Source organism: Chiloscyllium plagiosum, unplaced genomic scaffold, assembly GCF_037043375.1.
Source record: "Chiloscyllium plagiosum isolate Xiang-an unplaced genomic scaffold, Cpla_swu_hap1 HiC_scaffold_36, whole genome shotgun sequence".
In the NCBI taxonomy this organism is placed as follows: domain Eukaryota; kingdom Metazoa; phylum Chordata; class Chondrichthyes; order Orectolobiformes; family Hemiscylliidae; genus Chiloscyllium; species Chiloscyllium plagiosum.
The window spans coordinates 14198615-14259562 of NW_028270174.1; the positions used below are offsets into that span (position 1 = coordinate 14198615).

The 60948-nt window shown below is 42.4% G+C and overlaps 1 protein-coding gene and 1 long non-coding RNA gene across 5 annotated transcripts in view; one reads left to right on the forward strand and one right to left on the reverse strand.

Moving 5' to 3' along the window:
- Positions 1-6806, reverse strand: part of LOC122539462 (S-phase kinase-associated protein 1-like) — a 7248-nt gene extending 442 nt beyond the window's left edge. Inside the window, exons 1-5 of one of the 4 annotated variants that reach the window (XM_043674324.2) lie at positions 6677-6806; positions 5027-5126; positions 3221-3294; positions 2291-2434; positions 798-938 (exon numbers count right to left, since the gene is read on the reverse strand). In XM_043674324.2, the coding sequence (XP_043530259.1) occupies positions 798-938; positions 2291-2434; positions 3221-3294; positions 5027-5123 (456 nt within the window). In that variant the 5' untranslated portion in view covers positions 5124-5126; positions 6677-6806. Of the gene's footprint in view, positions 1-797; positions 939-2290; positions 2435-3220; positions 3295-5026; positions 5127-5965; positions 6096-6239; positions 6298-6676 lie in introns of those variants that run through there. The other 3 variants (XM_043674323.2, XM_043674325.2, XM_087979976.1) reach the window with 3 other exon arrangements.
- Positions 6807-31842: 25036 nt separating this feature from the next.
- On the forward strand, positions 31843-57481 carry LOC122539464 (uncharacterized). The gene is made up of 3 exons (XR_006309090.2): positions 31843-32146; positions 38829-38895; positions 56733-57481. It is a non-coding gene; the product is annotated as an uncharacterized LOC122539464 (long non-coding RNA).
- The last annotated feature ends 3467 nt before the right edge of the window (positions 57482-60948 follow it).

The following is a 60948-nucleotide window of genomic DNA, read 5'->3' on the forward strand; positions in this document are numbered from 1 at the left end:
GCTTCCTTCACCTCAATTCTGCAGCCTACGTCATGCTTTTTAACAATTTTGCTGTCTGAAAGCAGCATTCAGAAACTAACTCATGCATTTTTTAAAAAAAAGGGTAAGGCTTGTTAAGTGCACAATGCACTTAGCTAATCTATGCTGTTTCCATAGAGACTGTTGTTTCAGGCACACAAACAAAAAAGGTAACTTGACCATCTTTAGAACCTTCTTGCCCACCTTAAATGTCAGTAGAAAATTTAACTCAGTGAAAAAAGAAAAACAATGTAAAAAGCAGAGCAGAGTCATGATGAGGACAATCATAACATTAAATATTATTAACAAAGCAATATCTGCTTTGCACTGAAAGGACAAAGTTATTAAGCCACATAATTCCAAACAACAATAAAAAAAAAGAGCAACTGCACTAGTAGGTGGATCAAATGAGCACCTTGGGCAATTTGTCAAATTGAGCTTTCGTTATGCTGCTCTCAAGACCTCAAATCTCAACTTGATAAGACTACCTCCAACTGCCTAGGTGGAAACTTGCCCTGTGCCCAGATACCACATGGCTTAGAGTATTTGTCAAACAAAATATTATACTTTTATGATGCCATGCAAACTGGCCCAATGGTTAACAGGGCTGAGACACTAAATGAAGATCCTTTACGTGCCAGGTTATGCTGGAGAAGTTAAAACCACTATTAGCCGGTTGTGGCCACTTCTTCCTTCCTCCAGAGACAACACTAGTTACAATAAGACAGCAGAGAAATCATCTGCAGCTTTAAATCAATTTAGAATATTTCAAGATGTACCTGTGCCTCCTCTTCTTCAGTAAAATCATTTTTAATGTTGAATGTTTTGCGAATTTCTTCAGGGGTTTTTCCTTTAATCATGTTTGCCACTGTTTTGCAAGTTACATCAAGAAGACCCTTGATATCAAGGTAGTTTGCAGCCTGTTAAAGCAAAGAGAAAGCTCATTTAAACAATAAGAACCTTTGCCCTGGATAAATTTTATTTTTGTCAAGCTCTTGATAAGCCACATGCATCACTCAAATGGACTTAAATCAGCATTTTTTAAAAAAAGGTAGCCAATCGCCATTCTAAAACAACTAAACAAAATCCATTCACTCAACAGGTATTTTTCAGTGAACCTAGTTTGTCACCTCATAATATAATGCTGTGGTTACAAAAACTGTGGTACCAAAGACACTAAGCCATTGGCTACAGTGCTGGGCCTAACTGACCACAGAACAGGCTCTTTCAATGTTGAATATCAGGTTATTGTTCAAAACCAAAATTTGTGGTCCAACAATTAAAGTGGTACAAGATATATTTTAAAAGTAGTGCAGGTTTGGTTTCTTAAAAGAGGCGATTCTTTTATTTTGTAGAACAACAGTAAGCCATTCAGTCCTAGATAGCTTCCTCCTCCATCTCGCCTCACCAGCGGATGCTTTGTTGTTTTCTTCCCTCATTGATTCGTTGATTTGTTGGAGGGAGATCCCATCCAATTTAGTTAAGCTTTTTGAAACTGTAACTAAAGATTATGATGAAGGTTGCAGTTGATGTGGTTTACATGGCCTTAAGTAAGGCCTTTGACAAGGTCCCACATGAAAGGCTGGTCCAAAAGGTTAAGAATCCATGGTACCGAGGGCAAACTGGATCCAAAATTGGCTTGCAAATAAGAGGCAAAAGGTTGATGTTGCGAACTGCTTTTGTGAATGGAATTTTGTGACCAGCAGTGAAGAGGATGGTGTCAGGCTAAGTCTCTTATTGATCAGGTGATAAATTAGGCAGAGCAATAACAGATATATTCCTGAAAGATGTGAGATGATGCACTTTGTGGAGGATTGACACAATGAAGGGTAGGTCCATAGGGAGAATGTAGGAACAAGGTGCACAAGTCCACAGATCCGTGAAGGTGTGAACACAAGTAGATGGGATTGTGAAGGCAGCTTAGGGAATGCTTGCCTTCATTAAGTGGAGTACTGAATATACGTGCAGGGAAGTTTCAGAGCTTTAATTAAGCCACAGATGGAACACTGGGTTGGCAACCAGAACTGCACAAAATCAGAAAAAAAACGTAATTGCGCTGGAGATGTTGCTAGCAAGTGGAAAATCTCAGTTATGTGGAAAGATTGGGTTTGTTTTCCCAGGAGCAGAGGAAGCCGAGGGGGGTGCTTCTGTGCGATAGACAAGGCAGATTGAAAGAAACTCAGTCACTTTAGCAATTGCAAACCTTACACAGAGAATGTGAAGCTTTGACACTAATCTACAAAGTGTTCAAAAACTGCCAACAAATACTGACCAGTATTAATTCGAAGAGAGTACCCTGGTCGACTTTCAGAAACTCCTGATCCCACACAGGTATGTCGTCAGTTCGTTTTTCTTTGTTTTCGTCATCCTCTGGTGGGGGAGGGTCATCTCGATGATGCGTACACCACTGGATTACCTAGTGCATAAACATAGCCTTCAAGCTGGTCACTTGTCCAGGTACCTGGGAATTTACTTCCACTATCAAAGCTTGCAAAGTGGAAATTTACCACTAAACAATCTAGGCTGGATCGAGTTTGTACTAGAGTGGATACAGTGTTCAAATGCAATCCCACAAAAGACAGATGAGAGTCCAGGTAGCACTGCAAGTGCTGTGAAGTAAACTTTGACTGAAATGTAGGACATACAACTGTCAATTTTGGCAAAGCAAGCTCTAAAACAGATGATCAGACCATATAATCTCGACCTTGACTTGAACACTCCTGGTCTTTAAAAAAAGTAAAAGGATTTTATTTCTTGAAACAGACAGGTGCTCATTTTAATGATCTTGCCAAAGTTGGCAGCTTGAACAGTGCAACAACCTCCTTCTGTGCTGCATACAAGATGTCCACCTAAATTACATAATCAAGTCTCTCGAATGGGACTTGAACCTACAGACCCCCTGATTCAGAGGCCGGTTTGCTCCCAGCTCAGCCAAAGCTTACATATATCCAATTGATTTTCATTGGGCTGAAAAAGTGAAATGGATGAAAGAGGATTGAAATAGCAGTAATGGAAAATGTCACGTCTCACTTTCAAACAAAATCATAACATTTTATTTCAGATTTCCAGCAGACACAAAGTGCTGGAGAAACTCAGCAGCTCAGAGTTCAGAACCATATAGAGTCACATCAGACTTGAAACGTTAACTAGGTCCACAGATGCTACTAGTTTCTCCAGTACTTTGTTTTCATTACCACTTTACCTTTTTCAGAATAGCAGCGTTCACATTTGGGAGTGGCACTGGATCATCATCACCTTCATCATCCATACCCAGATCTGTGTTTAAAAGAGAAAAATGACAAATTCAGGACATTTATTACACTTATGAGTCATAGAGATGTACAGCAAATAAGATAGGCACATTGTGACAGCCAATGCCAAATTTTACTACGTTTCACATAAGCCTGTTGTGATCAGTTTATGCCCGAAACGTCGATTCTCCTTCTCCTTTGATGCTGCCTGACCTGCTGCGCTTTTCCAGCAACACATTTTTAAGCTCACTCTCCCAGGCTAGGTCATTACACTTCAATATAATCACAGATTCCATCCCTTCCTCAAACAGCTGCTTTCAAGTTCCCCCGAAGTGCCAGATAACTTTCCACTTAAGTTACATAGGCACAGGCATAATGTGTAACCAGCAAAAGTAGACATTCCTGTCCAATTATGGCACAGTCCCACCCATCAAACACTTAACATTAATCCTGGCATTGCAATCATACCAAAGATTTTTAAATGTTCAAAATATTCCAGAAGGATCAAAACTTTGTGGAAACAAATACAACACTGTTGTTGCTTAAAGGGACATCACGTCAGTGTTTATAACCTGACTTTTGCCTATTACTCTTGGATCTTAAAAAGAACCTTACTGCAGAATTAGTCAGGTTGTTTCCAGCTTATTTACTGCACTATCATGTTATTAGCACTGGATCTCTGCCACATCTATCAATAGCTTCCTGCAACGGTACTGCAGCTGGCTAATCCTTGCCGCATTCAATATTGTGTTAGCAGCAGGGAGCACACTCTATCATAACAGAACATAAAAGAAAAGCAAGTGTCCTAACAAAAACAGAAAGCAAATATAAATATATCGCAACCCTGACTACGGTAGTACTTTTGCTTTTAGATGTAAAATTTTCTAAAATTCACTGCTGGTAAAACTGTATTGTTAAACTGTCAAAAAAAAAATCTAATTTATAGCCTTTTCTGATATACTGGTTGAGACAGGACAAAAACATCACAGCTAAACAAAGCAAGAAAAACATTCACATCAGCTTTGTTGATACGTTTGAAGGATAGGGAGAATCGACAATCAAAATTAGCAGAACGTAAAATAGGCAATGGAGGTAACAGCAATTGGTGATCAGACTTGAAGTCTCTTGAAAGACAATACTGGGAGTTTGGAATCCACTCAAAAGCTTATTTTATAACCCTGACATTGAATCATTCCTTATCCCAGTCTCTAATCTTTCCAATAATAACACAAGTGCATAAATTGCAATTAAAAATATTGTCATCACATCAAGTGAACGTGAACAGTTAATCCTTCATTTGGGTCAGTAACACACTGAGCCAGCACAGACACCTGAATATCCAACTGAGATTTTCACACAAATGCCTGTATTATTAAATTCCATTCCCTACAGTATGGGAACAGGCCTTTCAGCCCAACCAGTCCACACCGACCTCCGAAGAATAACCCACCCAGACCCATTTCCCTCTAACTAATGTACCTAACACTATGGGCAATTTACCATGGCCAATTCACCTGACCTGCACATTTTTGGACTGTGGGAGGAAACCAGAGCACCCGGAGGAAACCCACGCAGACAGTCACCCAAGACTGGAATCGAACCAAGGACCCTGGTGCTGTGAGGCAGCAGTGCTAACCACTGAGCCACTGTGCCGTCTTAGGGACAGAACAGTACAAGCTAAGCACTGAATCAACCTGCCGGAAAGCAGAATCATGTGAAAAACATTACTGTTGTCTCAGAGCCCCTACTGGCTATACCTTCCAACATGGTTTTGATTGTGATAGACTGCTTTGCTATTTCCACATCAACCTCGAAGATCTCACCATCTGAGCTTTGTAGCTTAATGGCAGGCATTTTCTGGAAGTGAGGAGGAAAATCATGTTAACACATTTTGCAACGTTACAGAAATCATGTCTCACTTCAATCATGCCCATCCCTCAAACTCCCAACAAGTTCAAATCTCCTCACACAATCACATGATCAGTCATTCATTTTCCCATACCTTTAAAATTACCTATCCAAACATCTAGGAGCATTTTCACTTGTTTCTGCATCACCTGCTCAGTTACTATTGATTCTATCATTACAGCCACAATCTCACTAATTCTACTTCACCATTATTTTGTCATGTCCTTCACCTCCTTACGTCCCTTATTAAATAGTCCCAAGACACTTAGATATAACAAAAAAGGGTAACTTAGGGTATTTGGCAGCATTTAAAGTAGTTCCAGACAGAAATCCTTGATTAGATATGCTCACATGTTAAAGTAACTGCAGGTAACCATATTAGCTGGACTCAATGGATGTAACCAGGCCCAGGGGGTGTGACATCCAAAGAGAACCTAAGAGAACTACCGAAAAATCAGGACAAAGTATCTTCTTCCATTTTTAACAAGATGTAAGAACTACTTCCAGTTGGGGTCAGAATCTTAGGAACATGTTTCACATGGGCAAAACAGGGTTCTGATACCAAAGTAATGGGCATCATTTAAAAATGCCATTAGCAGGAGATGAGAAAGATAATGTTTTTCCTCCAGATAAATGTGTCTTTTGGTACCCTCTTCCTGATGAAGGGCCTCAGATTATTTTTAAGGCACAGGTTGAGAGATCCTGGATAAAGAGGGCGGTGGAGCTGGGGGCAAAGGAAATGGCGAGGTGAAGGGGGGGGGGGCAAGACGCAGAATGACTAGTACCACCTTACTGAAGAGTCAAGCGAAGGCCTGCTGATTCGCTCTGGAGCTGATCGAGGGAACAGAGACGGTCAGGTCAGCGGACAGAGACAAGAGTGAGAATGCACCTGCTGCCCCGGGTGACGGCGGATGGAACCTGGTGCCGGCCGTCTCCAGGGTTACCGCTACCATGGCGACAGCCACCACCCCATCCCATTGTGACGTATCCTCAGCGCGCCCCCCCAACCCAACCGACCAATGGTGGACGTGGTCAGCAACGCGGCCCCGACCGTCGCCGTACCTGCTGCGCGCGACCAGTCGTCCCACACTGACTGTGGCTTCACCTTCTGCCCGCTCGGACTCTGAGTGACCCAGTGACCCGCCGATATTTATACCTCACCCCTCCCCCCACCACCGTCACCGCGCTGAGCTCACAGGCCCCTGCAGCTCAATGCCAAGGACCCCGCCCCCCCCCCGGAAAATACACACACACACACAACCAAATCTGCGCTTCACTTATTGACGAGCATTTACTGCCCGACTCAGCTGCGAATGTATTCGTATTTTTTTGGAAATAAAGGGCGATTATCGTCGGGCCCGACGTTCAAATCAGGCGATCGCCGCAGACCACTCACATGGTGAGGGTGCATCCGGACGGAGCACGCCAACCCACCCGCCCCCTTTTGTTTTTAAACATACAGACACGCAGATAGAAAGCGCCACGGCTGGATGACTTACTTTTTGATTTCAGGGGACAGATGAGGCTCCCGTGAGCAGTGTCTTTTCCGCGGCGGGAAGGTGACTCACCGACGCACCGCAGGAACCCCCCGAAGCGTCGCTGTGGCTGTCACGTGACAGGCGGGGCGCGCTGGGTATTGTAGTTCACTCGTGCACCCCCCGGGACTACAGTTCCCGTGATGCTCCTTCTCCATTGTTCTAATCTCCGCCCCCCCCAGCCCCCAAGGGAATATGATACAAATTGTTTCTTTCTCCACAGAGATTGATGGACCTGCTGATCATTTCCAGCGATTTCTCTATTTGTGTGCATATCAGAAAGAAAGGTACCCTTGCCCCAGATACATGATCCTTCAATGTTTGTAGACTTTCCGGTATTTATAAATCAAATATAGTTTCTCAACATTAATCCTCAAGAGAGTGGGAAATAAAGTTGACAATGGCTAGACAATACTAGGTTGAGTTGCAGTTCGCATTCTGATTAAGGACTGACTTTTACAATATAATATGGTGATTGATTTTGATAGGAAGACAGTCAAGAGAGTAAATGGCAAAAATTTAAAGATATTACAGTAGCACAAGGATCTTACTCTAAATGGCAACAAATCTCTTAGGACAAGGTTGGGAGAGTGGTAAGTAAAGTGTGCAGTATCCTCAACTTTAATAACAGGGACATCAAAAGGTAAACAAATATTAAACCCGGTATTAAACACTGGCTTGGTCCTCACTGCAGTATTGCTATGCAGTTCTGTATATTACAAATTGAAAAATTGGGCGTATTTTCTGGGAGAATAGGAGTCAAGACGAGGCTTGCAAAAAGTACTGAAAATCAGAATATAGAGAGAGAGAAAAACTGTTCCCGTTGATGGAAAGATCGAGATTTGATGCGGGGTGGTCGCATTGGTGATTGATAAAAGAAGCAACGGAGACGAGGAAAAAAATCATGCTGTCGGGGGTTACGATGCACTCTGAAAATGTGGGGCGGGTGGATTCAATCAAAACTTTCAAAGCGTAATTACACAAATATATGAAAGGATCAAATGTGCAGAGCTACAATGGAGTGGCACTGAGGGAATTGCTCCTTCAGAGATCCAACACTGAAATGCCCTCATTTCTGTGATCTAGAAATAGAAAGTTCTGGAACAGTCCAGCAGATCTTTCAGCATCTGTGGAGAATGAAAAAATCTATACATCTCCTTCATGACTTCAGGATATCCAAAGCACTTTTCAGCCAATAACTGATTTTTGAACTGAAATCAGTTAATGTAGGAAAAACAGCTACTCAGATGACCACAGCAAGGTCCTGCAGAGGGGCAATGGTCCAAATGAACTGATAATTTTTCTGATGTTAATTCGGGGATAAATATTAGCTGAAACATCAGAGAGGATCTCTTACTACTTTCTGAAGTTCTGCCATGGGATCTTTTACACACGCCTGATAGCCTGTGTTTAATATCTCAGCCGAAAGCATCTTGTACAACACTGCCTTGATACTGCTACAATACAGGATTGTTGGTCAATGTGGTCTCTGGTGTGTGACTCGATTCAACAATAGTGTCATTCAGATACGAGTGCTTCAAACGACCCCGACAGCAAAGCATCTATTTGTTACCAGAATCGGCTAAATAAAATTGACTTTATTCAGCTAATCAGGACAGAAGGCAACACTGATATTGAAGAGGATGATATAACATCACAGGAAAGGTTGAACAGAGGTCAGAGCGGCACTATCTTATTTAGCTGTCTCGTTGTGCAATGCTGACATTAATTACTACTTTGAAAGGGATAACTTGATTATATATTTTGGAGCCCATCTTTACAGGGCACAGTTTAAAAAATAGCTCAGATGATAAAATATTTTATTCTGAATGAAAGCAACAGTGAAAATAAACACGTTGTTCATGTTATAGGCTTTGATTCTCCAACACTGAGGCTTCTGTACTCCAGGTGACACCACGCCAATCTCTCAGCCAGATACTTTCAGTTCCGATTCCCAATCTAGGATGCGAAAGTTCAAGACTCATCAGGTCACTAAATCAGCCTGTGAATCCTTTCAATGCTCCACATTTTCGTTCATGGGGAAAAAAGAACGTGGAGATATTAAAAAGAAACCCTACTCTCCAACTTCCTGTAACATGTCATTTGAATACAGGGAGAGCCCAAGGATCATGAAGCAGAAATTCTTTATCATACTGACAGCAGGTCATGACAAGTAGAAAGGGGTATTAAGGATACACAAGAACCTATTTACAATGTATACGGAACGAACATATGGGTTATATTGAACTGAGGAATGCCGTTGTCTGTCCACTCTCTCTTCCTATCAGCCGTCCCTCCACCCCAGACATTTGCTTTTTCAGCGAGATTCTGTTCAACTGCTGCCCTCCTTCACCATTACTGCCTCCTGCTGGAGAACGTGTACACAACATTCACTTGCTTCAGGAAGATCCTGCATTTATCTAAAGTATCATTCACATCTTTGAGTCATCAAAAAGATGTTCACTACTTCATGGATTTTGTATTGAATTATAACCAAATAGTGACGCCGACTGTGTATGGATGGTTAACAACAGCATTGATAAGGTAACATAATTTGTTTTCGATGGTGTTGGTTAATAGACAAATATTTCCTCAGAATGATGGAAATTCCAATAATACAATGCTCCCTGGATATTCCACTAAGGTGTTAGTCTAGATTATACCTTCAAATCCTGGTTTGAGGTTGACCTTCTTCCTCACAGCTAAAGTGACACTCAAAATGCACAAGCCAGCAACAATATCTTTATTTTCATACACCTAAAAATAAAGTATGAAGTGCAATGAGACATGAAAATCTTCCTTGTATTTTCAGTCGAGAAGTGGTAGAATACATGAAAACAATTCAATTAATGTTTTCATTGGAACAGAGATGCAGCTATCACAAGGTGGCAGTCTTTAGTTGGCAAAACTTTAGTCAAAACAGTAATAGAAAGACTTGCATTTTTATAGGGTGCTTTCATAGTTTTCCCAATCACCAGACCTGAAAAAGCACTTTAAATCTGTTTTTTAAAGTGTAATCCCTATTGTAGTGTAGGAAATGCATCAGGCGAGTTGCATACAGCAAATTCTCAGATAATCTATTGTTGATTGAGGGGTATCTAGGAAACTGGGGACAAATCCCCTTTCACATCCACTTAAACAGGCTGGTACAGTATGTTGGCCTTCATAATGAGAGGAATAGAGTACAGGAACAAGGATGTCTTGCTGCAATTCTGCAGGGCCCTGGTGAGACCACACTTGGAGTATCGTGTGCAGTTTTGTTCTCTTTTTCATTCTCCTTATCTGAGGAAGGATTTTCTGGCTATGAAATGAGTGCAACAAAGGTTTAACAGGCTGATTCCTGACATGGCAGGACTAATATACGAAGAGAGATTGGGTCGGTTTTGACTGTATTCACCGCTGTTTAGAAGAATGAAGGGTTATGGGGACCTCATATATACCTTTAAGACTCTAAGAGAACTAGATAGGGTAAACCAGGAAGATGTTCCAAATGACTGGGGAGTCCAAAACCTGGGGTCACAGATTACAGGGTAGGCCATTTAGTACTGAGACGAAGGGAAATTTCTTCAGCCAGAGAGTGGTGAACCTAATTCTCTGCCATAGAAAGCAGCTGAGGGTAAAACACTGAATGTTTTCAAGGAGGAGTTAGATACATTTCTTAGGGCTAAAGGGCTCAAGGGGTGTGTGGCGGGGAGGGGGAAAGCATAAATTGGGTACTGAGATGGATGAGCAGCCTTGAAAAATAAATAAACAGACTGAACAGCAGAGTAAACTTTTAAAGGGCCTACTCCTGTTCCATTTCCTATATTTATGTTTCTGTGTGTTTGACAGCATTTAATTAGTGAATGGCAGAGTGAGGCAGGCAGCTGAGAGTTAAGAGAGAAATGTTAGACTCAGTCCTTGACATGTACATTCACTGCACGGTAACAGTGTATTAATCTCTTGGTGCTGAGCTATATGGCAAGATCTGTGAAGTTTATCTCCCACAGCAGAACCCCTGGCAGTGATCTTTTTCAGATTCTGAAAGAGTTTGGTAGGATACGCACAAAGATGTTGCTTTGACTTGTAAGAAAATCCAAGACACGACCGCGAGGTACATGTCAATCATAAACCCAGCAAGGGATTCAGGTGAAACTGCTTTTCAAGAAATTGGTGGAAATATGGAATTTGCCACCCCAGGGAGTTATTGAGGCAAATCGCATAGTTGTATCTAAGGAGAAGGTACATGAGGAAGAAAGAAATAGAAGCTCTACTGATAGGGTTAGATGAAATAGAGGGGGGAGGAGGTTCATGTGGAGCCTGAATACCAGCATGAACCTGATGGGCCAAATAGCCTATTTCTGTGCTGCAACTGAATGGGGTCTTCTTAGCCCCTTGGAGATGGCTTTGGAAGTGAATTATCCAAGAAAGTATCAAAACAGCTTTTGGGATGGCTCCTCAGTGCTGTCCGTTTCTGGAATGTTTCCCAGGAGCAACTGCCACTCAGGAGAAAAGTTTCAACTCAACCTCGAGACCCCTTTAAGGTATAAAGTGAATGTGGCTGTACACAGTCAACCTCATTTGAAGTGATTCCCTCCTCCCAAACTGGGAGCTTACTGCTGGAGCGGAAAACATTTTCCTTTCACCCATCTGGATCAGTCTGCTCTCTCATCGCTAAACAGAAGAGATCTGCCAGGAATACAATTGAAACTTTGGCTTTACCTTCACAATAAAGCAGAATATTTGTGATATTGAAATGCAACCAGCGGAAGGCAGAGCTTAAGATCTTGGAACTGTGCTTCTTTCAGTCTAGCATACTGTATCGCAGATGAGGAAGGGGGTTGGGAGATTTTGAAGCTTGAGAACTCTATGTCATAGAGTCATGGAGTCATAGAGATGTACAGCATGGAAACAGACCCTTCGGCCCAACCCGTCCATGCCGACTAGATATCCCAACCCAATTTAGTCCCACCTGCCAGCACCCGGCCCATATCCCTCCAAACCCTTCCTATTCATATACCTATCCAAATGCCTCTTAAATGTTGCAATTGTACCAGCCTCCACCACATCCTCTGGCAGCTCATTCCATACACGTACCATCCTCTGCGTGAAAAACTTGCCCCTTAGGTCTCTTTTATATCTTTCCCCTCCCACCCTAAACCTATGCCCTCAAGTTCTGGACGCCTGACCCCAGGGAAAAGACTTTGTCTATTTATCCTATCCATGCCCCTCATAATTTTGTAAACCTCTGTAAGGTCACCCTTCAGCCTCCAACGCTCCAGGGAAAACAGCCCCAGCCTGTTTAGCCTCTCCCTGTAGCTCAGATCCTCCAACCCTGGCAACATCCTTGTAAATCTTTTCTGAACCCATTCAGGTTTCAGCACCGATCCTTGTGACACTCCACTGGTCACAGGCCTCCAGTCTGAAAAACAACCCTCCACCACCACCCTCTGTCTTCTACCTTTGAGCCAGTTCTGTATGCAAATGGCTAGTTCTGCCTGTATTCCATGAGATCTAACCTTGCTAATCAGTCTCCCATGGGGAACCTTGTCGAATGCCTTACTGAAGTCCATATAGCTCACATCTACTGCTCTGCCCTCATCAATCTTCTTTGTTACTTCTTCAAAAAACTCAATCAAGTTTGTGAGACATGATTTCCCAGGCACAAAGCCATGTTTACTATCCCGAATCAGTCCTTGCCTTTCCAAATACATGTACATTCTGTCCCTCAGGATTCCCTCCAACAACTTGCCCACCACTGAGGTCAGGCTCACTGGTCTATAGTTCCCTGGCTTGTCCTTACCACCCTTCTTAAACAGAGGTAACACGTTTGCCAACTTTCAGTCTTCCGGCACCTCACCTGTGACTATCGATGATACAAATATCCCAGCAAGAGGCCCAGCAATCACTTCTTTAGCTTCCCACAGAGTTCTCGGGTGCACCTGATCAGGTCCTGGGGATTTATCCACCTTTAACTGTTTCAAGACATCCAGCACTTCCTCCTCTGTAATCTGGACATTTTGCAAGATGTCACCATCTATTTCCCTACAGTCTATATCTTCCATATCGTTTTCCACAGTAAATACTGATGCAAAATATTCATTTAGTATCTCCCCCATTTTCTGTGGCTCCACACAAAGGCTGCCTTGCTGATCTTTGAGGGGCCTTATTCTCTTCCTAGTTATTTCTCAAGAGTAGGTCAAGTTTTGCACCTTCTCCAGTGGGTACATCCACATACTGAATCAGAAAATTGTCTTGTACACACTTAAGAAATTCTTTTCCATCTCAACCTTTAACACTATGGCAGTCCCAGTCGATGTTTGGAAAGTTAAAATCCTCTACCATAACCACCCTATTATTCTTACAGATAGCTGAGATCTCCTTACAAGTTTGTTTCTCAATTTCCCTCTGACGATTGGGGGTCTATAATACAATCCCAATAAGGTGATCATCCCTTTCTTATTTCTCAGTTCCACCCAAATAACTTCCCTTGATGTATTTCCGGGAATATCCTCCCTCAGCACAGCTATAATGCTATCTCTTATCAAAAGTGCCACTCCCCCTCCATTTTTGCCTCCCTTTCTATCCTTCCTGTAGCATTTGTATCCTGGAACATTCAGTTGCCAGTACTGCCCATCCCTGAGCCATGTTTCTGTAATTGCTATGATATCCCAGTCCCATGTTCCTAACCATGCCCTGAGTTCATCTGCCTTCCCTGTTAGGCCCCTTACATTGAAGTAAATGCAGTTTAATTTATTAGTCCTACCTTGTCCCTGCCTGCCCTGACTGTTTGACTCACTTCTGTTCTCAGCTGTACCTGTCTCAGATCGATCTCTTTCCTCACTATCTCCCTGGGTCCCACCCCCCCACCTTACTAGTTTAAATCCTCCCAAGCAGTTCTAGCAAATTTCCCTGCCAGTATATTAGTCCCCTTCCAATTTAGGTGCAATCCGTCCTTCTTGTACAGGTCACTTCTACCCCAAAAGAGATTCCAATGATCCAAAAATGTGAATCCTTCTCTCATACACCAGCCCCTCAGCCATGCATTCATCTGCTCTATCCTCCTATTCCTGCCCTCACTAGCTCCTAGCACTGGGAGTAATCCAGATATTACTACCCTTGAGGACCTCCTTTTTAAATTTCTACCTAATTCTCTGAAATCTCCCTTCAGAGTCTCAACCTTTTCCATTCCTATGTCGTTGGTTCCAACCTCTTGCTGGCCCCTCTCCCTCTTGAGAACATTCTGCACCCTCTCTGAGACATCCTTGATTCTGGCACCAGGGAAACAACACACCATTCTGATTTTTCTCTGCTGGCCACGGAAACGTCTGTCTGTACCTCGGACTACAGAATCCCCTAACACAATTGATCTCTTGGAAGCCGACATACCCCTCATTGCATTAGAGCCAGTCTCAATACCAGAAACGTGGCTGTTTGTGCTACGTTCCCCTGAGAATCCATCACCCCCTACATTTTCCAAAACAGCATACCTGTTTGAAATGGGTATATCCACAAAAGACACCTGCTCTAGCTGCCTACTTCTCTTACCCTTCCTGGAGTTAACCCATCCATATGACTGTATCTGAGACTTTCCCTCCTTTCTATAACTGCCATCCATCACATACTGTTGCTGTTGCAAATTCCTCATCGCTTCTATTTGTCTGTCCAACCGATCCACTCGATCTGATAAGATTCGCATCCCAACAGCATTTATGGCAGATATAATCCGCAGTAACCCTTAAACTCTCTTTAAATTCCCACATCTGACAAGAAGTACATATCACTGCAAAGGCCATATTTGCTCCTTCACAATCTACAGACCCAGAAAATAACACCATCTTATTCCTCTACAAACACTGCCCCAGGTTAAATTAATAGCTATGGCTTATATTTTAAGTTTAATCAAGAGACTTATCTCCACAAACATATAATCAAGAAAGAACCCACTGTACCCACTAATGCAGCCTCTCTCTTGGACAGACTTAAAACAACAATTAACTTATCTGATTCTGTGATGTGAACTTCGCCCAACAGTTCCTCCAAGATTAATTGTGAATTTCACTGTTTGTTAATTTTCCTAAATGCATTCCAATGTCCAGCAATGCACAAATTCAAACAGCAAAGGCAGTAACTGTGCAGGTTTTTCTCTCTCTCTCTCTCTCTCTCTCCCTCTCCTGTACTGACCTCACCATGTGCTTCCTTTGTCTGCTCTTCTCCCTTTTAAACTGCTGTTGTTTGACTTTTTTTTCCCAAAGTTCCAAAACAATGCAACAGCATATAAAACAGTAATTGCTGCTCCTGGAATTCGAGGAAATCACCTCCAACACCTAAAATACCTCAAAAAAAGGAGCAGCTCTTACAGCCAGAAATTTCTCCTGTCCTCCATCTTGGATTGTCCATTGGGCTGTAAGCTCCCAGGGCAGTGCCAAAATAAGGCCACATGCAAACTGGAGGAACAATACCTCATATCCCGCCTCAGGAGCCTACAGCCCAATAACCTTAACAGAGAGTTCCCCAGCCCCCAACTTATCCCATATCCAGCCTTCTCTCTCCTCCCTGCCTCTTTGACGGTACCTAACCTGTCATAGAAATGTACAGCACGTAAACAGACCCTTTGGTTCAACTCGTCCAAGCCGACCAGATATTCCAACCCAATCTGGTCCCACTTGACAGCACCCAGCCCATGCCTCCAAACCCTTCCTATTCAAATACCCATCCAAATGCCTTTTAAATGTTGCAATTGTACCATCCTCCGCCAGTTCCTCTGGCAGCTTATTCCATACACGTACCACCCTCTGTGTGAAAAAGTTGCACCTTAGGTCTCTTTTATGTCTTTCCCCTCTCACCCTAAACCTATGGAATAGGCCCAAGCCTATTCAACCTCTCCCGAGAGCTCAAATCCCTCAACTATGGTAACATACTTTTAAATCTTTTCTTAATCCTTTTAAGTTCAACATTCTTCTGATAGGAAAGAGACCAGAATTGCACGCAATATTCCAACAGTGACCTAACCGATGTCCTGTACAGCCGCAACATGACCTCCCAACTCCTGTACTCAATACTCTGACCAGTAAAGGAAAGCATACCAAACGCCTTCTTCACTATCCTATCTACCTGCAACTCTACTTTCAAGGAGCTATGAACCTGCACTCCAAAGTCTCTTTGTTCAGCAACACTCCTAGGACCTTACCATTAAATGTATAAGTCCTGCTAAAATTTGCTTTCCCAAAATGCAGCACCTCGCATTTATCTGAATTAAACTCCATCTGCCACTTCTCAGCCCACTGCCCCATTGTACTCTGAGGTAACTTTCCTCGCTGTCCATTACACCTCCAATTTTGATCTCATTTGCAAACTTACTAACTATACCTCTTGTGCTCACATCCAAATCATTTATATAAATGACAAAAAGTAGTGGACCCAGCACCGATCCTTGTGGCACTCCACTGGTCACAAGCCTCCAGTCTGAAAAACAACCCTCCGCCACCACCCTCTATCTTCTACCTTTGAGCCAGTTCTGTATCCAAATGTCTAGTTCTCCCTGTATTCCATGAGATCTAACCTTGCTAACCATGGGGAACCTTGTTGAACGTCTTACTTAAGTACATATAGATCACGTCTACCTCTGGCCTCTTCTTTGTTACTCTTTCAAAAAACTCAATCCATCTTCCTTCTCACCTTTCTGTTCCACCCTTCCCACTGACCAATCACAATAACCCTTTACCTGCATCCACCTATCACCATCCCACCTATTCTTCCCCCAAAACCATCCCCTCCCTTTATTTATTTCTCAGCTCCCTTCCCCCTCCCCAGTCCTGATGAAGGGTCTCAACCTGAAACCTTGACTTTCCTGCTCCTCCGATACTGCCTGACCTGCTGTGTCTTTCCAGCTCCACTTCTTATCGACTCTGACTTCTAGCATCTGCAGTCCTTACTATCTCCGAGTACACTGTATCTGATGTTCACAAAGTAGTCTCCCTTACACTCGGCAGACAAAGACAGTCTGGGTGAGCATTTTATAGCACATCTTCATTCAACATGACCCTCACCATTCCGAAAAACTTGTAAGTTTGATTCTCCACTCCACCCCAATACTGACCTCTTCATCCTCATTCTCTTGCACAGTTCCAAAAAAACAGCAGCTTGAGAAATGATACCTCACTTTCCAAATACATTAACCAGACTTAACTCAACATTTCATTTCAGAAGCACTTCTCCATTTTGCTTTATTTACCTGGGCTCCAATTGTTGAAGATGAGATCTGCTATTCCCATTTACAGCTCTGGAGGCAAAGAACAATACAGCGCAGGAACAGGTCCTTCAGCCCTACAAGCCTGCACCAACACATTTTGCGCTTCCATATTAATACTGTCTTCACTTACAGGATCCGTACCCCTTTGGTCCCTTTCTATTGATGAATTCATCCAGGTTTTTCTTGAATGCTGCTGTGTGTCTGCTTCCATCACTTGCTCTGGCAGCGCGTTCCAGGCTCTCACCACCCTTTGTGTGAAAATCTTGCCGCACATGTCTCTTTTAAACATTCCCCCTGCACCTTGAATCTGTGTCCCTTAATAATTGACCCTTCCATCCTGGGAAAAAGCCTCATACTTTCCACTCTATCCCTGCCATTCACAATCTTAAAAATTTTTATCACGTCTCCCATCAACCGCATGTGTTCCAGTGAAAACAAACCCAGTCTATCCAACCTTTCTTCATAGCTAAAATCCCCTGTACCAGGCAACATCCTGGTAAACCTTTTCTGTACCCTCTCCAAAGCATTCACATCCTTCTGGTACTGTGGTGACCAGAACTGTACCCAATATTCTAAGTGTGGCCTAACTACACTTCTGTAAAGCTACAGCATACCTTGTCTATCCTTGTACTCAATGCCCCTTCCAACGAAGGCAAGCATGCCATAGGCTTTTTTTTACTACCTTATCCATCTGCGCTGCCACATTCAGAGATCTGTGGACCTTCACATCAGGATCTTTCTGGATTTCAACACACCTAACGGTTCTACTGTTCACTGTATAATTTCCATCTGTACTTCCAAAATGCATCACCTCACATTTGTCCAGATTAAACTCCATCTGCCACTTTTCTGCCCACGCCTCCAACTGATCTCCTGCTGTACTCTCTGACAATACTCTTCATTATCTGCAACTCCACCTATCTTTGTATCATCCGCAAACTTATTAATTAGACCAGCTATGTTTTCCTCCAAATCATTCATGTAGACCATAAACAGCAGAGGTTCCAGGACTGATCCCTGTGGAACACCACTAGACACAACACTCCATTCCGAAAAGCATCCTTCCACTGCTACACTCTGTCTCCTTTGACTAAGCCAGTTCTGTATCCATCTTGCCAGCTCACTCTGAAACCATGAGACATCACATTTTCTACAAGTCTGCCATGAAAGACCTCTCAAAGGCTTTACAGAAGTCCAAGTAAACAACACCAACTGTTTTTCCCTCATAAATCATCTTTGTCACCTCCTCAAAAAAATTCATTCAAGTTGGTGAGGCATGACCGCCCCTGCCCAAAACCAGGCTGTCTGTCACTAATAAGTCCATTTGTTCCTAAATGCATACAGATCTTTTTCCAGAGAATCTTTTCCAATAATTTCCCAACCACCGATGTGAGGTTTACAGACCTGTAACTTCCAAGATTATCCCTGTTACCCTTCTTAAACAATGGGACAATGTTGGCTATTCCCCAGTCCTCTGGAACCTCACCTGTGAAAAAAGCGGATACAAAGATGCCTGTCAGTGCTACAGCAATTTGTTCTCTTGCCTCCCTCAATATTCTAGGATTGATCCCATCAGTACCCGGGGACTTATCTACCTTAATTCATCTTCCATTTCTTTACTGGCCACATCACCATCTTCTGTGGCCTTGCACTATCATCTCTTTTGTTATTTAATGTGCTTCACCCTGTCACAAACCTTCCTTTTGTCCTTTAGCCCCTCTCCTGCTTTATTTCCCCTGAATTTGCTGAACTTTTGCAACTTTGATGAAAGGTTATCAACCTGAAATGTTAACCCTGCTTCTGTTTCCACGGATACTGCCTGACTTCATAAGTATTTCCAGCGTTTTCTGTTTTGATGTCAAATATTTCCACATCTGCCTTATATTAACATCTTTACCTTAGCCAGCTTTTGTTTAAGATGATCATAAATTTGGCTGAATAGATATCTTTTGGGAGGCCCCAAGAAGTAAGGAGGGAGGTTATGAAGGAAAATAGTTTGAAATGAGATTTCTTTTGCAATCATATAACATAGATGGTATTTTCCTGCTCTCTCCTCACATACTTGTATATCCTTTCTCTATATATACTTACTAAATTCTTTTAATTTTTTCTGATGTAGTACATAGTGGAAATCTTTCAAGATTTTGATATCTCTCCTCAGTTTCTTGGTTGTAATGAACAACGCAGGTTTTTTGAGCTTCTCTTTATATCTAACAACCTGTCGTTCCTGATGTCATTCTGTAAATCCTGACTGAGGCAATGATATCCTTGTTATTAGATATTTGTAACCTACCTGTTCAGAGATGTTTTTACACATCTCTGGAGTAGGTGGGATTTGAAACCACGCCACCTGGACCAGTAGTAGGGACACTAAACTGCATCTTAGAGCCCTCTGAATATCCTTGTTGTAATGGGGTGCCCAAAACGTGTGCCAGACCCAATTTATTGCCCAAATTCAATATCACTGCCTTGTTCTTGCATTCTAGTTGCAAACCATCCTGACTTGGACAGGAATTGCCTCCTTCTGTCACCAATGGATCAGTATTTTGAACATTATCCACTGAGTCCCTACTGGTTCCTTTCTTAATCAACGTCCTTGTTCCATGCCCACCCATATAGAGACATAGACTCATGCAGCATAGAAACGGGCCCTTCCATCCAACTCGTCCATGTCAACCAAGTTTCACAAACTAAACCAGTCGCATTCACCCACATTTGAGCCCATGTCCCTTTATAAGGTCACCCTTCAACCTCCAGTGAAAAAAGTCCCAGCTTATACAGCCTCTCCTTATAACTCAAACCCTCCAGTCCCAGCAACATTCTTGAACCTTCTTCAGTTTAATAATAAAGGGCAACCGGAACTGGACACAGTATTCCAGAAGAGGCTTCACCAATGTCCTGTACAACCTCATTATAACATCCCAACTCCTACCCTCAATGGTCTGAGCAGCGAAGACAAGTATGCTAAAAGCATTCTTAACTACTCTGTCTACCTGTGACTCAACTTTCAAAGTTCCTGTACCTGAACCCCCCCCGAGGTCTCTCTGTTCGACAACACTCCCCAGGGCCCTACCATTAACTGCGTAAGTCCTGCTCTTGTTTGTTTGACCAAATGCAATACCTCACATTTTATCCAAATTAAACTCAAACTCAAAAATTTCAGCATGTGGGAGCACCATCACCACTAGGGCTACAATGTTTGTAAAGAGGTCCCACTATCACCTTCTCAAGGGTAACTAGGGATAGGACTTAATTGCTAGTTTTCCCAACATCAGCCTCGCCTCAAGTGTTCATATTGAAATGATTCCCGAACAGACACACCTCAGGGGGAAATCTTGTTGCCCAGTAGGCTTCATTCCTGCCTCTGAGATAGAAGCTGCAGATTGAAGTCCCACTCCAAAACTTGCTAGCTAAGGATGATGCATTTATAACACAGCCAAGTAGGTCAAGTGTTGACTTACAAATGCTTCCCATGTGCGGCAACGGACAGACAGTAAGAGTAGTTTTGATTTCTGCTGGTCAGTCGTGATGGAAGAAACGTTGGAGCCTGTACCAAATATAAGAGCAGAATTATATATATAATATAAGACCATTCAGCCCATCAAGTCTGCTCTGCCATTCAATGAGTTCTTGGCTGATCTGATAATTCTCAACTCCATTTCTAGCCTTTTCCCCATAACCTTTGATTCCCTTTCTGTTTAAAAATTTATATTAACCTCAGCTTTCAATATACTTAAAGACCCACCTCTACAGTGCTCTGTGGTAAAGAATTTCACAGATTCAGTGCCCTCTAGAGAAGAAATTCCTCCTCACATTTAACTTAAATGTATGACTACTTATTCTGAGACTATGCCCCTCTAGTCCTACACTCTCCCACAGGGGAATTACTCTCCACATCTACCCCAAGAATCCTATATGCTTCAATAAGGTTGCTTCTTATTCCCATGTACCCCAATGGGTATAGGCACAATCTACTGAACCTCTCCTGATAAGTCAGTCCCTTTATACCTGGTATCAGCCTGTGAACCTTGTCTGAACTGCCTTCGTTGCCAGTATATCCTTCCTTAGATAATGGGCCCAAAACTGCTCATAGTATTCCAGCTCCGATCTGACATATTGCCTTGTACAGTTTTAGCAAAACCTCCCTACTTTTAGACTCCATTCCCTTTGAATGAAAGGGAAACATTCCATTTGCCTTCCCTATTACCTGCTGAAATTGGACGCTAGCTTTTTTGTGATTCATGGTTAGAGTGTGTGTATGAAAGCATAAGTTGCCACACGACAGCAACTCAGCCTTATTGCAATGGGGTCTGCGGCCTCAGTTGTATGGGACAGCCAGTGCGCATCAGGTTGGTGTCAAGAGCAGAGGGTACAATCCCTGCCTGGCTGCAGTGAATTTGAGCCATGCCTCCTTGCCCTCAGCCCTGCTGGAGCTCAGGGTGCTGCGGGTTACATCTGCCTTCAGGCAGGGAGCTAGAGAGGAATATTAACCATAGAATTTCAAGTGACTTTTTAATGCATACCAAACTTTGAATGTTCATGATGCAAGATAGGAGTATGAGCAGACCACTCGAGCATGCTCTTCGGTTCATTATGAGCTCAATACCCCAATCCCTCCCTTCCCCCCATATCCCTTCATCCCTTTAGCCACAAGAACTATATCCACCACCTTCTTAAAAGCACAATGTTTGACCTCAACACTTTCTGTGATCATGAATTCCACAGGCTCACCCTTCTCTGGGTGAAGATATTTCTCCTCATTTCAGTCCTAATAGGTTTACTGTCTATCCTTAAAATCTGATTCCCCAGTGCTGGACTCCCCCACCATCAGGAACATCTTCCTGCATCAAACCTGTCTAGTCATGTTAGAATTCTTTAGGTTTCTGTGAGAACTCCCTCATTTTTCTGAACGCCAGTAAATACAATCCTTACTGACTCAATCTGTCCTCATACATCAGTTGTCCTGCTATCCCAGGAATCAATTCAGTAAGACCATAAGATATAGGAGCAGAAGTAAGCCATTCAGCCCATCGAGTCTGCTTCTTCTGCTCCATCTATGAAAATTAAATTGGTTTTGGGCATTGATGAAAACTGGGAAGATATTAAATCACCAGCTCAGTTAGCATCACACCTGCTGTTTTCCATTGAAGTCAATGTGGGAGAAAGAATTAAGGAGGTATGAAATCATTAGGCGATACTCCCACTTGACAATACCACACAAAACCAATTTTCCCACTCAGCATCTGTGCCGTCAGATCCCTTTGACAATATATCACTTCACAAAGGCTTCAGGTAGAATTTTTATTCATTCATGGATATGAGAACAGAGGGGAGCAGCTGCCAGTTTGGTGGCACATTTCTGCCCTGAAACCTTTTTCCAAATGTAATATAAATATACCATTCTTGTCTTGTTGTGCTACTGAAGAAAACTTACAGAATCCACCAAGGTAAGGAAAACATTAACTTTATTTAAGAAACATCTTGCTGGGGCTTCATTTTTCCACAGGCCATAAGAAAGAGCAAGATCAGGTGACTTTACATCACATCGGTGACAGTATATACAGTATCTCATTATATCACAAAATGGGTCCAGCATGTTTCCATACAATCTTGAGTCTTACCCGTTACCCTCCAATGACATCTGGCCACAGCTTTGGCTGCAGGCCTCCCTGTGGAGGGAATTCCTCCAGACTCCAGCAGCTCTGACCATTTTCTTACTTCAAAAGTGCCAAGAGGATGCCTGATGATGAATGTGCCCTCTCCTTCCTTTACTAGCAACTGCACCTCCTTCTGTCCTGCAGACTTCCTCATATTCCTCAGGCTTTGAGAATCTGCAGCTTACCCCAACCAGGGCTTCCATTAATTGGATATCTATTTTTTTTTCCCTAAGCCTCCACACTGCCACCTAACAGCAGTATTGCTTATTATTCCCAAGCACCCATGTCGTGTGTGTGCAAGTGTAGAAGACAGTGAAGAAACAACGAGTGCATTATTATTATTACCCTAATTCATACTCTATTATTCATATTCCACCACCAGGAAGAAAAGAAATACTAATTGGATATCTAATGTGCTCCCTGGCCCCTAATAGGTCAATCCAGACAAAACTAATTTTGGGTTTCTCGTCCTGACACAAAAATAGGTCAGGAACCTCATTTGACCTTGATGTTAGAGCTTGCAACTTTTAGCACCATGGAATTGCAGAGTGTTATGGCACAGGAGGGTTGTTCAGCCCATCACGTCTGCACTGGCTCTTTCAGCCTGGGCTGGGGTGGCACAGTGGCTAGCACTGCTGCTTCACAGCTCCTGGGTTCAATTCCACCCTTGGGCAACTGCCTGTGTGGAGTTTGCACATTCTGCCTGTGTCTGTGTGGGTTTCCTCTGGGTGCTGTGGTTTCCTCCCACAGTCCAAAGATGTGCAGGTTATGATTGGCCATGCTAACTACAGGGATGAGGTGGGATATTCTTTGGAGGGTTGGTGTGGACTTGGAGGGCTGAATGTAGGGATTTAATAATCATTTTGACTTAGTGCCATTCTCCTGCACATTGTTTCTATTTAAATAATCATCCAATGCCCTCTTGAATTCCTCAATTGAACCTGTTTCCACCACATGTCCAAACAGTGCATTACAGATCCTAAACATTTGTTGCACATAAAAGTAGTTTTTCTCACGTTGCATTTGCTTATTTTGCAAATCACTTTAAATCTGTGCCTTCTTTAATAAGCAGGAAAATGTAGAATCCTGTCTTTCATTTCACCTTTCTCTGCATTTAACTAATTTTCCACCCATCTGCCACTCTGTTAAACTACCCATATCTTCCTGCATTCTTCCTCTAGCATGTCTCTAGTGTGCTACGTGATGTGTTCTGTAGTATTACCAGATGCCACAGGGGTCTTAACAACAAATTCATTTTCTGCTAACAAGTACAGTACAAAAGCATAGAACAATTGGAAATGTGTCTATCTCTGTAATATGACATGACAAGTACAAGTTGCAGAGATGTTGCATCAAGCTTTTAAATAGAATATTCTGTGAATTCCAAGGATACAGAGGCTGATTAAATCAAACACAAGAATCAAATGATCTGAAAGACACTGCTTGATAAGATGCTGAAAAGATAGTCAAAGGCAACTTTCAACAAGGAACTGGATATATATTTACGAACAAGGAACAAAAGTAGACCACTCAGCCCTTCTAGCCTGCTCCATAAGATTCATTTGGATGATGGCAGATCAGATTTTAACCTCAAGTCTATGATCTTGCATATCCCCATTAATCTTCCGTCCCCTTGATGATCAAGAACCTATTTACCTCTGCCTTAAAATATGTAAAGATCCTGCATCTACTGCCTTTTGAGGAGGGGAATTCCAAAGACTCATAACCGTGAGAGGAAGAAAAAAAGTCTCCCCATTTTTGTCTTAAATTGGAGACACATTATTTTTAAACTAGGATCCCCAGTTCTCAATTGTCCCACAGGAGGATAGGTCCTGTCCACATCCACCCAGTCAGGTCCCCTCAGGATCTTAAACCGTTTCAATTGAGTCACCTCTGACTCTTCTAAACTCCAGAGTTAAGGAGGAAAAAAGAATTGTAGGACAAAGAGAATAGGGCGAGAGTGAATAATTGGATCGATGTTCCCAGTGGAGCCTGTGCAGGTGCAATGGTCAGCACTATATTCTATATTTCTAAGCCAAGCAGAGAAAAGCCAGGAATACAGCAGCATTGGGACTGTACACATGGGTGTTTGTGGTGTGAGTTCATTCTCCAATCAGGAGAAATGGGATGGTGGGGAATCGGGATGAATTTCCTTGTTGGTGGAAGTCCATCCGTTTGCAGCTACACTTTCCCTAAGGAGCTGGAAGGAGTGTTGTCTCACTAGACGTGCTGCATCAAGCAATGTACCTGACCACACCCTCTTCCCTCTCACTGCCGGGACTCCCCAGCTCTTTTGGTTGTCGTAACAGAGCATGGAGGAATCGTTTCAGCATGGGAACTTCGGCCCTGCCTCTGCAGCCTCAGCTACTTGGACACCTCGAACCTGCAGGAGTTAGTCTAGAAGCGGAGGGTTGGCCTTTTCTTTTTGCATATTTGCCAACATAACCCATCCCTGACCATCTCCTGCCTTTCAAGGTTTTCAATGCCCACTCTCCAGCTCATTGGTCTGAGTACATCGACAATAGTTACATTGCGACATTTTCTATGTGATAGCATGCCCAAAGGAGAGGTGAAACATTGAGAGCAAAATCTTACAGAGGCATGAGAGCCAGGGGCTCTGGTTGGAAATTAGAGAGAATCAGGTGAGGCCCTTCTTGATATCAGGATCAACTGAGCTGAATTTCCAACTAAGTTCAGGGCGTTGAGATGGTTTCTCACCAGATGGCAGCTGGATGTCAGTTAGGGGTGTGTTGAGCCTGTTACTGACTCGATCAACTGCAGGGCTTGGAGGGAGAGGGCTTGGAGTTGGTCAGAATGAAGTGTAGGAAGATGGTGCATTTCATCACAAAAGGAGTGAATCATGATGAGAAGAGGGTACAGTCACAGAGATGGAGTGAGTGTGAGGTGGTGGAGAGAAGCTGGTGGCAATTGCCCACTGCTGGGCGGTCCTGCACGTGGTTGAGACTGCAATGATTTAAGCCACCACCTCAGATCAGGCTGGAGGGTTTGGTAGCATGGCTTCCCCTGTGGGTCAGGAGGAAGAGGACAGTCCTTCTCTGCACCACCCCGTCCACCAGGACCCAGGTGCCCATCCACAAAGCAAAGCACGAGTCTCCTTGTATCTCATGTCCAGAACAAATGCCACAAACCATGCAGGGCAACTGCTGACTGACAGCACTTATCTGGGGCCCACGACCTAGTCATAAAGCATGGAAACAGACCCTTCAGTCTCACTTATCTGCACCAACCCGCTATCACAGAGAATCACAGGATCATAGAATCCCTACAGTGTGGAAACAGGCCCTTCGGCCCAACAAGTCTACACCGACCCTCCAAAGAGTAACCCATCCAGACCCATTCCCCTACCTTATATTTACCACTAACTAATGCACCTAACCTACACATCCATGAACACTATGGGCAATTTAGCATGGCCAATTCACCTAACCTGCACATCGTTGGACTGTGGGAGGAAACCGGAGCACCCGGAGAAAACCCACGCAGACACGGGGAGAATGTGCAAACTCCACACAGACAGACGCCCGAGGCAGGAATCGAACCCGTGTCCCTGGCGCTGTGAGGTAGCAGTGCTAACCACTGAGCCACCGTACCACCCCTAAATATTCTAAACTGATCTAGTCCCATTTGCCAGCATTTGGCCTATATCTTTCGAAACCTTTTCCACTCATGCCCACCCAGATGCCTTTTAAATGTTATAATTGTACCAGCTCCACCAAGTCTTCTGGCAGCTTGTTCCATACACACAACACCCTGTGTGAAAAAGCTGCCCCTCAGGCTCCTTGCCTCCTCCTTACAAATATGCCCTCTAGTTTCGGACTCCCCTACCTTAGGGAAAAGATCTTTGCTATTCACCTTATCTATGCCCCTCATGATTTTATGCACCTCTATATGGTCACACCTCAATCTCATACGCTCCAGTGAAAAAAGTCCCAGAATGTCCAACCTGTCCTTATAACTCAAACCATTCAGCAACATCCTGGTAAACCTTATCTGAACTCTCTCTAATTTAATAATGTCCTTCTCAATGCAGAACTATACACAGTACTCCAATAGTGGCCTCAACAACATCCTATATAACCACAACACGACATCCCATCTCCTATACTCAATGGTCTGAGCAATGAAGACAAGCATGCTAAATGTCTTCTTAACCACCCTGCCTTCTTTCGTCTTGCCAAAATGCAAAATCTCACATTTATCCAAATTAAACTCCATCTGCCACTTCTCAGTCCATTGGCTCGATTGATCAATATCCCTTAGTAATCTGAGATAACCTTCTTCACTGTCCACTATACCACCTTCAGTCCAACGTCCTAAATTTGTCTAGTCCTGTTTGTCAACATTTGGCCCATATTCCTCGAAACCCTTCCTATTCATCTCCCCATTCACTTGTCTTTTAATGCTCTAATTGTGCTAGCCTCCATCATTCCCACATGCACACCAGCCTCTGTGTAAAAATGTTGCCCCTTAGGTCTCCTTTAAAACTTTCTCCTCTCACCTTAAACCTATGCCCTCTAGTTTTGGTCTCCCCCATCCTGGGGAAAAGATTATTCACCCTATCCATGCCCCTCATGATTTTATAAACCTCTATCAGGTCATCCTATCAAGGGTGGCAAGGTGGCACAGAGGTTAACACTGCTGCCTCACAGCGTCAGAGACCCGGGTTCAATTCCCACCTCAGACAACTATCTGTGTGGAGTTTGCAAGTTCTCCCTGTGTCTGCGTGGGTTTGCTCTGGGTGCTCCGGTTTCCTCCCACAATCCAAAGATGTGCAGGTTAGGTGAATTGGCCATGCTGAATTGCCTGTAGTGTTAGGTGAAGGGGTAAATGTAGGGGAATGGGTCTGGGTTGGTAGCTCTTCGGAGGGTCAGTGTGGACTTGTTGGGCCGAAGGGCCTGTTTCCACACTGTAAGTAATCCAATCTAATCATCCCTCAGCCTCCAACAGTCCAGGGAAAACAGGGAATAGTTTAAGCCTCAAACAAGTAGCAGGTAAACATCAGAGGTTGTTTTCTTAAATATTATTAGATCAGGGATAAGGGCAACTGGAAAGGAGCTGCTGCTGGGGAGCCTCTACCAGAGAAGGGGAACTGAAAAATCAGCACTTACATTAAGCAAGTCTCCTCACTTCAGAGCTGGAATTTCCTTTCTCTGACACTGATATTTACTTGAAAACCCATGACTTGCCACCTTCTTCCAGCTCTGATAAAGCCCCTCCACTGCCTGCCTTGCTGAATACTTGTAGCAATTCCTGTTTAGTTACTAATATAACTATATTTTATGTTGGTATTCTTTTTCCTTTCTTCAGTTATTCTTTCATGAAATGTGGGAATTACTGGAAAGGTCAATGTCAAATCCCTAATTGCCCTTAAACTGAGTAGTTTGCTCAGCCAGTTCAGACAGCAGTTGAATTAACCATGTCACTGTGGGTCTGGAGTCACATGAAAGCCAGACCAGGTAAGGATGGTACATGTCTTTCCCTTAGACAAATTTGTGAATCAGATAGCTTTTAAACAATAATTGATGATAGCTTCATGGTGACCATCACTGAGATGAGCATTCAATTCCATTTGAGTTGAAATCATGGCGTCTTACTTTTTTTTTTATGTGAATCTCCTGTTTATTGCTTATTTTTTTCCCCAGCACCCATGGTGTGTATGTGAATCTCCTGTTTATTTTTTTTATTTTTATTTTTTTCTTTCCCCTTTCTTTTTTAGCCCCCACACTACCACCTAAGTGCGGTAGTGCTTATTTTATCCCCAGCACCCATGGTGTGTGTGTGTGCAGGTGTGAGACACAGTGAGAGACACAAAGTGCACCAATCTTTATTCAATTTCTACCACCAGGAAGATAGGAAAACACCCGGGTGGCCAGTGACAAACACTGCCCTTCACATCAAAGGGCAGTGTTGTGTGATCAAAACAGTGAAGGGGAGGGTAGGGACTAAATCAAAATAGAGTTGGAGGGAGAAATGATGCACTCCACTCCCTGCGGCGCCCACCTCTCCCTGAACAACTCCAGGGTGTTGGTCGACACCGCGTGCTCCTTCTCCAAGGACACCCGGGCTCTAACATAACCGCGGAAGAGGGGCAGGCAGTCGGCCCTAACGACCCCCTCCACGGCCCGCTGCCTGGACCTGTTGATGGCCAGTTTGGCCAGGCCCAGGAGCAGACCCACGAGGAGATCTTCAGACCTGCCCTCCTTCCTCCGTACTGGGTGCCCATAGATCAGGAGCGTGGGACTGAAGTGCAGCCAAAAACAGAGGAGAAGGTTTTTAAGGAAATCAAAAAGGGAGTGCAAACGCCCACACCCAATATATACGTGGTCCACAGACTCCACAGCGCCACAGAACAAGCAGTTGGGCTGGGAGTCCGTGAACCACCGCAATCTGCGGTTGCAGGGGACTGCTGCGTGCAGCACCCTCCACCCCAGATCCCCGAGAGAAAGGGGGAGGATTCCCGCGTAGAGAGCCCTCCACTGGGGATCCCCACTGCCCGGTGGCAAATGGGCACGCCAAGGTGTGTCCGGACGGTGGATGAGGGAGAAGAGGTGGATGGTGTGCAGCAGCAGTCGATACAGGGCCCTTCTTTTTACATCCCTAAACAAAACAAAATTAAAATTTCGGAGGCGGCTCAGGTTGTGGGGCACAGGCTCCCGCGGGAAGTACGGGACCTTGGGGCCAATGTGAAATTCCGTCCGGGCTGGGGTGAGCGCGGACGGGATCCCACCGCACACCTGAGCGTCCTCCAACTGGTGCACTACGTCGGGTCCGAGCACCGCCGTTTTAAGGCGTCGGATGGCGGTGGCCACTACTGGACGTCTACCGCTGCCCTGCCTGCTATGTCCTGCGGCAGCGTCCAGCCCAGGCCCCCGGCACCCAGCACGTCCCCGACCCTGGTCACCCTCGCCGCCGCGACCCTCCCCTCCGACAGCCACTCGAACCCGCGAGTACGGAGGTGCGGATTCCTGAGCAACGGCTCCCTGACGACAGCCGCTACTCCAGCCGGAGGGTAGGCGCGACGCGATTCGACCATGTTCCAGACAGTGATCAGGTCCTGGTAAAAGACAGGCAGCGTCTTGAGGGCGACCTCCAAACCGTCACGGTCGACGAACAGGAGCTGCGTGTCGTAGTTGAGGTTACGCACCTGGCGGAAAAAATACGTCGCCAGGGCGCACCACCTAGGAGGAGGCTCGACGTAAAGGTATTGCCACAAGGTCTGAAGGCGGAACGTCGCGACCTGGGTGCGGACGCACACCAGCGACTGACCGCCCTCCTCAATAGGGAGACTCAGAACCTGCACGGCGACCCAGTCCATCTTTTTGTCCCAGAAGAAATCGACCAACGTTCTCTGGATGTCAGCGACAAAGCCAGGAGGAGGGACCAAAGTGACCAGCCGGTACCACAGCATGGCGGCCACCAGCTGGTTTATGACCAGCACTCGACTCCTGTAAGATAGCACTCGGAGCAGTCCTGTCCAGCGGCCTAGGCGAGCCAAGACTTTGGCCTCCAGCTCCTGCCAGTTGGCCGGCCAGGATTCCTCAGCCGGGCCGAGGTAGACCCCCAGGTAGAGGAGATGGGTGGTACTCCAGCTGAACCCCCGTAACTCCTCCGGCAGAGAGTCCACCCGCCACGGGCCGACCAGTAGTCCGGAACATTTGGCCCAGTTGATCCTGGCGGAAGATGCCGCCGAGTACACGGCCTGGCACTCGCGCATCCCCCCCAGGTCAGCCGGGTCGGTGAAAGTGAGGAGCACGTCGTCGGCGTAGGCCGAGAGGACCACCCCCGTGCCCGTGCCGCGCAGAACCAGCCCCGACAACCTCCTCCGCAAGAGGCGCAGGAAAGGCTCCACGCACAGGGAATACAGCTGGCCGGACAGGGGGCAGCCTTGACGCTCTCCTCTCCCGAAGCGAAGGGGCGCCGTCAGGGACCCGTTAACTTTAACCAGACACTCTGCGGCGGCATACAAAAGTTGGATCCGGGCGACGAACTGCGTCCCGAACCCGAATGCCCGCAGAGTCCCGAGCAGGTAATCATGGCGTCTTACCTCCAATTGCCCCTGCTATTCCATTGGTCACTCATCCTAACATTGCCCCACCTCCACTCTCTCACCATTGGTCACTCATTCTCACAGTGCTTCACCTTCATTCTCTCACCATTGGTCACTTATTCTAACAGTACCCAATTCCACTCTCCCACCATTGGTCATTCACACTAATAGTGCCCCACCTCCACTCTTCTCCCCCACCCCACATTGGCCACTTAGCCCAACAGTACCACCCTCCACTCTCTCACCATTGGTCATTCATCCTAACAGTGTCCCACCTCCAATCTCCCACCATTGGTCACTTATCTGAACAGCATCTGATTCCACTCTCCCTCCATTGGTCACTGATCATAATACTACCTGATTCTACTCTCCCTCTATTGGTCACCCAATCTTCCCTGGCCAATGGGAAATCAAAACCAACTATTACCCAATTGGGTGATTCTCAATGGTCAGTCAAACAGCTTTTGCTCTCCCATCCTAATAAACAAGTGTTGCATGAAACCGAAAAATACCATATTGTTTTAATGCAATGTTGATACTGCTCCTACATTGCTCTTTGCATATCTTTATGGAGTTTGCACATTCTCCCTGTGTCTGAGTGGGTTTCCTCCAGGTGCTCCAGTTTCCTCACACAGTGCAAAGAACTGCAAGTCAGGTGGATTTGCCACGGTAAATGTAGTGTTTCCTGTGTGGAATAGGGTCGGTGCAGTCCTGATATGCCGAATGGCCTCTTTCTGCACTGTTGTGATCCTACGATATCCTGGAGATTAATCATCAATTCCTGGAAACTCTAGGCCAATTCTTGAAGACTGGCAACTCGAGGCGTGATAGACTCCAAAGTGACGGCACATTTAATTTTGGAGCTGTAGACAGTATCTGCTTGGCTCAGGCCCAATTCCATTTGTCGTCAGAATTCTTGTGATCACAAGTCTATATGAGAATATATTAACAGATTTTTGACTTCTTGTTCAATTACTGGCTTCTTTATCTGGACTCACTCAACAAATCAAACTATAGCTTACCAGCCTGCCTAACTGATTTCATTATAAGCTGTCCGGTGTAAATGTATTTTTGGCAGTTTTTTTTTACTCCAAGGGTCAGGAGATTGAATTGGAAAGGATGGGGTAGAAGGGTTGTTGGGAATTTGTAATTTAATCTATGAGGTCTGGCTCACTGCACAGTGGGTGGATCTCATACTGATTCCTTTACGGTATACAAACAATGTGCTGAAATTATAAGGAGGTCCAAGAATATGAAAATGAAGTGGGAAAGGAGTGGCCTTAGCTGCTCACACAAGCCAAACTGTTAGAAAAGAAGACATTTGGAGGGGAGAAGACTGAGAGGTGGTGAACCCCTTGTGCCTTTCGCATGAATTGTTGGTTATAAGAATCAAACTGTGGGGTGCACAAAATCACGAGGAGCGTGTACAGTGTCTACGAAAGATTGGATTTCTGACAGTTTTTGAAACTGCTGCTGAAGTAGGTCATGTGTATCCTGAAATTTTAAAGTCGCAGTATTGTAAGCTTTTGCTTTGCTATCTTATGAGCAATGTAACATGATTTATTTGCACCAGCTTTTTAATGCAAAGAGTATAAATTAGTTGTCATTCCAGCTTCTTCATTCCTTGATCAAATTGTACTATTTTTCTCCTTTTCTTTAAATGTTCTCCCCCTTCCTAGCCCCCACCATCCTTCTGTACCTCCCTGCTTTCTTCCTTCAGAATCTTTGCTGAGAGAATAAGGGTGCTCAGTCTGCTATCCCTCATAGTCACCAGCTTGAAGATTTGACCTCTGTCATAGTCCCGCGGTCTGGATGCACCGAGAGAGAATCATGGACTGCCTCACCCAAGACACACACGTACTGTGGTCTCAGCCACAGTGTGAACTACGTGTGAATTGATTTGGATAACCCATTTGATTAAACTTCACTTAGAGCTGCTGTTGTGTTTGTGAAGAGCTACATGGCTTTTTTACTAAGTTAAGCCGGAATGCCTTCACAGTCGGAAGCATTTAATATATTTTTACTAGATGGAATGGTCACATAAAAAAATGGATATTTGGGAATACTCACAAACTAGCAATTTAATCAAATAGCTACAGTAGTGTTAGAAGTGGCTAGAAAGATTGCAGAGATTTAATTAATTAATTAACTTGCTTCAGGGTACCTACTTGTTTTTAGTATCACCAGTATGAATTTGAAGCTTTATACATGTTTGAAAGATGGTGGTCTGACCTTAATTAGTACCTCATGCATTGCACAATGTTGATACGTTCAAATAAAAGCAATATACTGTGGATGCTGGAAACCTGAAATAAAACAGATTGTTGGAGAAACTGAGTTAACGTTTCAAGTGCACCAATATATGGAACTGTCTGATAACATAGGGTTTGATCTGAAAGAACGGTGTGAAGGAAGTATGGAGGGATTTCTGAAGAAGACTCACATTGGACTGAAACCTCCAATTACTAAGTTTCTCCCTCTACAGATGCAGCCAGACCTGCTGTCTACCTCCAAGATTCTCTATGTTTGTTTCAGATTTCCAGAATCCGCAGTATTATACTTCTAAGTTTGGAGGGAGACAGGTTAGAGTGGGGGAGAGGAGCAGAGAAATTTCAGGTGGCCAATGTCACATCAACAGCTCTCAAATGAAGAGGAAATGTCACACTGGATTCAAAAGAGGAAATGTCACACTGTTTCTCTCTCCGTACACGCTAATTAACTATAACTAGCTCGATACTTATGATGAATGACTCCTTTGATGAATTAGAAGAGCAGTAAACAGTGTTGATAAGGCTCAAATGACTCTTTACAGATTCACTCATAGATTTCTGAAGATAATTGGACAATGATCGGAAAGATTGCAGGACTGTTGACCAAAGGCAGCTGAAGGAGACTTGCTAAATTCCTCTTTATAAGAATTGGCATGCACTGTTGTGAATGATGTGACTTTATAAACATAAACTAGTATAATGGACAGAGCAGGCTCAGTTTAGATCACAGCCAGAATAATAACAAAGAAATAGGGATAGTTTATTTCTTTGCACAAAATGAAATTCCTGAAGAGGAAGAGACTGGGAATTTGAGGTTACACTGGGATTCCAGCAATTTGCTGTCTTGTGGCTGGGGGTGGGGGCCATGGGTGGGTTTACTGCCCAACACCATCCTCATCACCCCACGAAAAGGCAGCAGAGGAAATTCTCAAATCTTCCTGAAACTTCTCTTCCGGAAATTCTTGTAAAGATCTCAGAGGAGGAGTTTGGCCTTTCAGGGTAATATTCAGAGGCACTTTGTTTTTCAATCACGGATTGTGAAAGTTATTGCAAAGATCCATCCTCAATTGCGCAGAATGAGCTATCATCTTGAACCAATAAAGTCTTTGTGGGTTTGGTTAGCTGAGTTGGATGGACGGCTGGTCTGCAATGCAGAGTGACACCAACAGTGGCAGTTCAATTCCTACACTGGCTGAGGTTTCCATGAAGGACTCTCCCTCTCAACCTCGCCTGAGGAGTGGTGACCCTCAGTTTAAACTCGCCATCAGCCATCTCTCCCTCTCAATTCTATGGTGACTTTACTATAGAGAGAACTGCAGAGCTGTTGGGAAGAGAAATATCTGAGATTTTGATCCAAATATAGTGATGATATATTTCCAATGTGCTGAGTGACTTGGAGGGGAACTTGTAGGTTGTGTTGTTCTACGCACCTGCTCCCTTTGTCTTTCTAGATAGTTGAGGTCACAGGTTTGGAAGGTGCTATCAAAGGAGCTTTGGTGAATTTCTGCAGTGCATCTTCAGCATTACACATTGCTGCTACTGAGCATCGGTGGTGGATTGGAGTGAATGTTCAAGTTTGTGGATGTGGTGCCAGTCAAGTGGATTGCTTTGTCCTGGAGGGTATCAAGCTTCTTGAGTGTTATTGGAGTTGCACTCATCCAAGCGATTGGGATGTATTCTATCACACTCCTGACTGTGCCTTGTGAGAAGGCTCTTTCCCCAGTTGTTGGCCCTGGAAGTTTTACTTCTTCCAATAATGTGGATGCCTCCTGGGGGAGGGGATGCAGAAAGATGGGTACACAAGCAAACACACAAATTAGGTGCAGAAAAAGGCCATTCAGCCTCTCAACTTGCTCTGCCATTGAATACGATCTTGGTTGATCTACTAGTGGCCTCAGCTCCACATTCCCAAGGTGGCTCCTTTTCATATTTTTCCTAAGACAGGTATAACCTTATGGCATCAAGCCCAAATGCAAATAAAAAAATTTAAGCTGAGTTGTTTATTGCTGTAGATTATTACAGCCTTTACCATTTCATTAGGAATACTTCCATATGTTGCGTGTAACTTGCACTGTGATGTTCTAGTCAGCATGAATGCTGGACAAGAGAATAGAGCTATCTTCGTATTTCAGGATTTCAGAATTGTGGCTTAGCAGTGAAGAGGAAATGGTGAGATATGACCAAGTCAAGTGCATGTGATTTGTTGATGACTGTGTTGTTACTATCCATTATGGTCAACCTCATTAAGGGCAGTGTGTCACTTTTCAATAATCCAATTTATGTCTTGTTATGTGTCAGCATCACAGGTTAACATCCATTCGTTTTAAAAATTATGAATACAGTTAGTAATGTGATTATGTGCAGATAATTTGTTTATGCGATATTGATTGAGACCACCCAGGATTCTTCTTCGGAGTACCAGCTTGGGATCTTTTACAGAGACCTGAACAGGCATTTGGGGTCTTGTTCAAAACGTGGCACCTGTGACAGTGCTGTGTTCCCTCAGTACAGCTCTGGAGTGTCAGCTTTGGCTTTTATGTGCTCAGGCCTAGATGTGGGACTTCTGCCCAGAACCTTGGAGTTCAGAGGCAAACTGAAGCATAGCTAGTGATGGTTTTGAATGGAATATCCTTGTAATGTGACAATGTGGGATTACTTTATCTGACAGTAAGGTGCCTAAACTTCTTAAGTGGTAAAGGTTCACTACTAAAGAGTAGTTATAGCACAGAGATGCTTAAGGGGAAACTCAGTAACTGCATGAAGTTAGAAAGGAAACATATTTGGCAGATAGTTACAATACATCTGGACAGTTATTGGTCTGGACAATCATGTTCTTAAATGTTTATGTTGATGTTTCATTGTCTTATTGGGGGTACAGTGTAGATTTACCAGAATAGTATCTAAGTTCTGAGGACAAGTCTGATAATATTGGGTTGTATCCTCTTGAATTTGGAGTGTTGAAACACTTGAGGTGTTTAAAATCATGGTGGCACAGTGGTTAGCACTGCTGCCTTACAACGCTAGGGCCTCGGGTTCGATTCCAGCCTTGGGCGACTATCTGAGTGGAGTTTACACATTCTCCCTCTGTCTGCATGCTCCTCTGGGTGCTCCAGTTTCCTCCCAAACTCCAAAGATGTACAGGTTAGGTGAATTGCCCATAGTGTTAAGTGCATTAGTCAGAGTAAAATGGGTCTGGGTGGGTTACTCTTCAGAGGATCGGTGTGGACTTACTTGTTGGACCAAATGGCCTGTTTCCACACTGTAGGGAATCTAATCTAAACAAAAATGATGAAGAAAACCATCCCTCTATTAATGAATTCCTGAAGAAAGTGACAGGGTTAGGTCTGAAATCAGGAACTATTTATTCACTATAGAAATCTGCCTAAACCATGACTATCTAAGCTTTTTAGGAGGTGATTTTTGCAATTGGTGGCTCCTTTTCATTTTTTTCCTAAGACAGGTATAACCTTATGGCATCAAGTCCAAATGCAAATAAAACAATTTAAGCTGAGTTGTTTATTGCTGTAGATTATTACAGCCTTTACCATTTCATTAGGAATACTTCCATATTTTTGTCCTTTGTGAGACAAAGCAAGCAAAATATCAGGGATTTCCAAGAAAAGCCATGTGATATTCCCAGCAAATGTGAGGGAGGTTGGTTCACGTGAATATTTAGAGCTTTTATACATAGACCATTCGGTTTAAATCAGAATGACAGAGTGTGAATGAGTTTCCCCAGACCCATCACACTGTTTACATTTCTTGCACTGTTGTTGGGTAGTATTAATACTACCCAGTGAGACTCATCGAGTCTTCTTCCATCCAGGAGGAATATCAGCAAGCTCTCTCACCTTATAGTAATAGTTCACTTTATAGTCAAGGCCAGCTAGTGGAAGGGCAGAAGTTTATCTCAGATGGTGGTACTGACAGTGAATCAGCAAACCTGTTTCAAATTCTGCCCAATGATTGATTCCGTCACTCAATTGGCTGACTGTTGTTTTACACTATCAAACCATTCCAAATCTATAATACTCATTAAGGTCTGACTAAAAACTAAGAACAGAGGATTATAACCCAACAATTTAGGCTGAAAAATTGCTTAAAGATCAAGTTTATTTAATAAGGTTTATATGAACTGAATTTGGCTGGGTCAAAGAGAAATGTAATCCCCAGCAATATCAAAGAATACAAACAGTATAGCAGACAGACAGAACAGACAGAATAACAGTTGCGTGGTTCTATAGATGGCTGGGCATAAGCATGTTTTCAAGAGAAGCTGGTGAAGGGGCATATTCTTACTACATTATGAACCGCAAGAGCAAAAGGTAACTGGGTTGCATGGTAATCTGAACTCCAAGAGGTATAAATTTGTCTGGAAAGTGTTAAACCAAGTTGGCAATCCACCAATGCCCAATTACTGCTACCCGCAGCTAACCCCTCTCCCACAACTTTCCAGAACAAATCTGGTCCCCCCCCCCACCCTAGATTGTTTGCATTAATCCTCAAAAGGCTTTGATCTATACCGCTATTTCATTACCTCAAGTCATCCAATAGGTCTCTACAGCCAATGAAGAACATTCAAAGTGTGATCCCTCAAGCAGTGTAGATAAGATTGCAGACTGTTTCAAAAAGACATTCACTACCATCATCCCAGGCCAACCAGGGATAGAGAATAAATGCCAGTGAGATGCATATCCCAAAGAATGATTCAAAACAAATCAAAATAAAACATGCTAGAAATAGATCTGGCAGCATCTGTGAGGAGATACAGAGTTAACATTTCCATTCAGGTGAACCATTCCTTTGATGAAAGATCATCGACTTGAAACTCCTCACATGTGCAACTGAGTCTATTTCTAGCACTTAATTTTTGTTTTTATTTCAGAGTTTAAGCATCTGTACTATTTTGCTTTAATAAATGATTCTCTTATCTTTCCATCTTTTTGGAGATATTTTCATTGCCATTTCCCTTTTGGGATTGAATTCCTTTGGATTTATTAATTGAGATAAATATCAGTTGATTTGAAACTTTCATGTTAAGACAGGGCTCTTTCAAGATGCCACAATACTATAACCTACTCACGCAAGATCCACCAAAACATTATTTTCAAAGCTTTCCTCATGATTTGGTATTATGGATTGGAATGACTCAGCTTTCCACAGCTAATGAATCAGCAATGCTGACATTGGGAGGAGACTCTGTCTCTGTAACTTGCTGAAGATCAAAACCCACAATATGTACTGCTGCATATCTGAGTCCTCTCAGCTCAGTTAGTCTGTCATTTGAGAGTACAGATGAATTGAATGGTCATCCTTAGTATTCAATCCAGGGTCAATTTCTGTCCTTATCTAGAGGCAATATTCTTGCTCAGATGGCACCTTCATCCAATGGCGGGCCTTGTGACATCTGGAGGCGAAAGTGAGGACTGCAGATGCTGGAGATCAGATACAAGATTAGAGTGGTGCTGGAAAAGCACAGCAGGTCAGGCGCATCCGAGAAGCAGGAAAATGGACGTTTCAGGCAGAAGCCCTTCATCAGGAATCAGAATTCCTGATGAAGGGCTCCTGCCTGAAATGTCGATTTTCCTGCTCCTCAGATGCTGCCTGACCTGCTGAACTTTTCCAGCACCACTCTAATCTTGTGAAATCTGGACCCAATCAAAAGAAGGATGTTAACTGGATCACCTGTGGCAGGGTGACGCCTCTTCTGTTTGTCCTAATCAAGCCTCCGTTTATGAAAGATCACCTCCTTGTCTCAGCTCAGTGTTTCGCTAATGAAGTGTGGCCATAATCAGCAATTCAGTTGAATGGGGATTGGATTTGCCTTTTCACATTGTGTAGCACACTGCCACAACTGTTCTTCTGATCACAGAATCTTCCTAATCTACAGGGGTACACTCCAGAAAACAGAGCTGAACTGGATCCTCTCTGAAGCCAGACATGACATCATACCAGAGGTAGGTATCAAACAATATGTTTTGGTATTTGGCCTCCTGGACAGATAGGAAAAGTTATTTCAATGATATTCCCACCTCTCTCCTACCCTTGGGAAGTTTTGGATTTTCTTTAGAGTTCTCCTAGAGGGATTATGTGTTGCCAAGGGTGTACAGGGTTTCTTGATATAAGGACAGATCATTACAAAGAGATTGGACAGGCTTATTATTTCCTGTCCAACTTTTAGACATGTCCATATTTATTTTCTGTTTTACCAGAATGCTCCCTTCACTGGTACGAAGTCTTCAGAACATATACAGTCTATATCCTTGAGACATTTAGCCAGATATGAGGCCTCTTGATGGATTGTTGACATAAAGAGTATGGTGTAGTCCCTTGTTAACGAAATATCAGCAACTCATGTGGCCCACCTAGCTCTAACTGAAGCTAATTAATAACCACACCACAAAAATTGCTTTTAGATTTTGCAAAGGTTTGGCACAAGCTGCTCCTTTTTATGCAGATTAGAGAAAACATCAACGTGGTTGCCTTCTAAATATTAACTCTGCTTCTCTCTTCCAATTGTCAGCAGTAGTTCAGAGATTGAGTATTATACCAGGGCACCCTTGCATCTCCAGACCACCACAACAAATGTTTGGCATATTATTGCTGTGGAAGAAATCATGTAGGTCAGTTACTATCAACCTCTTTAGCAGAATTTACAGTCTTATATTTTTCCTTCCACAGTATATGGCCAAATTGTTCATCTTTCTTTGCAATGCAATAGCTATATTCCTGGTGTTGGTCAAATGGATTCCAAGGCAGATGGTGAAGTTAAAAAAAAGGCCCAATTCTTTTCCTTAATGGTTGGTTTATTCACAGGATGCCATTTTGTAGATCTCAGCCTCCTCACTACTACCCCCAGGTCCCACTGACTCTCCATATAATATTTTAGACAAACCCGTGAAACAAATTAAGCCAAATAGCCCCTTAAATGACTGTAACGCCACATTAAATCCCAGAGGAACAGTAACCATTCGAATGAAAGTTTGTGGAGTGATAATGCTGTGTCCAATGCCCATAAGGGGAAGTGAAGGCCTAATGGTTTCATTGCTAGGTTGTAAATCCAGAGACCGAGGTAATGTTCTGGGTTCAAATTCGGCTCCCACAGCTGGTGTAATTTGAATTCAGCAAAACTCTGGGTTGATGAAACTATTATCAGGAAAAATCCATTTGGTTTATTAGAGATCTTTAGGGGAAAAAAAACTGCCATCCTTGTCTGGCCTACATGTGACTCCAGATCCACAGCAATGTGGTTGATTCTTAACTGCCCCTTGGGTAATAAGGGATGTGCAATGCTGGCCTAGCCAGCAATGGCCTCATCGTGGGAAACCGCGCACTCTCCATCCCTGATCCCAGCCCTTAACCAATCAATGCCCATCACTTACACATCTTTAACAACATAATCAACAAACCATTTATAAATATTCACACTGATCACAATTGGTTTGTTTTACACTGTCAGCACTAAACTTGGTTGACAAGTTTCACTTATTAGTCAGCAAAGCTGCTAAGGTCTGCTGTAGTTTGTTTCGGCTTCTTAATAGGAGATCCATTTTAATCAGTCTTGTCATCTCACGCCCTGGTACTGGGCAGGGTTTTTTGTTAGCCTTGTTTTATTAATGAGCTGTTTTTATTTCCCAGGTCACGGCTGGGGTGGAGGGGGTGCAGTTTTGCGTGAGTGATGTAAGTAATCAGATCTCTAGAACAAAAAGGTTTCAGTAGAGTGTGTTTTAAAAGCTTTTGAGTCATAGAGATAAACAGCATGGAAACAGACCCTTCAATCCAACTCGTTCATTGCGACCAGATATTCTACATTAATCCAGTCCCATTTGCCAGCTTTGGGCCAGTATCCCTCTAAATCCTTCCTATTCATATACCTATCCAGATGCCTTTTAAATGTTGTAATTGTACCAGCCTCCACCACCTCTTCTAGCAGCTCATTCCACACATGCACCACCCTCTGCATGAAAAGATTTCCCTTGGATTCCTTTTAAATCTTTCCCCTCTCACCTTAATCCTATGCCCTCTGGTTTTGAACTCCCCTACCCTGGGGAAAAGATCCTGACTCTTCACCCTATTCATGGCCCTCATGATTTTATAAATTTACATAAGCACATCCTCCAAGGCTCTAGGCAAAGTAGCCCCAGCCTAACTTGAGCTAATGTTTAACCACACAGTAGGTATTCTTGTTGTGTACTGCCTCTGAACCAGCAACTCTGAGTTCAGGTCTCACTTTGACACTTGCCAGCCATGGAAGATGTGTTCCTGATGTGGTTCAAGTAGGTCGATCATCAGCCTGCTAGCACTCTGCAATTCTTCCTTAAAGGGGAACTCCAAAACATGCATGAAAACTCAAAGTTCCCTCTCAGACCAGACACTGATTGCTTAATATCATCAGACCAATTCATCTCATTAATAGTCAGTGAAAAAAGAAGCAGAGAATCCCCAATGTTGCCCAGAGTTAGCGCTGGAAGTACTCTAACAAGTACCCGTTAGTATCAGGTTGTGAACACTGCAATAGAGAACATTTGAAGTGTATCTAATGAATAAACCAGTCGCCAGTTGATGGAAACAAGCAACAGGTTTGGAACTGGGCCTTTGTGAGCAAGATGTGTCACTCATTGCAACAACTGGCCTGCAAAGTCCCAGTTTTAAGCTTGCACTATCTGTGCTCGCTCCAAAAGTCTTCTGAAGTTTCTTGATTAACTGCACTTTAAAGTAAGTTCTTCAAATGTTTATTAACTTTAGATTGTATGTTGCATAACGTCAAACAAGACCAACTGATTTGACTAAATCACAATACTAAGTTGTTAATTTACTGAACAACTATCTCAAACTGTCCTATCTATCACTTACCTGCTTCTTACTGTTATAAGTATTCAAGGGGGCATTCGATGATTATTAGGAATGAGCAAGGGTACAGGGTAAAAGGAGTTTGGCACTAGATAATGATGCTCCTTGAATGAGCAAGTGCAAACAGTATGGGCTAAATGGTCTCCTTCTGCACTGTAACACTTCTGTGTCACTGTAACACTTCTGTGATATGAACTGCATGTGTATGATTCATGTTAATCAATGTAAATTTGAAAGCACTGCAGAAACCAATGGTGAATGCACATCTGCACAGTGAATTCCTCATGTTCAGGATGTCCCAAAGAAAGCAAACTACTTAAAAAGTTCAGTCACCATTGCAATGTCAGTAAATATGACAACTAGTCTGTGCACAGCAAGATCCCACCAAAAAAAAAGAATTTAGACCAAAGGCCAGTCAATTTTAAAGAGTCAGAATTCATGACGTGAAGACATGGATTCTCCTGCTCTTCTTTCTTAGCACAATTAAATTACATTCACTTGAGAAGGCGAACTCAGCTTTGTGTTGCTTCTGAAAGATGTCTCATTTGGCACTGCAGCAGTCCTTCAGTATGGCACTAATGTGCCTCCCGGGATTATGTGCTTGAATCTCTGGGTTTTGACTTTTTACCTAGAGATGACAGTGAACCACTCTGATACTTAAAATACAGGTAATACAGGAAAAGACAAAATTGTGCAATTAAAGAACTTTGTAATGAGTGGTTGTATGAGATTCATATTCTGCAACTGCGGGTCTGCAAAGTGAACAGTGTCTCTTAAAGCAGCTCTTTTTGGGGATGGTCCTTCCATTTATCAAAAAAGGCTCCCTTAATCAGAGAAGCTGAAAAAGATGTTTTTGGGGGGTTGGGCATGAAGGGAGGTGGGGAAGGTTGAGGTCAGCTTGCTGGAGAGGTCAGCAAATAGAATTGCACTGAATAATGCCCACCAGTAATTACACTGGACAGACACTTCCACCAATAGCTCAGGACTGACTCGGTGAATAATTCAAATATTAACAAATACTTTGTGGTGACATCTTTAAATGAAAATCAGCAATGCCAACAAATGCCAAGTGCCGACATCTAATGATTACATTTTCTGAGGCTGCACTGTTGGTTGCTTGTTAGTCACAGATCTCGTGATCCATTATCTTCAGCTAGGAGTGTGAACTGCTGTCGATCATTGCTATAATCTGAGCTGTGCACTGGGTCACTCAGAGTATGCACATATCAGAGAGAATCAAACTAAAATCGACAATCACTTTTGATGCCTCTATGTTCTATCTTCCAAGTTTCTTACAATGGGTTTAGATAATATTGACAATGAAGGAGTGTTCCAATAAACTGATGGCACAGTGCTAGTAAGACAGATTTCATGTTTCGGCAAGAGATATGTGAAAGACTACTTTTTAATGCAGTAAATGTTCATAGCCTGTGTTACAATTAGATCAGGGACTGTTAATATTTAAAGAAAAGTTCAGACACCTCATTTTAATCAAGATAACTATAGCACACAATTTCACTTCTTATTTTATTATGTATAAAAATATTAAACAAACAATTACTACTAACTTCACAATATGATTTCTAACTATATAGGCTATGCACTCAGGTTTACTTTTTATCTCTTGAGAAATCTCTTATAAAACACATCAGACTCAAATTTATTTGCTTCTGTCATCATAAGTATATAATTCTGTGCATCTATAATGACCTCTCCTGCAAGCTGATCCCAACCCAACCTTCCCCACCTCCCTTCACTCCGCCCCCATCCCCTCCTACCCCCCCCCCCTCCCCCCCCCCCACCCCCCAAAACACCTTTCTCAGCAACTCCTCTGTTTCAGGGAGCCCTATTTGATAAATGGAAGGACCACCCCCACAGATGTCTGGAAAATTTTCCTCAACTCCAGTGATTCTCAGAGATAAAACCTTAACCGACTGTAGAGGTTTCAGTCCTTTGTACTGGTTATTTTTTCAATACTTCACAGCTAATCTGTCTTTGGCACAGGAGATGTAGATTTTTCCATTAGTTTCAAACTAGGCAATCTTCGAGTTTCTGTTCCCTCACAAAATTCAAATTGAGATTAAGCCTCATCCACATTCTGCATTGTTAATAGTGAGGAGGCCTTTTTAACTACAGTTATATATATTCCGGCTATCTTCCGTCAGTGAGGTTCACATTGCAACTCAGCAAACATCCAGAAAAATTGAAACTGGAGAATCTCCCAGAGCTCAACCCATCTCCACTACGACATAGTCTGCTGGAGTGTCCTCAAACTGACCTTTACCTTAATTATCCCTCAATTACAATGTTTTCCTCGATCTGGCAAAGTAAATTGGTTCTACAGTCTTTCAGAATTCACTGAATACTTCTAAAATAATTTGTTTCTATTTCCCAAAATAAAACTTCTCTTTGGAATGCCTTTGCTGCAAGGATTATAGATATCACATCTCCAGCTCTTCAGTGAACTATGCCCAGCTGCTGTTTGATAGCTGTATTTCTTCTGACTTTACTAAACAAATATGAGTCACCTTCAAACTTGGCATTTTTTTTCAGGTGTTCTGGCAATTTCTAAAGTCCAGAAATATATGACATCACCTTTACAACTTTAATCCTCTGAGAACTAAAAATGACATCTAACGTAGGAATATGATCTAGATATTCCCAATACCTCCAACTCCTCCTCTACAAGTGTGGTGGCCAAAGAAATGATCAATGATTTCGAAAGGGGATTGAGTACGAACTTAGAAATATATTTGCAGGGCTATAAGGATAGGTGGGTGAATATGAGGGATTGGACTGTTCTACGTCATGATTTTATTAGTATTAAGGAAATTAATCTTTAATTCCAGTACATTCCTGGGTAATATTGACTTGACTGTTTCAAGGTACATTTCCCATCACACTTGGAAATTGAGATCAATATTATTTTTATACGGATGTTTCTGTGTCTGCTTACTGTGACTCAAGTGGTTACACCCTTACCTCAGAAGGTTATGAGTTCAAATTCTCCTCCAAAACTTGAGTACAACAATCTTGGGCTGACCTATGGTGCTGTATTGGGGAATGCTGCACTGTCAGATGAAATATTAAACGAGGACTTACTACCTTCAGATACATATGGAAAATCCAATCAAACTACATTGAAAAAGATTCTGAACATCCCAACTGTCTTGACCAACATCACTTACGTAGAATAGCGTTTTTGTCATATAACTGTTTGTGGGAGCTGACTGTGCTGAAGTTGGCTGCTATGTTTCCCCATTCCAACAGTGACCCTGTTCCAAAAGTGCTTTGTTGGGTGTAAAACATTTTGGGACATGTGGTGGTCATAAAAGATGCTATAAAAATGCAAGTCTTTCTTTTCTATCTCACAGAATCATACAATTATGAGTGGAGGCCCTTCAGCCCATCATGTCTGCACACTCTCTGAATGAGCATCTCTCCCAGTTCAATTCTCATCACTATGTGCATTGTTCCATTTCAAATAAGTCTAATTTCCTTTTGAATCCTTCAATTGAACCTACCTCTATCATAGTCTTAAGCAATAAAATCCAGACCCTGAACTCTCACATGAAAAAAGTTTTTGCTCATATCACTTGTGATTCTTTGACTAATTGTTTAAAATCAGGGCCCCCCATCAATTCTTTCAAGCTGGAATGTTTTCTCCCTATCTTTTCTGTCCAGATTGCTCCTGAATCTTAATACTTATTTCACATCTCCCCTCAGTCTTCTCATGTCCAAGGAAAGCAAATGGTCAGTTAAGAAACAGTGAGGATATATTCCCAGACAGGGCAGGCTTCATAACAAGAGAAAAAGAGTTGCCCCTCCCTGCTGGGTTGCAGGAGGGGCCCTTGATCTGTTTAAAACCTGGATAGGACAGGTTAGTGCAGTGTGACAGACGGGAGAATGACCTTAATTGCTGAAGGCCACCCAGCCTGCCCTTACTTTTGTCTCCCTGAACCTCTCCCCTCTTGTGGGCTCCACTCTGCAAACTCTCTCCCGAAAGCATTACCCACCATAGCTCTCCACATACTGGCTGCACAGCTCACACTGGCTGCACAGTTTATTATAGGTGTTGGCCCTTACAAAACTTGCTATTTTAGGAAGGGCTGACCATTGAACTACTAGAAATTGTCTCTGTCTTCAATGACATTGCAGCCAAATTGCAATATCATTTAAATTTGACAAGAGCAATGTTCCATGCTTTGGATTTTATGCCAACCTTTAATTCTTGGAATTAGTAATACAGTGAGTTAATTTTCTTGGGTTACAATAAGACAGCACTGATTTCTGGCTATGTGACATTTGTCTTGGAGAAATTACCACTAACTGGTGGTGAAGTCTGAATGTACCAGGTCACTGAAATTGTGTTACTGAATGTGAAACAGAAGAAATGTATTGTCATTGACAGTGGAAATGATACTTCACTTGGCAAGAAGGATGAGGGTTTTTTGGGGACAGATGTGTTCTACTTTCATAATGCCCCTACAAATCCCTATTTCTCATGCGATGGTCGACACTAAAACCACACTATCAAGAAACATATGTTGTATTCTCAATGTGCTGTGCTAAAACAACCTCCTGGTTCAACATGTGTTTGTGATCTGACCTTATTGCAATGTAATCATTGTGTTAATGGAACTTGTAGTCAGTACATTCTGGGTCTTAACAAATCCCTGCATAACTTCCTTTTCTTCATCCTATGTCTTGTTTTTTACCTCAAAACTGCACATTACAGGTTATCAATCTTTCTACCATCAGGAACAGCTTCTCATTAACTGCTTTATCAAATATTTTGTGATTTTTGAATAGGAAATTCCGGATCCTGTATTTTTACCAAATCACTAAAACCCCTGGTACTATTTTATCAAACTATTTATTTGTTCATGCATTATGGGTGTCAATGGCTCGGCCAACATATATTACCTATCACTAATTGCCCTGGAGAAGGTGGTAAAGAGCTGCTTTCTTGAATTGCTGCAGCTTTTTTTTGTGTAGATACAATCACATTGCCATTAAGAACAGAGTTCTGAAATTTCCAAATTCCCAAGGGTTGACATCTTTATAAAGTATGGCGCTCTGAATTGGCCACTTTATTGCAGCTGGGGTATAACCGGTTTATAAACATTTAACATTAGCTTACTTGCTTTTGAACTCTCTGCTCTTATTGTAAACTGAAGAACTGTATCTGTCATTTTAACAATTTTTCAACTTATTGGTGCAGTAAAAGATTATGTATAAGAGATTCAGATTTAGAATATTACAGCGCAGTACAGGCCCTTTGGCCCTCGATGTTGCACTGACATGTGGAAACAATCTGAAGCCCACGTAATCTACACTAATCCATTCTCATCCATATGCCTATCCAATGACCATTTAAATGTCCTTAAAGTTGATGAGTCTACTGCGGTTGCAAGCAGTGCGTTCAACGCCCCTACTACTCTCTAAGAAACTACCTCTGACATCTGTCTTATATCTATCACCCCTCAATTTAAAGCTATGTCCCCTCGTGCTCGCCATTGCCATCCAAGGAAAAAGACTCTCACTGTCCAACCTATCTAACCCTCTGATTATCTTATATGTCTCAATGAAGTCACCTCTCAGCATTCTTCTCTCTAACAAAAAGTCTCAAGTCCCTCAGCCTATCCTCATAAGACCTTCCCTCCATCCCAGGCAACATCTTAGCAAATCTCCTCTGAACCCTTTCCAAAGCTTCCACCTCCTTCCTATAATGCGGTGACTAGAACTGTACACAATACTCTAAGTGTGGCCACACCAGAGTTTTGTACAGCTACAGCATGATCTCATGGTTCCAAAACTCAATCCCTCTACCAATAAAAGCTAACATATCATATATCTTCTTAACAACCCTATCAACCTGGTGGCAACTATGTACCTGGACACCGAGGGCTCTGTGCTCAGCTACACTACCAAGAATCTTACCATTAGCCCAGTACTCTGCATTCTTGTTACTCCTTCCAAAGTGAATCACCTCACACTCGTCCACATTAAACTCCATTTGCCACCTCTCAGTCCAGGTCTGCAGCTTATCTATGTCGCTCTGTAACCTACAATAACCTTCGTCACTATCCACAACTCTACTGACCTTTGTGTCATCTGCAAATTTACTAAGCCTTCCTTCTATGCCCTCATCCAGGTCATTTATATAAATGACAAACAACAGTGGACCCAAAACAGATCCTTAGGGTATCCCACTAGTAACTGAACTCCAGAATGAATATTTCCCATCAACCATCACCCTCTGTCTTCTTTTGCTTGAAAATTTCTGATCCAAGCCACTAAATCACCCTCAATCCCATGCCTCCATATTTTGTGCATTAGCCTACCATGGGGAACCTTATCAAACACCTTACTGAAATCTATTTACACCACATCAATGACTTTACCCTCATCCACCTGTTTGGTCACCTTCTCAAAAAACTCAATAAGGTTTGATTATCCCTAATCAACTTATTCCTCTCTACATGATTATAAATGCTCTCTCTTATAGCCCTTTCCAACACTTTACCCACAACCGAAGTAAGCCTCACAGGTCTACAATTTCCAGGGTTGTCTCTAATCCTCTCCTTAATCAAGGAAACAACATTTGCTATCCTCCAATCTTCTGGCACTATTCCTGTAGACAATGACGACATAAACATCAAAGCTAAAGGCTCAGCAATCTCCTCCCTGGCTTCCCAGAGAATCCTAGGATAAATCCCATCTGGCTCAGGGGACTTAGAAAAATAGATAACACCTACTCCTTATGCACCTCAATCCTATCTAGTCTAGTAGCCTGTATCTCAATATTCTCCTCGACCACATTGTCTTTTTTTAGTGTAAATACTGATGAAAAGTACTTATTTAACCCTTCTCCTATCTCCTCTGACTCCAGGCACAACTTCCCACTACTATGCTTGATTGGCCTAATCTTACTCTAGTCATTCTTTTATTCCTGATATGGCTATAGAAAGCCTTAGGGTTTTCCTTGAACCAATCATCCAATGACTTCTCATGTCCCCTCCTGGCTGTTCTTAGCTCTTGGTCTTTCCTAACTAACTTATAACTCGCAGGTGCCCTAACTGAGCCATCACATCTTATCCTTATATAAGCCTTCTTTTGCCTCTTCACAAGAGATTCAACTTCCTGAGTAAACCATGGCTCCTGTGCTTGACAACTTCCTCCCTGCCTGACAGATGCATACTTATTAAGGACTCGCAATAGCTGGTCAATGAATAAGCTCCAAGTTTCAATTGTGTCCATCCCCTGCAGTTTCCTTCTCCATCCTATGCATCCTAAATCTTGCCTAATCACATTGTAATTGCCTTTCCATAAGCTATAACTCTTGTCCTGCGGCATATACCTATCAATTTCCATCTCTAAAGTAAACTTAATTGTGGTCACTATCATCAAAGTGTTCACCTACCTCCAAATCTAACACCTGGCTGGGTTCATTACCCAGTACCAAATCTAATGTGGCCAATCCACGTGTTGGTCTGTCTACATACTATGTCAGGAAACCCTTCTGCAAAGTTTCAGACCCAGTGATCACAGCTTAACTGGTTCCCACACAAGGTCACAGATGTGAATTTTTTTTTTCTCCACAGATGCTGATTTCCCTGCTGAGTATTTCCAATATTCTCTGTTTTTATTCCAAACTTCCACTATTCTGTGCATAACTGTTCTTCCTGTTTTCAATTCTAACCAGATCAGCTCCCTTTGTAGGGTTATGAGCCTTAGTTCTGGATCGCACCCACCACCACCACCAGCTCCCCCCCCCCCACTTTGTAACTATGAAATAAAAGTTAAAGTAGGAATAAGCCATTCAGCTCTTCCATTAAATAAGATCATGGCTGCATTCCTGCAGCCCTATAACATTTCACCCTTTGCTTATCAAAACCTTATCTCTGTTTATCTCAAATTCTGCTTGCATTGCCTTTTGAGGATTGGAGTTCCAAAGTCTCATGACCCACTAAGAGAAAAATAATTCACCTCTTGGTCAACCTACGATTTTTAAAGAGATTCCTAGTTCTAGATTGTCTCATAAGAGGAAACTTCTTCTTCATATCCCCATCTACTTTGTTCCTTTATCATTTTACATACCCCAATTAATCTTCCCTCAACCCTCTAAATGAAATACAGGCCAAGTTCATCCAATTTGTGGGACCTGGTACCTCTCTAGAAACTCTGCATTACATTACTGAAAGGCTAATATATCTATCTGAGTTGCTCAAAACTATCTGCAATATTCAACTGACATACCACTTCTTTATTAGAGAATACTGGAAATCAGAAAATGAAGGGATTCTATATATGTAGATAGTTATAGTATTTGGAATATAGTCAATGCCCAAAACTTAAAATTACCACATTAGATTTTGCAAAGTGGTGGAAATTTCAATCCTGTATTATTCTTGTCTCATAGGAGGTGGGTGGCACTGGTAAGTTGCCCATCCCTAATTGCCTGACATTTTCTGTAATGGTTTGGTCTAACTGAGTAGCATTACGGCCATTCCAGAAGGCTACTCATAATCAATCTGCTGAGAGCCTGGAGTCAAATGAAGACCAGACAAGGTAAGGATGACAAGTTTCCTTCCAGAAAAGAACATAAGTGAACCAGATGGTGTTTTACAACAATCAATGATAGTTTCATGGATATTATTGCTGAGATTTGCTTTCTATTCCAGATTCATTCATTGAAATTATTAATTGATTGAATTTAAATTCCATGCTGGAATTTGAACCCATATTGACAGAGCGTTAACCTCGGTTACTAGTTCAGTGACATTACCTCTGTACTACCACCTTCCGTTTATATTTACTAGATTAATAAATTTGGAAATGCACCAGTTTGAATTAGAATACTACTGTTTTAGAGGACTGGGAAACCACTGTACCTCTGGCAGTGCTACTCGTAAATCTAATCCGATGAACTTATATGCATCAAATATTTATCTAATTTTTCTGTGAAGAATGTGATGAATTCTACCTCAATCCTTCCCTGTGCAAAGAATTCAACTTGCTGTATAAACTAAGTTCTCTTAGCATTTCTACTCAAGATGTTAAGAGTTAATTAATATTATATCATTTTCTGCACAGCATTTCCTTTGCTTTGGGTATTTTAATGGAATTAAACCAAGCAGAGTCTTGCCAGCATTTACCAAACAACTATCAGCAGTTGGCTTGATGTTCCTGGGGCCAAGGACCAAAGTGAAACATGTAAGCTGTTGAATGTTGTAGTGAATTGGAAACAGATGGGCTGGCCATCACTCTTAGTTTTTCTTTGCTTTGCTTAGCAAGATGTCATTAATGGGCATGTATACGCATTGGCAATCCCCTGTGATTCTGTAACAAATATAACTCAGTAAACCAAGGCAACTGTGAATATCTACATATAAAAAGTTTAGTGTAGTGTGTCAGCGGTTTTAAACTGATGCTTCTGGCGAGCCTTTGATAAATGAACTAAATGATTGTGACTGTTGTGGAGAACAAAATGTCATATCACCATAGAAAATATTGAAAGAGAAATGCCTCCTGATCTTCTGGAGTTACTCCAAGATAGTGTACCTTGTGACTGGAAAAGTCCACTGAGTTTTGCTGATGCTGCTGTTGAGCTCACTGTCCCGGGTTGAGCTGCTCTTTCCCTTCCTGAGGGAACTTAATTGATTTGTTGACAAAGATATAAAGTTTGACCCAAAACATGTGCCAGATCTTAACTGGTAATGATAGATTGAAGAGAAGCTAAACATTTAGGGGTAAGCTTGATACATACAATACACAAGAGAGTAGGAAATAAAGGGAACAGGATAGCAAAAGACTTGTGGGGAGTATAAACACTGATACAAAACAGCTGAGCCAAATGGACAATGTGTTGTAAATTTTATTTGAAGAATTAGACTTGGTGCTGCTACATGTTGATACCTTCAGGTTACCATCTTGCTTTATACTTTCATGTCAGTTTGAATAATGTCAGGTCAAATTGTATAACCCTCAAAAACAGACCAATGGCAAGTGGTCAGAAACAGAGGGATTGCTAGTCAACTATGTGATGGAAAGAAATTGTATGCATACCTATAAGCCATAACATGCATGTGACAGTGTACACTTTGTGGCTGGCCTGTGTAGATTAAACTACCGTCAACAGGTGTATTTTAAGGCCCTGTTGGGGTAGATTCAGGACTTGCCTCCTTTCCCTATTCAGAGTGGACAACACAGTAATAGTACTGTAGTCAGAACCGTGTTCAGGTAGAACACTAGAGAAGAATATAACTTTTTCCTCAAGGGGCTGGAATACAAAGATATGAACATTTTGGAAGAGCTGTATTATGCTCCAGGTAAACTGTATTTACAGGATTATGTTCAAACCTAGGCACCACACCTCATGAAGTATATATTGGCTTTGTCACAGAACAAAACCCAGCCTAAAATAATAAAGTTATAAGGCCTAGTTTCATACTCTAGACTTGCATTTCTTTGAGTATAGAAGGGCAAAGGATGATCTAACTGAGGTGTTTATCAATAAAGTTATAACTAGGCCATTCAGCGATGACGTTGGGAAGCTGCTCTTCACATAAAGGGAGATGGAAATTGGAAGCGCTCCCTCTAAAATGCTGTTGAGACTGGAGGTCTATGGAAATTGTCAGAACTGAAATTGTTCGCTTTCTGTTCATAAAGTGTATTAGGGAATATGGAACCAAGACAGATGAACACAATTGAGACTAACCTTATAGCAATAAACCTGAGGTGCTGACTGGTCTAATTCTGTTCCTGATGGTCCTAGTTTTGAGCCTTCAATCCCCACCTCTCCACCACTGGGGCCTTCGCTTTACAAATATCTGCCTTAGCTGTTTTCAATTTACAGGAATTCACTTCCTTTACTGTCATTTTTCAAATGTACAACATAGCTTCAAATGTAAAATCCCTTTTAGAAACCTGAATTCATCTCCCTACTGGACAGTCAGAGGTTTAAACTATTGTTCCCTATTGGGTGAACAAACCAAGAAGCAGCTTGAGCATGACAAGGCACCAGCTCATGAAACTGCACCTAATATGAAATCACCACCAAGCCACATAAAGAACTCACAGATGTTCTTTTATTCTGATTATTTTTCACAGAAAAAGGAGTCGATGTTAACAAATTCATTATAAGATCACTGGGTTTCATGTGCTAAACAGGGAGACAAATTTAAGTCCAACTTCCAAAAAGGCATTGGCTAAACACAATGAGGTTCAAACCTTTTGATTTGTATTACAATTACATGTAAACAGTCACAGTGTAGATGCAGTTGAACCACAGACTCAGAGCGTGCAAACTTGGCCTGAATTGGATCTGGTAATCTGCTTGTTTAAGAGAAAGTCCATTGAACCTTCATGGGTGAATTGACCAAGATCTTGATTCTGGCAGTCTGACTTTGTGATACAATGGGAGAAAGTGAGGACTGCAGATGCTGGAGATCAGAGCTGAAAAATGTGTTGCTGGAAAAGCGCAGCAGGTCAGGCAGCATCCAAGGAGCCGGAGAATCGACGTTTCGGGCATAAGCCCTTCTTCAGGAATGAGTTTCCTGAAGAAGGGCTTATGCCCGAAACATCGATTCTCCTGCTCCTTGGACGCTGCCTGACCTGCTGCGCTTTTCCAGCAACACATTTTTCAGCTCATTTTGATACAATGTGCTAGCATGCCAATGCCTTTCAGTTAAGACTATGGTACTGTTTTCAAAATCTCCGACAAATCAGTACCAGTATCAATCAACCAATACCAGATAATTAAATCACCCTGACACTATAAAGGTCACATGGCAGAGGTCTTCTAGCACACTGGCTGCTTCCCTACATCTGAGCCATAAGGCCGCTATTCAGGTGTCATCTGTTCCAGAAGTGTGCCATAACATGGACAGCTTGATTCTAAATATCTACAACAAACACATGGGAGGGTTCTTGTGGGATGGTGGTTGTGTCCCTGCCTCTAAGCCAGAAAGTCCAGGTTCAATCCGAGCTGCTCCAGAAATGTGTCATTACATATTTAAACAGGTTGATAAATGGTACCTGTTACAAAAATGATATCGACGGAAATTCCAGAATTGAGTCTCATATGCAGCAGGGACAGTATTCCTACCCAGAGCCAGGAAGCTTGGGTTCGAGGCTCACTTGCTCCAGAGATATGTAATGACATCTCTGAACTGGTTGATTAGAAAATATCAAATTTAGTTTGCTGACGTTGTGCCACTTTTCAATATACCATATAAGTCCTTCAGAAGATGTATAATTAGATTCAAAACAGCAACACTCAGTTGACTAGTTCGTTATATATTTTTTATCGTAAGCAAATACTATTTTTTGTTGCTTATTCAGCATCATAAAAACATTCAGAGAGAGAGAGCAGTTCTTAATTTCACATCTGTACATTATCCTTTCTTAACTTGACAATTGTTTTTGAACTGTGCCAAGTCCTTCTGTGTTTAATGTTGAATCTTCAATCTCCTTCTCCCATGTCTCTACATCTTGAGGGGAAGTGTGTGTGTGTGTATATAAGGGGGGGGGGGGGGGGTGTGGGGGTGTGTGTGTGTGTGAGGGGTGTGTGTGTGTGTGTGTGGGGGGGGGTGTGTGTGGGGGGGTGTGTGTGTGGGGGGTGTGGGGGTGTGTGTGTGTGTGTGTGTGTGTGGGGGGGGGGGGTTGGTGGAATGGTCTGTGATGCTGCTGATTGTCAATTGACTCTGATTGTACCTCTAGTATACTCAAAGTGACACTAAACTCAAGAACATGCAAGTTATGCTTTTGTCCCACTAAATTGGAATTCTGGATCAACTATACAGTATACCACATGACCAATTTCCCTAAATGCTTATTGGGGTATTAAATTGACTTACTGATGAACGCAGCTATTGTAAAGATTTGATTGGTAAAGATTTAATTTTAAACTAGATGATAATTTGAAACATTAGTGTTGAACTATAGTTAGAAAACTACACCATACTTTTTAAATGAACCATGGGGCACTATGGAGATGCACTGAAGCTTAGAAAATCCGGAAGTTTATTAAATGAACACATCTGAAAATAAGAAGTAGGAGCAGGAATAGTCAATTCAGTCTCTCAAGCTTGTTCTGACATTCAATACGATCATGGCTAATCTCATCTCTGCCTCAACTCCCCATTATCCTTTAACCCATTACTAATTCAAAATCTCTCTTCCTTAAAATTACTCAATGTCCCGACATCCATCGCACTCTATGGTCGTGAATTCCATTGATTCACAATCCATTGAGAGAAGTGACTTTTCATCTGTCTTAAAACTATGACAATAACACGGCATATTTCTAGCTCTTAGGCATTTCTACAGGGAGACAACATTGAAGCTTTTCATCTTGCACTTATCAGGACTAGGACATACGAAACAAGATTTAGAAAGGAAAATGGATTAATTCTTCCATTAACACACAGGCGAATAAAGCAAGTTAAGCATTGCTCCTCTGAAATCTTGAACAGTAACTCCTAGATTTATGTATTGCATTCTCACATTTTGAAATGTTTGTTATAATTTATTTAATTGGAAAGTCAAAGAGTTTACTGTAAGTCAATAAAATATTGCTTGCAGGGGAGCACATAGCCTGTGGTGTGTTAAAGTGCACTAGCTCATACAACATGAGTGGTTTGTTAAAATGTCATCACAACCTTCAGATGGCTCGATGCCTTGTAACACAGGCATAGAACCTCTACTGAGCACTTCCCATGTTTACTTTGTTGGTGGTTTATGAGATGCTAGAAAACAAGGCATCAGAACCAAATAATCCAAAAATTGACTTAAGGCAGGAAAATGCTTGGTAGTGCTTCATGGAAGGTACAGTCAAAATAAAATGGATGTTGAGCCAAAACTGATAACGTTAGGAATGGTCACCAAAGAAGGTGTGCCTTAAAAGATGGACTACGAGTAGGCATGATGACAGATTCTGTTTTATTCATTGATGCAAAGTGTGTGCCACTGCCTGGGCCAATTGTTGTGGCCCATTCTTAATTGGTTTATGAACTAATGAATTACTAGGATCAATTTGGAAGGCAGCTAAGAGTCAATCACATTGATATAGGTCTGGAGTCACATGTAGTTCAGACCTGGCAGGGACAAGAGATTTCCTTCTCCACAGGCATAAGAGAAGCAGATGAGTTTTCACAACAACCAATAACAATTATGATTATGACAATGATTAATGGTTGCCATTAGACAGACTTTATTCCACACTTCCATTGATTCAATTTTTACCATCTGCCATGGTAAGACTTAAACCTTTGTCCCCAGAGCATTAGCTAAGTTCTCTGGCTTACTTGTCCACCAACAATACCACTACACCACTGCCTCCCTAACCCCCAATTTGTGAAGGCAGCTAATGACAACAGGCAACCAGTAACGTATGATATTTGATACCAATTGATCATTTCAAACACTGCTCATTTATTTTGCTAGTTCATTATAGGAGAATGAGAAATACTTTAAACACAAGCTTTGTGTGACCAACTGTTAATTCACATAATCTCCTAGTACATTTAACAGCTATCAAAGAGCACTGAAAACAGAAACATCTCTTTCTTAAATGCCAAGGTGGGACGAATTAGGTGCTCATTGCTCCACAAGTGGTGGTGTGGCCCATAAATACAGCACTTCCTCAGTACCGCCCTGGAGTGTCAGCCTGTACACAAATTCCTGGAGCAGTGACTGAACCTACAATTTTACGACTCAAGCAGGACTACTTACAACTGAATCATGGCTGACATAGTGAAAAGCAAATGTTCCTCTTGTCTTGACTGTTAATCTCTCCTGCCTTCCCTCCCTCAAGACCTTCCTTTTTTCAAATTTCCTCCTTCACCTCTATTTGCTTAAAAACTGTCAAATTATTGACTTACTGGTTTTTATGAAAAATGAATTAGCTAAAATATCAACTTTGTTTCTCTCAACACAGATGGTTGATATTGACTATTTTCAGCAACTCCTGTCAGCTGTGGCTCAGTTGATTGCACTTGCCTTGGAGTGAGAAGGTTCTTGGTTCACATCCCACTTCAGAACTTCACTATAAAGACCACGGTCGACACTCTTCTGTAGCACTGGGCGAGTGCTGCACTGTCAGAGATGGCATGTTTTGAATGAGTTGTTAAACTGAGTTAAAAATGACTCACCACCAGGTTATAGTCCAACAGGTTTAATTGGAAGCACACTAGCTTCCAAAAGCTAGTGCTTCCAATTAAACCTGTTGGACTATAACCTAGTGTTGTGTAATTTTTAACTTTGTGCACCCCAGTTCAACACCGGCATCTCCAAATCATTGTTAAACTGAGGTCATGTTTGCTCCCTCAAGTAGAGAAAAAAGATCCCACTTCACCAACTCGAAGTTGGCAGTTACTCCTCTTGCCCTGACCAATATTTGTTGGTCAACATCACAAAAACAGATTATTTAGTTTTGTTACAATGCAGTTTGTGGGAGCTTGCTTTATACAAATTGACTGTCATGTTTTCAACATTACAACAGTACTTCATTGAATACATTGTGCTTTGGAATTCACGAAAGTCACAATATAAACGCAAATCTTAAAGAAAGCAAAATACTGTGAAGGCAGAAAATCTGAAATAAAAACTCAGCAGGTCTGACAGCATCTATGGAGAGAGGAACAGAATTAATGTTTAGAGACCAATATAACTTTTCTTCAAAACTCAGTTGTGAAAATGTGTGCCTTTTCTTCAACATTTTCTGTTTATGATGCAAATCTTGTTTTATTTCAGATTTCTAGCACTCTCATTATTCTGCATTTGCATGTGATGTGGAACTCTGAATTAAGAAACAATAAGGTCAGGACCTTAAAGTACAACTGAAGTAAAAAGGATGGTGTGCAACTATCCCAAAGAACCTTGCTTTCTCCCAAATAAACCATAGGGTTAAGGCTTCATGTTCACAAATTTATTTACAGTAGTTGATTTTTTAAAAATTACATCCCAAAACTAGCAGCAAAGCCACCTACAAAACTTAATTTCCTCCAATGGGTCATAATGACTTGTTAAATTCCAATGTACTGTGTCATACTCCAAACGAGCACATCTGCCAATTTCTGCGGTGAATGGGTCAACACACATCCTTCAATCATGCTTGTCTGAATCAAAGTGACTACTTTATTAAATACAGTTCAGTTTTATTAGGAGATAATTGCCTTTTTGGCCCAGTTCCAAGTGTGGTCCAAAGTGATAAAAGACAAACTTAGTCAAAAAAAAATTCCACACAACACTGAGGTATTAGCTGAGCCTTGGTACCAAGCTCTCAGTGAATCTGACTGTGATGTACTGTCCACAATCTCCTTTTTTTGGTCAGTTTTGACATGGCTGGCCACACCATCATTCCCCAATGCCACTCCTCTGTTGTCTAGCTGAACATTGTCTGATGGCCCACATGTTGCTCTGATGCAAAACAGACCTAGTGTGCCATCTCTTTGGTGCAACTGTGGGCTCTAACAGTTGATGACCCACCTGCTCGTGTGAATCATACAGTCCAGTAAGAAGGCAAATAATCCCGTGCCAAGATTTTTCCACAATACCGCAAGCAGTAGCTAGATTTTGTACATGGATGATAGTAAAGAAACTAAACATTGTCCACAGATGTTCCATAGTCTCAGGGCTCTTGATTTTCTGAACCTGCTTGATTGCAATTGCAAATGTACAAAGGGAAAACACAGCGAGTGTTCACCCTCTGGTCTAATCTCTACTATCATTAAAATAAAATCTCTACATTTTTCAATATCATTAATTCTATATCCTTTTAAAAATTAAGAAAGACTCCCAAAATGCCTGAAAGTGATGCAGGTTGAAAAGTAGACTGCATTAGCCAGTGAGCAGATTATTTCCTCACCTCAAGTTCAAATTTAGTTTGCGTTGATAGAATTTTTAAAAATTCATTCAGAGGCTAGAATTTATTGCCCATTGCTAATTGTTCAGATGGCAGAGCAGAGTCAACCACATTGAACATGTCTTTTTACCAACTAGGTTTTACCAGTCTGCACGAAGTTCTTAGTAGATATAGGTCAATAACACAATAATCTCTGACAATTTGACATAACTGAAACTAAGCAACGATAAGACTGATATTGAATGTCGATATGTTTACATTGGTCCTGTAGAAGTTGTTCAAATCAATTTTTGATGCAAATACTAGGAACAGTGTAAAGACAGCTTCATTCTGCGTCTAACCTTTTGGTGTGTGTGTGGCTCAATCTGCGATACCAAGAATAGCATTGACATCATGCACCTTGAAGAGCGCAAACATTTCCTAGAAACAAATTCACGACATACCGACTGAGGCTCAAACAAGCAGCATTAAAGTGACAGAGAAGAGTCAGTTCAGTAAACAGTCATTTCAGGAACGATATCAGGAAAATTTTAAACACACTATGATTAAAACAAAGGTGAACCTCCAGCTATAGTATACAGTCAGTAGTGTACATTTTTTTAAAAAAACTTGTGATAACATTGTTCTAATATAAAGGAGCATGAAAGCTAAATCGATTCACCAACAAATTAGACAAATGGACAGAATAAAGATTTAAATTGACCAGATACACCTTTTTGGTGGTGTTCAGGATATAAATGACCATGACACAAAGATCTAGAAATTGAGCAACATGGCTCCCATTTTTCAGGTACAATGAGGCTGTGTAATCACTAAATGGCACAGGATGCATATTTGCAATTCCAGCCAGAATTGCAGTTGCAGCATATTTGTTAAAGACAAGGTTGCCTTAAGCAAGCATTAGTGCCTTTACCCATGCCACAGTTGACATTGATATAAAAGGACTCCTTTTGGGGAAGGTAGCAATTTACATATCACTAGCCATAGTTCCAGCATACAACAGGCAGGTAAAAGTGTATGTAGGCACAGCACCTGAGCTCCTCAGGGATATCAGCAACCTGGACTTCGACTTGCCGCCCTGTCCTCTCCATGATGGAGGTTGGGGCATCATATGGACCTGTGCTAAGTAAATGTTGGAGGAGGAGGTATGGGTGGCAGAAACGACAGGATGGAAGTGGATGTGGCTCCACTCTAGCCAGAGGTCTCCTGGCAAACGAGGAGCAGTCTAGTTTTAATTCCCAATCCAGACCTGCAGGCTGAGCTGAGGCTCCACGTCAGTGACTACACCCAGCACCTGATGGCACAGGCTGCGATGGTTCCAGCACAGGACCACGAGGGACAAGCAATGACTAAATCAGTGAGGTTGGCCAAGAGTGAACTCATGGCGGCAGCAGTGGAGGTGAGATGGAGCAGGAGAGTGGCGACTCTTTGTTCCAGAAGTGGCATTAGCCGCATGGACTCATGCGGTGAGTCCAGATCAAGACCCATGGCTGAGTTTGAAGCAGGACCTGCCTAACTTTATTGAGATAAGACTGCAAGAGGAACTTCACTGTTTTATTTTTTCTGGCTCTATATTCTGTTTTTTTTGGTTTATTTCCTTTGTTTTAAGATGGCGCCAGAGAGTAGAGACACTAAACAACATTTTTCACTGTATTTGCAATAAACACACGTGACAATAAAGGAATAACTCCTGAAGCCAAAGAACATAAGAAGAATTTGCAGTATAACTTATCTGCTTCTTTCAATGCATTGTGGAGACTAAAGAGTTTGGCATGTGTGATTCCCCAGGTTCCCTGCTCTATACTTCTCCCACCCTACTTCAACTCTCACCAATCAATAGCCCCTGTTTGCTTAGCTCAGTGCTGACCTTTGAGAGAGCTGTCCACAAGCAGCTAGCTATCTCTGTGGCACAGGATTTCCAAGTCGTCATTTGATTCAGGTGTCAACTATTGAGATCTCCGGCATCCAGCAGGAGTGAAGCCATCAAATAAGATATGCAGACGATCACTGAACTGTTCTCAGGCAGTGAACTAGGAACTAAAATGCATTGATTATTTTCAAAACCAAAAGACAGAAATCACTGCAAAGGCTCACCAGATGTGGCAGCATCTTTGGAAATAAATTGAAGTTCTAAATTGGAGAAAGGCCAATTTTGACAGTATTAGGCAAGAACTTTCAAAAGCTGATTGAAGGCAGATGTTCGCAGGTAAAGGGACAGCTGGAAAATGGGAAGCCTTCAGAAATGAAATAGCAAGAATCCAGAGAAAGTATATTCCTGTCAGGGTGAAAG